At 48.1% G+C, this 69,583-nt stretch overlaps 3 protein-coding genes across 4 annotated transcripts in view; 2 read left to right on the top strand and 1 right to left on the bottom strand.

Annotated features, from left to right (window-relative positions):
- The window catches only part of MSN (moesin), a 16,986-nt gene extending 10,385 nt beyond the window's left edge, over window positions 1–6,601 (top strand). For both annotated transcript variants that reach the window (XM_054388658.1, XM_054388657.1), the window contains 8 exons: window positions 48–194; window positions 642–738; window positions 2,187–2,350; window positions 2,745–2,875; window positions 3,532–3,692; window positions 4,193–4,285; window positions 4,682–4,915; window positions 6,348–6,601. In XM_054388658.1, the coding sequence (XP_054244633.1) occupies window positions 48–194; window positions 642–738; window positions 2,187–2,350; window positions 2,745–2,875; window positions 3,532–3,692; window positions 4,193–4,285; window positions 4,682–4,915; window positions 6,348–6,512 (1,192 nt within the window). In that variant the 3' untranslated portion in view covers window positions 6,513–6,601. The remainder of the gene's footprint in view (window positions 1–47; window positions 195–641; window positions 739–2,186; window positions 2,351–2,744; window positions 2,876–3,531; window positions 3,693–4,192; window positions 4,286–4,681; window positions 4,916–6,347) is intronic.
- Window positions 6,602–17,757: 11,156 nt separating this feature from the next.
- On the top strand, window positions 17,758–24,211 carry LOC128972666 (adrenodoxin-like). Its single transcript, XM_054388753.1, has 4 exons — window positions 17,758–17,936; window positions 22,819–22,943; window positions 23,720–23,849; window positions 24,091–24,211. The coding sequence occupies exons 1-4, from the start codon at window positions 17,758–17,760 to the stop codon at window positions 24,209–24,211; spliced, it is 555 nt and encodes a 184-aa protein (XP_054244728.1).
- A 6,833-nt stretch (window positions 24,212–31,044) lies between these two features.
- Window positions 31,045–47,243, bottom strand: LOC128972583 (rho GTPase-activating protein 20-like). Its single transcript, XM_054388644.1, has 14 exons — window positions 47,164–47,243; window positions 43,479–43,649; window positions 42,771–42,920; window positions 41,707–41,748; window positions 40,364–40,448; window positions 39,451–39,528; window positions 38,691–38,757; window positions 37,798–37,986; window positions 37,184–37,359; window positions 36,445–36,606; window positions 35,183–35,292; window positions 34,261–34,450; window positions 33,497–33,614; window positions 31,045–32,910 (listed from the first exon to the last, which is right to left on the bottom strand). Exons 1-14 carry the CDS (start codon window positions 47,241–47,243, stop codon window positions 31,172–31,174), a joined length of 3,357 nt encoding a protein of 1,118 aa, XP_054244619.1. The 3' UTR covers window positions 31,045–31,171.
- Between the last annotated feature and the right edge of the window lie 22,340 nt (window positions 47,244–69,583).

The raw sequence follows: 69,583 nt of genomic DNA, 5'->3' as shown, positions 1-69,583 counted from the left end.
CTTATAGACTCAACAAGGGATATCTGCTTTCTTTTTGCACACTGCAGAGAAGATGCTGTCTTGGAGTACCTGAAAATTGCACAGGATCTGGAAATGTATGGTGTGAACTACTTCAACATTAAGAACAAGAAGGGCTCTGAACTCTGGCTAGGTGTAGATGCTCTTGGACTCAACATTTATGAGCAGAATGACAGGTAACAAACTCCCTCTGCCTTCAGCTCTTTTCCAGTAGAAAGGCAATGAATCTCTTTCTGGAACTCAAATCTATAACCAAACTCTACAATTTCTGTATCTGCTTTGTTTTTTGATGCTGCCAGAATGATCCATAAAGCACACAGCTTTGGACCAAAAACTACAAGAAATTGACAATTCAGCCTAGTTTTATGCCTTGACTTCCTGCCACAGATGCATTTTTACAGTTCTGTTTTCCATTAAAAAAAAAAAAGGAAAGGAAGGTAGAATCAAACTGCTTCTAATGTTTCTAGCTCATCTGCATGACTAATTTTGTTTGCTGATTCCAGTCAACATGAGAGTATTGAAATATGAGGGTGGATTTAATAGAATTTTGAGCTTTATGTTGCATATAAAGAATCTGGAATGATTTTGGGGCTTTTATTTCCTTTTTCTTTCAATTTCTTCAGGCTAACACCGAAAATTGGATTCCCTTGGAGTGAGATCAGAAATATCTCTTTCAATGACAAGAAATTTGTTATCAAGCCTATTGACAAGAAAGCACCAGTAAGCAGCAACATTCAAATTAAACTTTTTTGGGCTTCTTAATGGAATTATTTTAAATTTTATGTATTTATTTTTAATTGCAGACAACATTTTCGTTAATAATGTCAACACTGATTTAAGTACTGCTCTGCTACCTGATCTGTTCAGGGCAGTGTGCACAGAATGAGTCTAATGGCAGTCAAGGTGATAATTGGGCTTGGTTCCTGGCTAGGAATATTGTGTCCAGTTCTGGGCTTCCCAGTTCAAGAGGGACAGGGATCTGCTTGAGAGAGTCCTGTGGAGGGCTAGTTGGATGATTAAGGGGCTGGAGTACTGCCTTATGAGGAAAGGCTGAAAGACCTGGGGCTGTTTAGTCTGGAGAGGAGAAGACTGAGAGGGGATCTAATAAATGTCTGTAAATATCTGAGGGCTGGGTGTCAGGAAGGAAGGGACAGCCTCTGCTCACTTGTGCCCTGTGGTAGGACAAGGGGCAATGGATGGAAACTGCAGCACACGAAGTTTCACCTCAACATGAGGAAGAACTTCTTTATTGTAAGGGTCACAGAGCACTGGAACAGGCTGCCCAAAGAGGTTGTGGAATCTCCTTTTCTGGAGACTTTCAAGACTTGTCTGGGTGGGTACTTATGTGACCTGCACTAGATTCTATGGTTGTGTTCTGGCAGGGGGGTTGGACTTGAAGATCTCCAGAGGTCTCTTCCACCCTCTAACATCCTGTGAACTTATTCAGTATAACCTTAAGCTATTCAAAGTCAGCTCTTTGTTTAGGGTTTGATTCTCCTAAGGCCATTCAGGTGATGCTCTACAATGAAGCCCAGCACACTAGAACAAGAAGTTGGGCATTTCTGCCCTGTGCAATTTGTCAGGTTGCAATTAGTTCCTGAAAGATTGGTGTCTGACTACCACCACTGATGAATTACACACCATTTAGGAAAGCTGGCTGGCAGTTCTAAACAGTGTAGGGTCTTGGAGCATGCTGCATACATGAGGGTTTCTAATGCTTAAAGAACAGGTCGGCTATGAGGACAGGCTGAGGGAGCTGGAGCTGTTTATCCTGGAGAAGAGGAGGCCCTGGGGAGACCTAATAGCAGCCTTCCAGTACCTGAAAGAGGCTACAAGAAGGATGGAGAGACTGTTTACAAAGGCCTGCAATGATAGGATGAGGGGTGATGGCTTCAAACTAGAGAAGAGCAGATTTAGATTGGCTGTTAGGAACAAGTTCTGCACCATGAGGGTGGTGGAACACTGGAGCAGGTTGCCCAGGGAGGTGATTGAGGCCTCATCCCTGGAGATACTCAAAGTGAGGCTCGACAGGGCTCTGGGCAACCCGCTGTAGTGGAGGATGTCCCTGCTGAGTGTAGAGGGGGTTGGACTGGATGAGCTTTGGAGGTCCCTTCCAACCCGGCCCATTCTGTGATGCCATGCTAATGCTGCTGTTTTGTTGTCCCCAGGACTTTGTATTCTATGCCCCTCGGTTACGGATCAACAAGCGGATCCTGGCGCTTTGCATGGGGAACCACGAGCTCTACATGCGCAGGCGTAAGCCAGACACCATCGAGGTGCAGCAGATGAAAGCTCAGGCTCGGGAGGAGAAGCACCAGAAACAGATGGAGAGGTGGGTAGGGCTCTGAGTAACCTGGGCTTTGTCAGTCACTGCACAACAGCATCGTGTGCTGGCAGCACCTTCATGTGCTTGAGCCAAAAATTGCTTTCTGCTTCTGCAGACCCGAATGGCATGATGGAAAATGGCACTCATCACAAATGTGACACACCATCACTTTCTGAAAGACATGTCCATGTGCTTGAGGGGAGCGATGTGGATCTTGATAAAAGGAGATTTCCCCTATAACATTGCTGTTGTGAGCTTGCCATTGAGATGAATGCCAGCAGGACTTTCTCTTGCTGCACCTCTATGAAGAGTCATCTCACGTGCTCATGGCTTCACTAGGAAGTGCTCTGATCTGAGTAGCTATTAATTTGAAATTGGGTTATGACTTTCCCCTCATCAGAGCCCTGCTGGAGAATGAGAAGAAGAAGAGGGAGTTGGCAGAAAAGGAGAAGGAGAAGATTGAACGTGAGAAAGAGGAGCTAATGGAGAGACTCAAACAAATTGAGGAGCAAACCAAGAAAGCTCAGCAAGGTAATATGAAATGATTCAGGATTTCTTCAAATGCATAGGCTGAGTGAGGGGCACTCAAGGAGTAAAGCTGTGAGCACCTCTGAGCCATTTGGCTCTCCAGTATTGCCCTAACTGGTGTTGGGGCCCTAGTTTAGCTTTCTGAAGCTGAAGGTAAGCCGTCTGTATGCAGCTGCAGAAGCAGGACTTACACTAGAGGCATGGGTGGCAGCCAAAATGCCTCTAGTAGTGTGAGCCTCTTGCAGTTGTTCAGATACTGGCTGGAAGGTTTATCCCAGCACATCTATACAGGAAGGAGTCAAAGTTTAGCAGGAGTCACACCAGGTAGTTCTCTGGTGTGATTACTAATTGCTTGGCTAATGTCACAATGTGATGCTGCCCAAGCAAAATTCTGTTGCTTCTCTAAGAATGGCATTTTGGGATGGGTACTCCCCCACAAACATATCAGGCAAATAATCTGCTGGCTTAGCCTGGTTCTTAGTCTTCCAGCTTCAGTTATGATGTCAAGGAGAAGAAAGGGGGGCAGTTGCTTGCATCTCTACTTTACTTCTTCCTCTGAAGAAAAGCTCTCATCCAGAGCATGGATGTAAAGGCACCTTCCTTTCCTACTGCCATTCTTGACTTGATCTCTCTTTAAATGCACTCCTCTTTTCCTTCAGAACTGGAAGAACAGACACGCAGAGCTATGGAGCTGGAACAGGAGAGGAAACGAGCTCAGGAGGAAGCAGAGAAACTGGCTAAAGAACGTAGAGAAGCAGAGGAGGCAAAGGAGGCCCTATTGAAAGCTTCCCATGATCAGCAAAAAACCCAGGAACAGCTGGTAAGTGGGTGAGCTGAAAAATTGGGTAGGGAAAATAGTGGCAGTAAGCAAATCAGGCTATGAATACAGTGAGGAGGCAGAGTTTGGTTCTTTAATTTGTAGCCTCAAGAGTTACACTTGTATTTAGGTGTATGTTTATTTGTACAGCAGATCTGGATTGTTGTGCTTTTGCCTTTTTTTGGTCTGCCATGCTGAGAACAGTGTAGAGCTCACTAATTGCTTCCCCTGCTTTGAATTCAAAGAATTGAGTTCTGTAGCTCTGTTTGGAGGAGAAGAAAAAACAAAACAAACATAAACCAAAAGCCCACAAAAAGCCCAAAACTAATTTTTCCTTCCTTTTCCCTTGCACCATGAGGATATGGGTGGGACTGAAGTTTACAGGAAGGATTTTCCCTTAATGAAAAGGTGTTGAAGGTTCTGGTTTTATTCAGGGCTTGAACTAAATGCTTCATTTAGCAAGTACTTTGGTTTTGTCCCCACTGAAAACCTCTCTTTTGCAGGCTGCTGAGATGGCAGAACTCACAGCTAGGATCACGCAGCTGGAGCTGGCCAGGCAGAAGAAAGAGAGCGAGGCCCAGGAGTGGCAACAGAAGGTAAAGCAGAATCTGGGGAACAGTGATACTTTTTGCTGCTTCTCATTCTGTGTTGTGACCTTAACTACTGCAGTAGATGCCACACTAGACTGAGTGTCTGCAAGCTTGAGGCCATTGTAAATAGCCAGCTTTGCTAATCTTGGTGTAGTGAGTGCCTTGTTCTAATTCCCTGTGGAGATGTTTTGACTAATTAGGCCTATAGCCCATTTTTCATGAATTGCAACCATTCAAATCTCTGAAGCATTAGCCAGCAGAAAGTTTTGCAAAAGACTGCAGCCAAGTAGCACTTTGGTGTGCAAGAGTTGCCTGTAATAAGCAAGTGAGTAGAGCTTCTGTGAGAATTCTCTTACACTTGGGGTTGTAATGACTGACTGTCTGTGGCATGCCCTACTGCAGGCCCAGATGGTGCAGGAGGATTTAGAAAAGACCAAAGAGGAGTTGAAGACTGCCATGAGCACTCCTCACGTGACTGAACCCATGCACTCTGAGAATGAGCATGATGATGAGCAGGATGAGAATGCAGCAGAGGCCAGCGCTGAGCTACGGTCGGAGGCCACCATCAAGGACCGCAGCGAGGAGGAGCGCACCACTGAGGCAGAGAAGAATGAACGGGTCCAGAAACACTTGAAGGTAAGAAGCTGGCAGCAGAAGGTGCTGTGTCAGAGTGCTGCTTGTATTTTTCATGTCATTAATCACAGCTGGGAAGTATCACTGGTATTAAAAACAAAAAAAGGTAGGGGGAAAGTGGGTGATCAGCCAGAGAGTTGCTTAGCCATTGAGCAGAGAGGGAGATCTTGTTGCCTAGCACTTGACTTCCATGCCACTGGAAGTGGGGAAGTATTTTCAAGCAGTGCCAAAAAGCAGCATCTGTCAGCTGTGGGCTGCTTGTGTGAATCTTGCCAGCCACCTGACAGCTGTACACAGCCCTGCTTGCAACTTGGTCCAGTTCCTATCAAGCATCTGTCAGTAACTCTTGTATGATTGGGTTGTATTGCAAACCCCTGAGAGCAGACCAGCAGGCCTCAGCATGGGAGGGAGCACTGCTGCACCACCTTCTTGTCACGAGCTCTGGTGTTGGCTTTTTCCAAGCATTTTGTTGGCAGCCTGGCTTGCTTGTTCTGCTTCTGCTGTGGTGTGGTTGTGCACAGGCAGATTCACAGAGGTGCACTGTATCTTCTGCAGCATGTTTCTTTTGTGGTAGAAGGCTGGTAGTGGGTCGAGTTCTGCAAGATGCTGCTGTTGTCTTTAGGGAGCCCTCCACTTGACTGCTTTTCTGAAGTACACTGGACACAGTCTTTCTTACTGTGTTAGACAAAGATAAATAGGGTGACAAACTGTGTGTGTGTTCTACCTTCAAATGTTAGGGGAAAACTAACTTTCACAGAAACACAAAACTGTTTAAGTTGGAAGGGACCATGTAAGATAACAGAATCACAGAATGTTAGGGGTTGGAAGGGACCTCCAGAGATTGAGTCCAACCCCTCTGCCAAAGCATGTTCATTTGGGGCAGGTCACACAGGAACCATCTAGATGGGGTTTGAAAGTCTCCAGAGGAGGAGACTCCACAACCTCTCTGGGCAGCCTGTTCCAGGCCTCCAGCACCCTCAGAGCAAAGAAATTTTTTCCTTGTGTTGAGGTGCAACCTCTGTGTTCCAACTTGTACCTGTTGTTCCTTGTCCTGTCACAGGGCACCACTGAAGAGACACCATCACCTCCACCCCTCATTTATAGACATTAATAAGGTCCCCATCAGCCTTCTTCTGTCAAGACTAAACAGCCCCAGATCTTGAGTCCCACTTCCTTGCTCAAGCAGGGTCAGCTGGAGCAGCTGCCCAGCACTGTGAACATTCAGGCTTCTTAGTGCCATGATCTAGTTGATTGCTTAGGGCTGGGTGATCGGTTACTGGATGATCTTGGAGGTCTCTTCCAACCTGGTTGATTCTGTGATTCTATTCCCTGTCTCCCTGGCTATTGACTCTTGAGGAGCATCAGCAAAGGAGTCTCCTTGCCCAGCCTGGAGTCCCTGGCACCTGCTTAACCCATTGCTTTCTGTTTCCCAAAGGCTCTTTCCTCAGAGCTGGCCAACGCTCGGGATGAAACCAAGAAGACAGCCAACGACATGATCCATGCCGAGAACATGCGCCTGGGCCGAGACAAGTACAAGACCCTGCGCCAGATCCGGCAGGGCAACACCAAGCAGCGCATCGACGAGTTTGAGTCCATGTAAACTCTCCCCCTCCCCGCTCCGGTGCCTGCTGCCCTGCACTCTCCTCCCCTCCCTCTCTCCCGCCCTCTCCCGACATTCACTTCGTAATCCTGCTACGCTGGAACCACTACAGAAGAGTCACCACCACGGTCTTATTTATCGAGTTTTGGGCAAATGCTGGAGTTCAAGCAACAGAAGAAAATAGAGTTGGCATCTTCACAGGGGTGGCTTGGGAAAGCAAAGACGGATTGGGGCCGGTCTGAAAATGGTTTGGCTTTGGGTAAAGTCTCACTGTGCTGCCTCCTGCAGTGGCTGTGCTGCTGTGCTCCTCTCCTGTTGGGTGGGGGAAGGCAGCAGATCCTGTATGGTGTGCAGTCAAGTGCTAACAGTTTGACGCTGTGCCTTCCTACTAACTCCTGCAAGCTTCAGTATTAAGCTTAGTAGCCAGGGTCTGAGTTTCTGATTTAATACAGGGTCTGAATGATGTAGTTGAAAAGGGGAAGCTGGAGCTTAGGAAGAAAGGTTGGAGGTGGAATATGGATTTTCTTTCCAACAGACCAAAGCTTTTGTCCTTCAAACATAAGCAGACCAAGCAGATTCTGTGGCGTTCCTGCTGGTGTTTCCTTTTGTTGTTTAATGATGGAACTTTGAATTTCTTAATCATGAGAAGGCCTTTGGAATCTTTCCACTGATGTGGTGCGGTTTGGAGCTTTGAATTCCCTGCTTTCCAGAAGTTTTGTCTCTGGTAAATGGCTTTTTTTCACTGTCATGTGTCTGACTTGAATGTAACCAGTGAGGCAGAGGTAGCTAAAAAACACACTGCCTGCCTTTTGGGGCTTGCCAGTGGAAACCTGAAGGGGTAGGTAGAGATGTAAAAGACTAAAAATTCCTGTAGCCAGTGTGTTCCCTTGCTGAACCAGTACACTTCTAGTCATGTGAATAGGATTTCAGGGTTTTCCCCAAGAGGCCTTTTTAGCACATAGTCATTGGTGCCTTACAACTTTGTATAGATTTACTGTAGCTCAGATGTCTTGAGTTCAAACAAGATGCAATCATAAAAAAAGTGATTAGCAGCTGGGGACCAAAAAGTACTCTTGGGTCTGGGTCATCCACAAGACTGCATCTGTCTTCCTGGCTTCAAGCAGCATTTGAGGGGAGAGGATCCTGAGATACTTGTCCAATTGCTGCCTTAATCCTCACTAGCATTCTGCCAGATCCCTGGCTCAAGCGTTTTCCCCTTCCCCAGAAGGATGCTTTGCCCCCTTTGTGGCTTTGAGAACAGAAGGTTCTGTCTCTAAGAAGTGATTGTGAGGCTGGTCCCAGGAGCCCTTTGTACCAGTTGTTGTAATACCCATTCACCTCCTGTCCTCCAAGCTAACTGTGCTGTAGCTACCCAGACTCTTCCCTGCTATTTCTGGGGAGGAAACAGCCATGCATGCTCAGGGTTGAATTGGATTTTGCCTTGATCCTTCATAGAAGGAAACATTAACCTTTAGAAAAGGCCTCTTAAAAATGGATTCCACCTACAATGGAGTCCTCCTTTGTTTTTTCCCTCCAGCAAGTCATCAGGCTAGCCTGTGATCTATTTCCTTGCCTAGCATGATCCTAAATCTCGTGGCTTTCTCTGTTTTGTGGATTTCCCCCTTTGGGTATTGCTGCTGGTGGTGATAGAAGAACATCTGAATGCTAGAGCAGTTTCAGCTGCTGGTTCTGTGGGGGAGGGATAAAGGGGACACTGTGCCAAACCCAAATGTTCCTGATAGTGTTAATAAACTGCAGTATTTCCCCAAGAATTCCTTGGGCTGCTGGAAACAACCTCACCAGTGCTGTATTATTTTTGGGAAGCAATACAAGGCTGTGTGGAGATCCACACGAATGCCTACCAACCAACCAACCTCTGTTAGGTGCATAGCTTAGCATGTTGTTTCTAACCAGCCAGGTAAGTCATGTGGGGAACCCCCTTCTCTCCCCTGGACACAACATGATTTGGGGGAGGACATGGTAAGCCTGTGGGCAGGCAAAACCACATGCTTTGGGAAGTCACAGGTGAAAGATTGCAGTTAAATTTGTCAGATCTGATTTGTGTGTTTCTCTACTGAAGGGTTGTGGGCACTGGCTCTTCCCAGGTCTTGTTACTGGGGGACCAGACAACCTTTACACTTCTGGTTTGGTGCTTTAAAGCTGGTTCTGGGCACTTCTGCACTGTCCATGGGCAACTATTGATGTGTTTGGATGGTGGGAGGTCAGGGCAGGGCTGAGGGGGGGATGGAGAAAAGCCTTGATTTCTATTTTAACAACTTCCTAACAGGCTGATGTCTGGTGCCTGGAACCTGTGTTCAAACAAGAAACCAGTAAACCTTTCCTGCTCTGATGGGTCCCAACACTGCTGAGCTCATGTGTTCTGATGCTGGCATGACTTCTGTTCATAGGGTTCTCTTGGTTTTTTTTCTTTTTTTTTGTTTTGTTTTTAAATCGTTCTAATTCCCAAATGCTCCCAAAAGGAGGAATAGAACGGCCTGTGCCAGTGAGTCCACCTAAACTCTTTGTAGTTGTTTCAGCCCTCTCTTCTCCTTTTTAACCAGTATTATATTCCAGTGGTTATCTAATGATATTTTGATTTCAATACTTCTAGCTATGCACAATTAGGAAATATTAGTCATGGGGCAAGAGGCTGTGTTTATGGTCCTCCTTCCCTTGGAAATGTATACTGTATTGTAAAGAAATGATATTTTGCAAGAAAACTAATGTAAGAAGCTTTCAGTATTATGGTGAGATTTGTAGACACTTTTTTTTTATGTGTTAGGATACAGTGAATTGTTGTTCTTCTTCCTCTCCATCTTCCAGTTCAGTTGGATAACTACTCCTCTTGGGGGTGGGGGGAGGGAAGTACTTTATCAAATGTTGGCCTGGCTTGGGTTTTTTTGTTTTATTTTTTCCTTCTTGTTTTATTTTTTTTGTTTGTTTGTTTCTGTAAATTATGTTGAGATGTTTTTGGTTTTGGGGTTTTGGGTTTTTTTTTTTTTTTTGGACCAGTTTTTTTCCTGGATTATAATAAAACATCAGTTGTGGAGTTGTGGAGTAATTCATGGGTCCATGTGCTTATCTGCAGAGAGAACCTTGATATATTAAGGCTTTTTTTTTTTTTTTAATTTGTTTCCTGTTTGGAGGAGTTGTTAAAATCCATACCTTGTTCTTCCTAAAGTGCCAATAAAGTTCAGAGAAATTCAGCAGATAGTGTCTGGATGGTTACTTAAGCTTGATTTGAGTCTAATGCTGTCTCTCCAAGGTCTGCCATGTGGTTATGGAGAGGTCAACCCTCTAGCATCCTGACAAGTAAGATCTGGCTCACATCCTGAAAGCAACTGCTTGGGTAATGTCCCTTTCCCTCTCTGGAGTCCTCCAAGCTGTCTGACTGGAGCCAGTAGTGGAATTCACAGTTCTTTCTGGAGACACTGAGTATAAATTTAATGGTGTTTAACTTGCCAGTGGAAAAGGAGGAGCAGGAGCTGTTCTTGCAACTTGCCACCAGTGAGAGCCTACTGTGCCATGCCCATTCCCAAGGGCATCAGCAGCCAGGCCAGTGTGCAGCAATACTGCTGCTTGGCCCTGATGTCCTGCTGGGTCTGTGCTGCCCTAACCCTCTAGCAGGGGTCTCAGCTCACTTTGTTCTGTGGCTGTCTCTGCCTGTGTCTCCTGTTGTCTCAGGACTGGGTGCAGTGAAGATGATCATGACTGCTACTACCTTTCTGCTAATGAGCTCTGCCTCTGGGGTTGTGAAGAAAGCCTTTGCAGCACCTCTGCCTCATGGTTGCTGCCCTGCAGAGATTTCATCAGGACACAGTGCTCAGAGCTGATGTTAGGGGAAAAGCAATTTGTCTGCAAAGAAAACGTGAAAAGAGGATTGGTGGAGACTTCTGTGGTCCCCAACCAGGCTTGGTATGAACCCAGTTTCCAGGTGGGTCTTGTTCCTTCCAGAATTCCAAAAAACACCACCACTGGAGGAGCTGAGTGTCTGCTTCAATGCTACTGCAGCCTTCAAGTGAAGGTTGCACTGGTTTGGGAAGGTTGCTCTCACAAATGGGGATCTTGCTGCTTTTCTTGGCCTGGCTCCTCAATGGACAATACCTGTCAGCTTCTGCTTGAGTTTCTGGAATCTCAGGGCTCCTCTGCATGAGTGGCCAAGCCTTCATGACACTGCTTCTCCTTATCTGTGGAGATTTTTCTAAAGAGGGTTAGTAATTGTGTGGTTAGGTTTATCTGCATTCAGTTTGATGGAATAGAAGTGCAAAGCATTAATGGCTGGAGATGTAGGACCATGGAGCAAAAGGTAATCTGAAACCCTTGACTCTGCTAATCTGGTGGCATTTTGTAGTTTAGAACCAGAACTTTGTGTTTGACCTCTAATCTGTAGCTTGGTGTCAACCCATAACTGCTGCATGCCCTTAGAGTTGACTCCATCTGTGATGTTAATGCTCCCCTTGCAGGAAAATTATTTTTTCTGTTGGCAAAAGAATCTGGGCCTGTGTTGAAAGTCAGGCTAAGGCTGGCTTTTGTCTTGAAGGTCTGCAGCTCTAATTTAAGTGCAGTTGTAGACAAAGGTGTGGGTCCTCATGCCTGAACAAGGCACAAATTAGTTATCTAGTGCCAAGTGATGGTTCTCTGAAAGTGACTAGGAATTTTAAGATGGACTTTCTCCAGATAGATTGCAGGATGAGTTTGGAGCCAGGTGGGTATTGGTCTCCCTAGGAACAAGTGATAGGATGAGAGGAAATGGCCTCAGGTTGCACCAGGGCAGGTTTAAAGTTGGATGTTAGAAGAAAATTCTTCATTGCCCAGGGAGGTTGTGGAGTCTCCTTCTCTGGAGACTTTCAAAACCTGCCTGGATGCTTTCCTGTGTGACCTGCTCTAGGTGATCCTGCTCTGGCAGAGGGATTGGACTTGGATGATCTTTTGAGGTCCTTTCCAACCCCTAACATTCTGTGAAAAGTGGAGGAAAGAACGAGGAGGAGACAGTAAGGAAAAAGTCATGCTAAGACTGCAGAAAGGAATATTGGGAGCTCCTTGAAGGGACTTGAACCTTCCAACTTCTATTGAGGATAACACCTGCTCAGAGCAAGTGCAAATACCATTGCTACAGCTTTCTGGTGAGCAGAGCTAGTTGGAAAATTACTAGCACCCATGATTGTGCATCCTCTCTTAAAGAAATACAAGCCAGGGCTGATCTTCAATCATCAGGATGACTGAAGGGTCAGGGGAATGTGAAATATACTGCTCTGGAGCTGGGAGGTTAGGGTGAAGGCTGTCTATACCCCACATGCAGCAGTACTGCTCTCCCATCCATCTCTGAAGCATCCTTGAGTGCCTGAAGGAGAAGCATCTGCAAGTGAAGGCCTTGGCTCTAGGGCATTTTAACTTCATAGTGGCCTTCACCCAGCCAGGCAGCAGCTGCATTGCCAGAGGTGGCTGCTGTCAAGAAGTCTTGAGGACAGGGGCCAGGTGTTTTCTGACTTGTGTGAATTTCTGCCCCTTCCCTCTGCTGCTCTGGTGGCTGCTTTGCTGCAGGAGAGGCTGCCTCTCCTGATTCCTCCTGCTCCTCTGCAGAGGAAGTTCTTCCTCCCTTATCAAACACATCCAGCCCTGACTCAAATGGTAGTGGAGTGACTCTCACAGCCCTGAAACTGCAGCACCACCAAAACTCTATGAATATGTACATTAACCACAGGATCACACAATGACCTTCATCTGCTTTCAGAAAGGCTGCACGCTGGTGCAGGAATTTTTAACCTTCCATCTAGAGTCTCTTAGAAGCCACAAAGTTTCTGGAAGAGTCCTTCTGGTCAGAGCAGTTTGCTTACAGTGTCTGCTGCTCAGAAGAACCAGTATGAGTCTGCCTTGTGCTGGCCATGGCTATGTGGTTGCTGAACCTGCCTGCAGAAGGACTGAAACTCTAATGGTGGTCAGAGAAGCTGGTCTGGTGTCTCAGATGTCTGAGAGTGCTTCTGGCTGGGGAGGGCTGCAGAGGTGGGCTGGTGGGGAGGGCTGCAGAGGTGGGCTGGTGGGGAGGGCTGCAGAGGTGGGCTGGTGGGGAGGGCTGCAGAGGTGGTGTGCAGCTTCTTGCTGGATCGCTGCAGTGCTGATTTCAATCTCTTCTTGTGCCCAAATTGGGGCTGAGGTGGAGTTAATGGCACCTCATAACTCTCTTGGACATGTGCATGAGACTGTCCTTTGTGGGCTGCAGAAGAAATAGCTGGGCAGCCTGTTTCAAGCTAGAAAACACTTCCTTCCCAGCTAGCACATCATTAGACTTGTAGGCAGAGCCACTGCCCTGACAGCACAGTGTGACCTGCTGGCAGGCAGGCTTGTGGGCAGAGGAGTGTGCCCATGTGCACACTGGTGGAAACTTGGCCACATTTCTATGGACCACAGCTAAAGGTTCCCTTCAGCTCTGTCTGCCCTGCCCATAGAACGTGTGCTGATCTCCAAAGCAAGGTTGGAGGGGTTATTTTCAAAGCAAAGATATTTTTCCTTAGTTGCATTGAGGTTTTTTTTCTCATTGCTTGGTGTTTTTTATTTTTCTTGGTTTTTTTGTTGTGTTGTTTTTTTTTTTTTTTTTTTTTTTAATGGGAGGGGTGGCTATTTGCAGAGTGTTCTATTTTTGTGTCCTGGACTAAGTGAACAGGCTTCCACTCTGGAAAGGCTGCATTTACGTCTAGATTTGCCTCTAGATGGAGTGGGGGAGAGGAGAGAAAATGAGACCTTACTTATTCATTTCCTTCCCTCTTTTAAAGACCTTAAACCAGGTTTATCCATGCTCAGTGCAGGGCACGATTCTCTTGTACCCCAGCAGGGCTGTTGCTGTCCCAAGAGCATAGGTGTGTCCCCTTCACTGCTCAGGACTAAGCATGATCCTCTCAGACCTGACTTTCCTCTCTGTTGGCCTCTTTCCTACTGGGTGGCATTGACCTGTTGCTTGCTGTGCTCAGAGTTCCTGGCAAGGAGAGAGGTCAGTGCCAGGCAAACACACAAATGTCCTTGCTGGGAAGACTGCTGCACATATATCTACTGTATCTCTCAAGTCAAGGTTTGCTGAAGAGATAAGGTGCCTTGTGGTTTGTTTGGATGGGCTGTGGCCCCTCTCCTTCATCTCTCATGGCAAGCCTTGCTTTCCCTCTACAGAAATGACTGAGAGACAGAACTGGGCTGCTTTCTGCATCTCTGTGGTGTCTGAAAAGCAAAGGCAGGACTGGGCAGAGCTTCTCGACTGCACAGAGCAATTTTAAGTTTGGGAGTGAGTTGCAGCCCAAGGATTTGGATTTGAAGGCTGCAGCATTCAGGCCAGCTTGCAAGAAGAGAGCAAACTACCTGGAAAAGCTGACTTGAGGAGGGGGACCATGGAGCAGGATTGCTGGCCAGAGCTGCGTTCAGCTAGAACAAAGTTTACCTCACTGCCAGCTCTGACACGAGCAGGGGAGTGGAGGGAAGTCTTTGAAGGATGTTCTACAAATTATTTGAAATTAAGAAATCTGAGGTTGAGGGGTAGAATTGGAGAAGTCCCAGTGATCCTGGGCATGGCTGGGCAGTCTGATATGCACCTTTGCCTGCTTCAGCATCATACCCCTGCTCTGCTGCTCTCTGGGGTGTGCCATGGGTGCCTCAGCAGATCGGCTCTCACAGACTTCAGGATCGAGGGTGATATTCAGTGGTCTGTCCCCCAGCCCTGTGCTCAGAACTGCTGCCCTGAACAAAACCTGAGGGCAGAAAAAAATAATGCACTTGTGGGATGAGCAGAGTCTGGCCTGAGGGTGCTGCAAGGCTGTGATTACTGCTTGCTATCACATACTGAGCTGAGAAGCCAGCAGGTCAAGGGAGGTGATTCTCCCCCTCTACTCCGCTCTGGTGAGACCCCATCTGGAGTACTGTATCCAGTTCTGGAGCCCCTCTTACAAGAAGGATCTGGAGGTGCTGGAGGGTGTCCAGAGAAGGGCCATGAGGATGATCAGAGGGCTGGAGAACCTCTCCTATGAGGAGAGTCTGAGAGAATTGGGGCTGTTCAGTTTGGAGAAGAGAAGGCTCTGAGGAGACCTTATTGTGACCTTCCAGTATCTGAAGGGGGCTACAAGAAAGCTGGGGAGGGACTTTTTTAGGATGTTAGGTAGTGACAGGACTGGGGGGAATGGAGCAAAACTAGAAGTTGGTAGATTCAGATTGGATGCTAGGAAGAAGTTCTTCACCAAGACGGTGGTGAGACACTGGCACAGGTTGCCCAGGGAGGTAGTAGAAGCCTCATCCCTGGAGGATTTTAAGGCCAGGCTGGATGTGGCTGTGGGCGACCTGCTGTAGTGTGAGGTGTCCCTGCCCATGGCAGAGGGGTTGGAACTGGATCCTTCCAACCCTAACAATTCTATGATTCTATGTGTCACCCCTGTTCAGTAAAAGAAGACTTGGGTCAGAGATGCCCTGCAAAGGAACCTCCCAAGTTATCTCAGATCACATTCCTCCATAGCAGAGTGCTGCACATTCCATCTGCATGCTCTGTTGTGGGAGGAGGAATGCCCAGCTGCACTTGGCAGGCAGGAGTGAGGTGGAATGAGACATTCCTCAGTGCTGCCCTGCCAGGTGTAAAGTGAACAGAGGGGTGTACACGGGAGAGGTTAGAAACTGGATTTCCTTCTAAGAAAAAACCCCACAGTTTATTTATCTCTATCTCCATGGTATGTTTGCACACTTGCCTTAAAAGAAAAAAAATCTGTTGGACTGAAAATGAAGATTACCCTACCCCTTATGGACAAGAGTTGCACTCTTTCATGTCTTCAATGTTTTGCTCAGAAAGCTCAAATATCCCTTTCCAACCTGAGAACTTTGGGTGGAAAAGTTTCATTTTGGGGAAAAAGCCAAGACTTTTCAGTTATCTTCACCGAATCACTTTGTGTGAAGGGAAAAATTTCCAGCCAGTTCTCATTCTTGTCCTGTAGTTTCTCTCTGCTGTACAGATAGGTTAGAGACCCTGGTTCCAATGTGTTAATTATGTTACTGCATTAGAAAACTTGACCACAGCAAACCTCCCTCATGGTGTGCTGTTGATCTGGTGTTAGGGAGGATTCAAGCTCCCTAGGTGAGAGCTGTTCTCAAACTCCACAAAAGCCAGGAACTGAAACAACCTCTGCTGTTGCAGGGGGCAGATTAGTTTGCCCTGGAGAGGTGGACAGACTAAACTAGAGGCTGTTTCTGGGAATAAATTAAAGAGTTTCCTTCTGCAGAAGTCTCACTAGCAAGGAGCATCAGTTAGCGAGAAAAGGAAGGTGTCTGTGCCCTCATGGCAATTGGCAGCAGCCAAATCAGCAAATGAGCAAAGTGTGGCTGCTGCTCACCACCCTCCTGCAAAGGAAGTGTATGTTGAGATGGTGGAGCTGGGAGGCTGCAGTGTGAATGTTGAGATGGTGGAGCTGGGAGGCTGCAGTGTGAATGTTGAGATGGTGGAGCTGGGAGGCTGCAGTGTGAATGTTGAGATGGTGGAGCTGGGAGGCTGCAGTGTGAATGTTGAGATGGTGGAGCTGGGAGGCTGCAGTGTGAATGTTGAGATGGTGGAGCTGGGAGGCTGCAGTGTGAATGTTGAGATGGTGGAGCTGGGAGGCTGCAGTGTGAATGTTGAGATGGTGGAGCTGGGAGGCTGCAGTGTGAATGTTGAGATGGTGGAGCTGGGAGGCTGCAGTGTGAATGTTGAGATGGTGGAGCTGGGAGGCTGCAGTGTGAATGTTGAGATGGTGGAGCTGGGAGGCTGCAGTGTGAATGTTGAGATGGTGGAGCTGGGAGGCTGCAGTGTGAATGTTGAGATGGTGGAGCTGGGAGGCTGCAGTGTGAATGTTGAGATGGTGGAGCTGGGAGGCTGCAGTGTGAATGTTGAGATGGTGGAGCTGGGAGGCTGCAGTGTGAATGTTGAGATGGTGGAGCTGGGAGGCTGCAGTGTGAATGTTGAGATGGTGGAGCTGGGAGGCTGCAGTGTGAATGTTGAGATGGTGGAGCTGGGAGGCTGCAGTGTGAATGTTGAGATGGTGGAGCTGGGAGGCTGCAGTGTGAATGTTGAGATGGTGGAGCTGGGAGGCTGCAGTGTGAATGTTGAGATGGTGGAGTGGAGGTGCGTGGATGTGAGTGGAGGGAGGCTGCAGTGTGAATGTTGAGATGGTGGAGCTGGGAGGCTGCAGTGTGAATGTTGAGATGGTGGAGCTGGGAGGCTGCAGTGAAGTTGAGATGGTGGAGCTGGGAGGCTGCAGTGTGAATGTTGAGATGGTGGAGCTGGGAGGCTGCAGTACGAATGTTGAGATGGTGGAGCTGGGAGGCTGCAGTACGAATGTTGAGATGGTGGAGCTGGGAGGCTGCAGTACGAATGTTGAGATGGTGGAGCTGGGAGGCTGCAGTACGAATGTTGAGATGGTGGAGCTGGGAGGCTGCAGTACGAATGTTGAGATGGTGGAGCTGGGAGGCTGCAGTACGAATGTTGAGATGGTGGAGCTGGGAGGCTGCAGTACGAATGCTGAGATGGTGGAGCTGGGAGGCTGCAGTACGAATGCTGAGATGGTGGAGCTGGGAGGCTGCAGTACGAATGCTGAGATGGTGGAGCTGGGAGGCTGCAGTACGAATGTTGAGATGGTGGAGCTGGGAGGCTGCAGTACGAATGTTGAGATGGTGGAGCTGGGAGGCTGCAGTACGAATGTTGAGATGGTGGAGCTGGGAGGCTGCAGTACTGGGGCAGGCAGAGATGTGTCTGGAGGACATCTACACCGAGCACAATCTGTAAGCCTTACTCTCACCCCTCTGCTGTTAGAACTGGTATGCCCCTCTCTTCCTGAGCAGCAGCTGCCAGTGCTCCTGCCAGCCTGCTCCCAGCCCCTTGTATGATTGGACATTGCAGTGAAGGTTGCTCCTGAAAGTGGATTGAGGTCTGGTTCCTAAAAGGGAAGCCTGTCAAGCAAAACAAGGTAAGAGTTGCTTAGGTACTGGTATGTGGAGATGATGCTCACATTGCCATGCTTCACCCAGTTCCCATGCCCTGATGGGCTGGACTCTAGCAAGATCAAGCACAATCTCTCTGACCATCCTTCCCTCCTCCTCCCACTCTCTCCTCCCTCCCTCCACCCCCAGGGAGGCTGTCCTAGGGCTTTTTATTTTCTTTCTTTTTCTCCCCCCTCCTCAGCCGTACTTGCAGCTCTTAGTCTAGCTGGTCTTGCAACAAATAGCAGCCCAGGAGACACAGAGCAGGCTCTGAAGTATCATGATAGCTCAAGGCATCCCGAGGCTCATGAGACCTTTGCTGGGTGGGCTGGCTTTGAGCAAAATTCGTTTTATTGCTCTCTGTGGGGTGGCTGAGCAGCGTCACTCACCAGCTACACACAGCTCAGAGAGAGGCTTTAGCTCCACACTCAAGCTCCAGGATGCCTCTGGGGAGTCCAGGTGAGTAAAATCCTGAGCCTTGCCTGCTGCATCTGGAAGGGCCTTTCCAGGAGGGACATGCACTTACCTCTGCCTTGCTCCACAGAAGGGAGAAGAAACAGTGCAAAGCATGTCCTGTGGGAGGTGGTGGGTGAGGAAGTGTGAGCTAAGCAGATGCTGATGGGAGGTAGGTAGTGCTAAGAGCCAGTCTGTGAGAGGTGCTGCTCCCTGCTTCTGGAGCTGTGGAGGCCAAAGCTGATGGCTTAGATCCAGAGCACGAAGATGAGGATCCAAGAATCCACTGACCACTGGAGGCCAGCCTTTGAGGAATGGGGATGGTGACCCAGGGATGTCAGTCAGCTGGGCCATGAGCCTGCTGTATTCCTGCTGTGGGGAAGCTGGGATGGCCACTGGGTTGCTCTGGGAATTGCAGATTCTCTTGGCATTCTTGTCCCTGCTGCTGTAAAGGCAGAGTTAGGAGCTGATGATGTTGGCAGCTCCAGAGAGTGAAACGTTGCCTTTAGGCTATGGGTAGGCACACTGCAAACTCCTAAGCCTTGCTGGTGTGCTCCTCCTGACAGGGAGATGATGGAGCTGGCTCCAGTGCTCAGCTGCCCAGATGGGGGCTGTGGTGGAAGGGCTGTAAGTGGAAGGGCTGTGGGTGCCCGCAACACACATCCTGCCAGGCTCCTGAGGCCACTGACTTGTACAGGGCTTTGCTGAGACTGCTTGCTCAGGACAGGATGTCAGTTTGTCATGGTGGCTGAGTCTCTGAACTGTGGAAATCAGTGAGAAGCTTGTGTTTAGAAATACTTCTCAATCCATTTGGTCCCTGCCAGTGTGGAGGAGTCCCAGCTGGGCATCTCAAAGGGCCAGCTTGGGTGCATTTAGGGGTCTGGTTGACAGAGTCCCTTGAGAGGCAGTCCTGAAGGGCAAAGGAGCTCAGAAAGCCTGGTGGGTGTTCTTCAGGAAGGAAATCTTAAAAGTATAGGAGCAGACTGTCCCTGTGTGCTGAAAGGATGGCTCTGAGGAGAGGCTGCAGTTGCATATTTCTCAGCAAGATAAAGAGGATTTGTAGATCTCCTAGGCCAGTCTGACCTGGGTCAGATTGTAATCTGTTAGACATTGAGAAAAAGACCCAACCAGCACCCTGGAAAATGTGACAAACTGTTCTGCTATCTGACCTCAGAGAAAAGTCCTAACTGATAGCCCTGTTCAATGGGATTTATCAGACTTCTTATCAATGGGTTTCCCTTCTGATTGGTTTGTTGCCTATGAAGTTACCTCTGGTAGTACTTGTAGGCATCTTGATGTTTGGTATGGCCTTGGAAAGTATCCTTTAGGGCGAAACAGGGGGATGGAGAACATTCCTGAGACCCCTTTCACTAGTTTCCTGTCTCACCAACTTTTTAAAAATTTGTTTATTCTCTTTTTCCAAAAGGGGGCAATCAGTTGGCATGTGTTGAACTTTCAGTGCTGAGTTTGTTGCATCCCAGTAAGATCCTTCCAAAGCTCTGATCATTTAGTCCAGCCTAAATGAAGCCAAAGTTAGTCTAATTGATTTTGAGGTGGTTTTATAATTCTGGTTCAAAACTATTCACTTAACAAAATGAGAAAGGAGTTTGGTTTTTTTTCCCCCTAGTTTCAAAAGCATCAGCAAACAAGTTCAAACCAAAATAGAAAATAAAAGCTGAGTCTCTTCAGCTTGGAGAAGAGGAGCCTGAGGGGTGACCTCATTCATGTTTATAAAGATGTGAAGAGCAGTGTCAGGAGGACAGAGCCAGGCTCTGCTCAGTGATGTCCAGTGATAGGACAAGGGGCAGCTGGTGCAAGCTGGAGCAGAGGAGGTTCCATAGGAACATAAGGGAAAACTTTTTCCCTGTGAGGATGTCAGAGCCCTGGAACAGGCTGCCCAGAGAGGCTGTGGAGTCTTGTCTGGAGACATTCAAAACCTGCCTGGGTTAGTTCCTGTGTGACCTACTCTAGGTGATCCTCTCCTGTGTCCAGGAGGAATTGCAGGAAACAAATCCCTCTAGCACTTGTGGGAGCTTGGTGCAGGGCAGATGTCAGCTGAAGCTGAAGGTGCCTCAAAGACAGCAAGGTTTCTGACAATAAATGTGTGCAGCCTTGGGGTTTGCTGGATCCAGCACACTCTGCTTGCTGACAGCAGGCTTGCATTATCCTGTTGAAGGAACTCTTTGAGTTGCAGCATTATGTGAAGTGTTATGACTTCACCATTTCTCCTGGGTAACAAATTATTTCACCTGCAACTGTGAAACCAAGACTGGCAGGAAACCTGCCTATTTGCCATGGAAATGGGACAAATGGGTCTAATCCATCAGAACACAGGGAGGATTGTTCTGCATTGTTCTCTTTTGACGTTTGAGAACATGTTTAAATCACTTAATTGCAGAGAGAGGTGTCTGTGGGTGTCTCTGTGGAGGAGACTGAAATGTCTTAAAGATGTTCTCTGGCTGTTTGCTTGGGGAAATGAGGTGGTCCTGCTTGGCTGTGCGTGGCTGCAATGTGATCTTTCCATCTGCATGTGGGAAACTCTTCCCTCTGCAGCACAGTCTCAGTGCTAACCTCATGGCTGCTTTCACAGCCAGGGGATCCTATCCTAGGACTGGCCCAGGCATTGTCTTCTGCTGAAGCTTTCTGAAAAACAGGAGGCAATCTCCTCAGATGAAGGTACAGCAGCCCCTGGGCTCTGCTCCTGCTATCTAAATCAAGACCACTGGGAACAAAAGAGCAGGCAAACCAAAAAGTACTGTTTCATCTCTTGTCCACATCCAAGTTTGGATGGAATATGGGGATTAACTTTCCAAAGAGATCATTCTTTGCAATTTTTTGCACCTGAAGCCTTGTCAATGAAGTCCATGTGACAACATTGCAATAAGCAGCATCCTCAGTCACTCTGAGAGGTACTGCACTGCGCTGTCACCAGGTAAATGGGGTTAGGTCTAGATGTGATTGTGACTTGCATGAAGCACAATGAACCAGACCTGCAAAGCTGAAAGAGGAGAGCACTTCTTCCCCTTTTCCCATCACATTTGCACAGGCATTCCTTCCTGTCTCCTATTCAGCTGGACACATCTCCTGTACTCCATCACTGCCTTTTGGTGTGTTAAGAAAGAGCAAAGGAAATTGTTTGGACTTGATCCTTATATATTTCTGTGCTTAACATTAAAAGGAAAGCAGCAGAGATCTCCAGGTGTTTCATTTTCATCTGCCACAGAGCAGAGAGGGATGAACAGGCATTGGAAATCACTTCAGCTACTGGTGTTGCTATCCCAAGGACAATTCCTATTTAACCAATTTCTCCTCCCAGTCTCTGACTTTCCAAGAGGATGCCTGGCACAGAGTGCAGGCACTAGAGAGCTTCCTCAGCTGGTGGGTTTGCTCTAACGTGTGTCTGGGGCTGTGAGAATTTGTGTTCAGCATATATTGTAAACACATTGTGAGAAACCTGGAGCTGACATTAGAAATCCTCAGAGCTCTGAGCCACACTTGCTGTTTGTTTCACTGGTCACAGAGCTTCCAAGAGAAGTATTACCAAGGTCTATAACAAACAGCATTTTTACTGGAAGAAGCTGGATTCTGCTTCACTCAGTCTTGTGCAAGTAGGAAAATTCAGGGGATTGTGAGCCTGGCCAGTTCTCACTGCAAGATTCCTTCTGTCTTCAAGGCTGTAGCTCATTCTTTCTGTGCCAGGAATGACAGCAGCAAGGCCACGAGGCAGCACTGACGCTGCCAGGGCTCGGGAGTTTCAGAGCTGTGGGAGAAAGGGGTGGATCTTTCCAGAGATCTGGAAGAGGGAGTGTGTGGTTTTGGCCTGGCAGAAAAGAGGGTGAACCCACCTTCTGGCACCAAAGAATGCCTGGTCTTTGAGATGATGAGCACTTGGGCTGTGCCATGTAGAGAGGTGCTGGGCAAAATACCCACTGCCACCAGGGTGCTGTCCTGATTCACCTTTGGGTAACAGGCACCTCCTGCCTCTGAGGGACCATTTGGGTATGTACACCAAGAAACAACAGTGTTTGCTCATGTGCTTCCCCTGACAAGCTAATATATGGTCTCAGAGTATGCTGTCTTGCTGAGGAGTCCCTGCCATTGCTGTTCAAGGTGACTGCCTTCACCAAATGCAGGGAGAGTCTGCTCTGGAGGATATGAAGGGGATGCTCTTTCTCTCTTCTTTATAGATGGGGTTTCCACAAATCATCATTAAGAGATGCTGCTGGCCTTGTTCTTAACTCTCTACCAGATGAAATTTCACAGGCTGTCAAAATAATGATCAGTTTCCCCTAAGCAAGGCTCACATCAGCTCAGAGGAGATTCTCTGCACGGTTGCTCTGCATGCTGGAGCTGAGTGTGTCTCATCACAACAAGGTTCCTTCAGGGGAGGCGTGGGAACTTCATGAAAGAACAAGCAGCAGAAACAGAACAATCATCAAGTAATCCTCTTGGGATGGGGAAACAGAATGTGACTGACAGCAGCCCTTATTGCACAATTAGTATCTGATCCCGAGCCCTTTTCTTGTTATTGCGTCATCCAGGATTAGCATCCCAGGCCCACAAACACTTTGCCTACAAGCTCTGTTCCACCAAGAGCCAGCCCAAGAAGAGGTAGCAGGTGCAGAGCACCTGCACTTGTTCTTGTGCAGCTAAACTTTCCTTCTGAGGGATGTTTGATGAAGTGGGGAATACGCTGACTCAACGCAGATTTGCCCACCATTGAGAGCTGATACTCTGAACGTTTTCTGACATGCGTGGTGCAATCCTTCTAGAAAGTGTTTGAATGCACATTTCCCTCCAAGTGCTATATCTCTAGGGCTCAGCCAAAAGACCTCAGCTGTGGGGGTGCAGGAAAGGGGTCTCTGATGTCTGCAAACTTGTCTTACAGCTCTGCAGAGCAGGTGACGGTGCACTTTGTAAACCGGGATGGAGAGCGGCTTACAGCCACAGCCAAGGAAGGGGAGAGCCTACTGGAAGTGGTAGTCAATCAAAACTTGGCCATTGATGGATTTGGTAGGTGTTGCACCAGGGTATGTGCTCCTGGGATTTGAGTCTGTGTGATGGTTTTTAAGACTGTCTTTTTAATTTTCCTTCACAAAGTTTGAGCAGAGAAAGTGAAAGAATGTAACCAAATCACTCTTGGGTGTGAGAAGGCAAAATAATGCTTATTCTAAACACTTCCACTGGAGAGCTTAGAAATGTTTAAGAACCACTACTCAAAACAAGTTTAGGGAGTCTCAGCTTGCTTGGCTTCTGCCTGCCTGCTTCTTCTTTTCTGGCTGAAGATAACACACTGACCTTGACAAGCTAACAGCCTCTCTGCTTCTTGACTCTCTGCCTTCTGCCAGGGGGGGCTGGGGGGAGTCCTTCTGGCTGGGGGGGGAGGCCCCTTGGGGGAAGCAAAGGGGGCTTGGTTGGTGCTTTTCTGTTGATTGTACATATTTGTAAATGTTATGAATAGTGTCTATTTGTACAGATTCATTGCATTTCATCAGTTTTGTTTGTAAACACAGCTTTCATTTGCTTCCAGACTGAGCTAGCCTGGTCATTGTCGGTGTGGGATGGGGATTTCAGCTCTCACACTGTTACAGTCTGCGCTGTGACCAGTGGGTGCCTGGGAACAGTGCAGCTGTACGGGTGCCACTGTGTTCTGGTGACACCATGAAGCATACTTCTCTTCCTCAACAGCTCCAGGCCTCTTAAAGGACCTTTGCTCACACTGTTCCTGAGGATGATCTCTTTCATCCCCCCTTTTTTTTTTTTCCCCTGTTCCCTCATTTCTCAACCAGGTGCATGTGAAGGGACATTAGCCTGCTCCACCTGTCACCTCATCTTTGAGAAGGATGCCTTCCAAAAGCTGGGTGCTATCTCAGATGAGGAGCTGGACATGCTGGACTTGGCATATGGACTCACTGAGACGTAAGCCTGTTGATTGCAGTAGATTCTTAGGCCTTTGAGGCAGATTCTCAACACCTGGCACCTGTTTCCAAGGGGACAGGACTTCCCCTGTCCCTTTAGTGCTGCTTTCTCTTGGGGCACAGGAGACCTTTAGCGAGAACTTTAGTGAAAACTCATCCTGGACCAAACATCCCAGTGTGGGTGGGGAATTTCTTCCTTTCCTGTGGGAACTGTTGAGCCTCACTTCATATTTTCTTCCCAGATCCCGGCTTGGCTGCCAGGTGTGTGTCAAGAAGTGGATGGATGGCCTGACGGTGCGGGTCCCCATGGATGTATCGGACATCAGGAGCGAGCTGGAGGTTGGGAAGCAAAGCAAGCAGTAGCTGGAAGTGACTCCTGCACCACTCTCATCCTCGTTTTAGGTGTGGCAGAGTACTTTTTGGTTAACAATATTGCTTTTTGTGGCTGGCTTGCAGTAGAGAGATTCAGTGTAAATGCCTGTTGAGCAAATCTCTTATTTAAACAAAGCTTCATTCTAGGGTCTTTGGTACCTGTCTTAAGTGCTTAAGTGCTCTGCTGAACTCAACTGGACTAAAGTGAGTGGCTTTATGTTTCCCTGGGAGGGTGACAGCAATCATCTGTGCTGTGTGACTCACCCTCTCCTTTGAAATTTAAGGAATTCTGCTTATTCTAAGTAACTGCTGGGAATTTTGCAAAGCTTGGCTCTCTAAGCTGCAGAGCAGATTTTTTTCCCCATTTGGGAAGCGTAAGGAAGGGATTGCTATTCCAGTCAGCATGCTGACTTCTATTTGGCTTGGTGATACCAACTGAGTTTGATTAGTGAGAACATGCTGACAGCTGCTGGAATGCTGACATTTCCTGGAGGAAGGACCCACAGCCTGTGAATCTCAGGTGTCACTGAATTGTTTTGTGCCATGATCTGATACTTTCTCCAGATATTAAAAGTTCCAGTTACTGTACTACCATGTAGGTCAAATAAAATTCTAATAATCAGGATTTTAGACCCATGAGATGCACTTCTCTGGTAACATGAGGCTGGTTGGAATACAGTGAGCTTGATGGAAATTTAGGTGTAATATCCTGTTTCCCCAGTTTACTTGACTGGATTTTTCCTTTCTGTTTGAGTGGATATGTCAAACCTGCTGTATAAATGTCATGGAGAGCCCACAATCTATAACTCAGTTTTCCAGAGTTCCACACAAAACTCTTTCCTATGGATTTATTAAAACCCAGGCTATGTTTAGCAACTGATTAAAAACGTTTAAAACAGTCATAGAAGGAGGTGCTCTACCCCAGAGGAGACATACCTCTGAAGGGACTGAAGCCCATGCATGATCCATGCCAGGCAAAGACACCTGTGGAGGACTGCAGTCCATGGGTGACCCAGGGCAGGGACTCCTCTGGGGGTCTGCAGCCCCTGGAGGATCAACACTTGAGCAGAAGCAGCAATTTAAACCAGGACTACTAGCAGTAAATTAGCAAGAAGGCAGGACTGGCAGAAAGTTTTAGTCACATAAACCTGACCTGTACCACCTCTTCCCTCACTGAAAGGACTGGTGAAGTCAAGGGATGTTGAGACAATGAACTGGGTTGAGGAAGCATTGAGTCTGACTGAAGATGAGCTTGCAGAAGGGTAAGGAATGGTGTGTCCCTCTTTAATTGTTAGTTGTCTTCCCCTTCACACCTGAATCAATAATTAAGACTTTACACTAACTGCAATAAGTTAAACTCCTCAACTTGCAGAGTTTTACTTCAGCCTGTGACAATACTATCTGATGAAATGGGTGGAAACCAAATGTTTCAGAGGGAGAGGTCATGTCCTGTATTAGACCAGATGCTGTATCTGGGTGGTACAGAGCTTCAGATGCAGGAGTTCTTATTTGCAATGAGAACTGGAAATGTCATGTTTAAGCATCCTGGTGCTAAGTGACTGGAAAGGATATTCTAAAGCCCTAGATCTCTGCAAGTGGCTGAAATGGTTTTGTCTGGGACCATCTTTGTCTGGGGTTAGCGTTCCCGCATCAGCCGCGGGGTTTGGCCTGCGATTGTGTTGGGTTTGCAAGCGAAGTTCAGCAAAAGGGGAACGCAGCCTCCCTGCTGACACATCTGTAGCAGCTGCGTCAAACCCCAGCAGCGTGCAACGCTCGCCGGCCGGGGGCCGTGAGGGGCCGGCAGCCGCCGGTGGCCACCGAGGGCCGCGCCGCGCGGGGGAGCTCGCGGTGCAGCAGCCGCTCCTCGCACGGAGCCACTGCAGGGCAGGCGGCGGCGGCTTCGCTCGGTCCCATCCCTCCTCCTCCTCTCTGGATGGCCATCAGCTGTGTCTCGCACAGCGCAGAGCTGCTGCCGTGTCCGATGGACTCACGGCCGCCTTCCAGACCTCGGTGATGCCGGCACAGCCCTGCCCTCTCAGGGTGCGCCGCTGGCCCTCTGGGCTTGCTGGGCGACACCCTGTGAATTCCCACTGTGGACTTTGGCTCCCTCTCTGGTCATCCATCCGAAAAACAGTGCACATTTTTACCCATGGAAACCAACAGAAGCTCTCTGCTGGGTTCCTAGTGTGGGCCAGAAGCATTTGCTCTAGGAGGTGAGTGCAGCAGGCTGGGGTTTTGTAGGGTCCCAGCTCTGTTTTGGGGCCGTGGGTGTGGGAGTGTACTGGGGCTTCAGAGCCTCTTGACTGACATTTCACATAAACCAGTCCAAGCCAAACCTTCTGCAGGGTAGCCCTCTGCTTGGTGCAGCTCAGAAAACTCCTCCAGGGTGTGCCTGTTTTTGTGTCTCCCCACTGCTGGTGCTGCTACTGTGCCTTTGCAAAGCAGAGATGATCCAGAGCTGTTCAGTTGCTCTCCTCAGTCCCCTCTTGTTTGGGAGTTTGGAGCTGGACCACAGGTTGCTGCTGATTCCAGTTCTCTAGACATGTGCTGGTAGGATGGCAAGTGAGGGAACAGCTGCTGGATTGAACAGGTTGAGTGTCAGGTTCCTCTTCAGGGTGTGGGTGACTTCTGGAGACAAAGATTTTTTTTTTTGTTTGTTTGCTTTGATATGCAAGTAGCTAAAATAGCCTGCACTGCTCTTTGGCAAGGGCTAGCTGTCCCTCACAGGTGCCAGGAAACAGCAGAGGGGACTCTGCACAGAGGAGCTATCTGCGATGGATGGGGGAGACTGTGTCTTTTCAGAGTCTGGCTTTCCTGACACTGTTGGGATGTCAGAAATGGGACTGAGATAGGTGAAATAAATGATAGCTGCCCCAGGCAGCTCCATCACAGTTTCTGTCAGCTGCAGGATAAGGGAACAAATCACACATGCCAAGCAGAAATGAGAAGAGGCTGAACGGGGTGAGTCATTGTCTCCTCAAGGCATATGAGCTGGACTTGCCTGGCCTTGATCTATACTGAGAGCAGGTCCTGAGGCTCCTTGCTTCCTGAATGGCAACTCCACGACATGTCCTCCTGAGTAACTGTGTCCAGTGGGACATGGAGTAGAGCTTTCAGTATGTGTCAGGCCAGCTTGGACTAGATGTCTGCTTTTAATCTGAAAAAAGAGAGCTAAGCAGGACCCATTTGTGTCTGAAGACTGTGCACTAGGGGAAAATGGGGCGTTCTGGGGCAGAAAGCCAGCTGGCTCTGTATTTGGTGTTTCTCATGAGCAAACTGGGTGATGTGGAATGTTTTCAAGGCTGCTTGGTGACTTCCCCATACATCTGCATCTCAGGGAAGGGCACATCCCAGTTGTGAGATTTGAGAGAGCAATTTTGGTAGCAGTTGGATACAATATGTGGCAGGAAGATGATATCAAGTAGCACCAATCACTTTCTCAGCAGGTGTAAATCAGTGTCAGGAGCAGTGACTGTGAGGATGGGGCACTCTCTCTTGAGGGAAAGGGCCCTTATTTGAAGATCTGGTAATTGTCTTCCTTGGAGTTCCCAGGAGTGCTGGTTTAGAGACTCCATCACATGACAAAAGAGGAAAGAAACATGTATTTACAAGGAAGGCAAAGCTAAAGCAGTTGCACCTTCTTTTTTTGCAGGAAGTCAAAGAGCATTCCTCTTCATCCTTGTCTTGCTGTGTGCAGTTTTCCCCTCTGTGATAGCCACAAGTGGCTGTTTGTGTGTAGGGTGAATCACAGTCCCAGGTGACATGGTGACCTACTGCTGGGTGTCTCCTGCCAGGGTACTCTTATAAGAATTAAGTCAGAATTAGTATTTTTGGTGATTTATACTTGTGGCTTTGAGTTTCCCAAGATCAAAAGCAGTAGTTTGGATTTATTGTTCAGCAGAAGCCAGGATCTTTTTGTCTTTTTGTCCAGGATTTGGGGGGTGTAGAGGTGGAGCATTACATTAAGGCACTTGTTCCTCAACTATATTTGGAGCGTGCTGGCTGCTGCACCTAGGAAATCTGTGACTAATTTGCCACCTGGATTTTGATGGCCTGGAAGAAAGTGGAACACTTCTGCTAACTCAGTGGATGTAGGACTGGGTGCCAAAATGTGGGGAGCATCTCAACCTCCAGCAACCTGCACTCTCAGAATTGCATTACTGCCTGGGCTCATAGGAAAAGGAGTGCTGCAGATTTCCACCCAGGCCTGGAGGCAGCAGGTAAGGGAGGTCTCTGTGCCTTTGCAGAGGCCAAGTCTCCTGCTCTCTTGGGTAGCAGCTTGCCTCTGCTGTGCAGCCACATGTTCCCCAAGGGACAAGTGATTTGTGCTATCTTGTCTGATACTTGGCAGCGGGGGTGGGGGGAAGGGATTTTCTTTTGTTTTGAATGAAGAAAAATTATTGAGAGAGAGCTGGGTGAGAGCAACTATGAGGTAAATGCACCTGTATTAGGCAGCCTGAGATGAGAAGAGGAAAATGTGTGCTTGGCCCTGCCTCTCCCAGTGTTTCTATGAACTGATCTCTAACTTGCTCATCAGTCTTTCAGGTGACGCAGATTGTGAGCTTTCACTCTGCATTTGCTCCAGATCCTCCTTCTTTGAACTGAGTCTGGCCGAGCCACTGAGCCAGTTTACAATCCATCAGCATGGTTAGAATGCAGAATCATCTCTCTTCTAAGTACAGATGGATTTTTCCTGTCATATTTAGTGCTCAAAAGACAGGAGGAAGGGTAATGTTTGAGCTGACTTCCTGGAAGAGGGCTCCTTGTTGGCATGGTCAGCCTCACAGGTCCAGGGTGGGAAGCACATGCATCTCACAGCATGGTTTGGTGTTCTCCAAACATCAGAAGAGAGAGAAGAGCGAGCAAGGGAACAAAAGGTGATCACCAAACCACAGTGACAAACAAGCTTTGTGTGTCTTTTATTGAAATAGTTACGACTGTAGCTCTGGGAAAAAAAAAAAAAAAGACTGTGAATGCCTCGTCAGTGTTCATGTGAGGGAAAGGATGGGGGCAGGGGGGGCTGTGCTATTATTATATACATCTTTTGTTATACAAGGGCCACCAAGGTGATCTGGGACAGAGTGTGCCACATCTAAGGGTTAAAGACCCTGCATATAAACAGATCAAGCTTTATACATGTTGGAAAGTGGGCTCTGGCCTTCACCCCCAACCCCTCTCCTGCCCTGGCATTCAATGGTGTGAATGTGGAGTGCTGGGTCAGCCTCCCACCACTGACTGTCACAGGCATCTGACAGGTAAGTGGAGACACCTGCTAGGTCATTGTACAATGGTGGCTTCTGTCTCTATGCAAGGACTGAACCATGGCAACTCCAGGAACTCCAGGTATGGCTACCTGCAGACACCCAGCAGCTTCTAGGGAGCATGTACTCCACCAGGACTACTTTCCAATCAATAAGGTTTGTGTCTTCTCTTATCCTTCACCCATTTACTGTTAGTTGAGTAAAGGGTGTGTCTCCCCCAGAGACACGAACTTAGAAAACTCTCCTGTAACTTTCAAATGAAGCATTCTGAACCTGTTAACCTTTGAGACTTTCCCCCATCGTTTTCTTAATGCCTCTCAAACTAATGTGATGCTCTCAGACTCTTTTAGAGGTCAGCTGGCAGCATCACCACCCTCTAAAGCAAGTCCCATTATGGCTATGGTGCTTCAAAGCACTGCTTTAGGTGGAATCACAGGGATGTTCCAAGAGGTCACTAGCTGCATTTTTTGAGTGGTGCAATACCAGTAGCCTGCTTAGAACATCCCTTCTTGGCAATTCTCCAGCCTTAATTCTGCTGGAGCACACTGAGCCATGTACTTTGCTGAGTGGGTACTCAGTGCTTTTCTGAGACAGCATCAGTGCTGTTGAAGCCTGGACAGTCTTAGCTTAAGACTGTCTGACAACTTTCTGGCCAGATGGGGCTTTGCTTCAGCATCCACTCAACAACATTCTTGACAACTTCCACAACTCCTTGACCTCATGCTAAAGCCAAATCCTGCTTAAGTTGCTCTTAGCACGACTAGGAATTTGATTAGTTGCTCCACTCACACTGCCTCTGGAAAGGGCCTTCTGAAATGTCACCATCACTTACAGATACACAATCTCACCATCATCTACAGCTGTACAATGTCACCTTTTACTGGAACTAAAAGAACCAGCTACCACCAAAAGAGGACAAATGTTTGTAGCCCTGCCAAAGTGACAGTGCGAAAATCCTTTATAGCAACTGTGGCTGTCAAATGCTAGCTTCGGGGAGAAGAAAGAATCAATGCACAATTAATTAGGGAAAAAAAAAAGGCAATTTTAGGGTTAAAATGTTAAATAAGCTTTGGGCTTTGAGCACCATTTGGTGTTTCTGGAACCCAGCCTCAACCAGTAATGAGCACAGACTGTAAGCTAGTCCACTGGGGGATAAAAGGTGAGCAGAGAGAAGCAGCAGTGATTTGTGGGATGGAGGTGCAGAGTCTTCCTTTGGATGAAGGGTAGTGATGAACAGGGACCAGTGGAGGTTTGTAACCAATCCTGATGGAGCATTAGCTGTCCCCATTCTCCACTCATCCACACACAGCAGCAGCTGACTGCAGAAAACGAAGCAGGATTTCTCCTTTCCTGCTTTAAAAAGCAATGGAATCACACCCCTGTACAGCTTGGCTAACCCATGGACAGGGAGAGCCTGGTGCCATTCAGCCCACTAGATACCCAGGCAGTAAAGGTCTTCCATAAAAAAAGGGTATAAATCCTCCCCCCCCCAAACAAAACAAAGAAAAATCCCAACAAGAACAACCCCCCCCCCACCCTGCCCCAGCTGAAATGAATGTTACACCTCAACATTACATACACATTAGTGTCACTTTACACTGATTGATTGCCCCGGGCAGCCTGCTGGATTCTTCACACCTCAGTCATATCTTACAGAAACCATACTCAGTTCTTCCACATCCACCCCCCCCTAGACAAACGTCTCTTCTGCAAATGTCACTGTCTCACGCTCCTCTGGGGCCACCTCTGCCAGTGGCTGGCTCCTGTGCCACTCCACCCTGCTCCGAAGGAGTTCATTCTCCACTGCTTCTGCCTCAGCTGTGGGACAGGTCTTGGTTTCATCCTGCTTGAAATACTCCCTGACAGTGTTTCGGATGGAGGTGGGGAGGATGATGCGGATGGTGTGGCTGAACGTGTTGAAGGCCTTGCTCTGGGCTGGCGCCTGCGCCGTTCCCACTGGCTTGCTCTCCAGCTCTTCGGGGGTGGAGGCACTTTGGGGGCCCTCTTTGTGCTCTGCCTGCAGGGAGGGGAGTGTTGGTCTGTGGTGGCAGCGCCTGGAGATGGACTGCAGGACAAGGGGGGTATTCTGCCCATAGAAAACTGTCTGGGGGATATGGACTCTCACAGTCTGCAAGCTCTTGGAGAGACTTTGCTCACTGCTGCTGCTGGGCAAGTCACTGCTGCTGGTGTTTGCCATGGATCTCTCCTCTTCCTCTTCTACTGGAGACCCCCAAGAGCTTTCCTTATCTGGGGCCACATAAAAAGTTATCTTGGTGCGCTTCAGGCTTTCCTGGCTTGGAGGGCAGGCATCAACGCTTTTGATTTCTATGCTCTTCACTGCTTTCTCCCTGTGCTGCTGGTGGCTGATCTGTGCGGGTTTCTCGTTGGCTAGGCTGGCAGCTAGGAGCTCAGGGGTTTGTTCAGATTCTTTGGTATAATCCTGGCTCTTGAGCTCTGGGCTGGGGGTCCCTACAGCACGCAGCTGTTTCTCTTCTTCCCAGTCAGTGTCAGTTTCTGGGTTTCCCACAGCAGCTCCACTGACAGATGGAGAACTTTTTCTTTCTCCAAGGCAATGACTGCTCTCTGCAGCCTTGGGTTCATACTCATGGAAACTGTCCAGGTCACACGGATGTAAAGGCACAGGAGATGTGAGGGACTTGTGCCACTCCTTCGGGGACCTCTTGGCAATCCTGGGGGACACAGCATGAAGCCTGGCAGATGTGCCAAACATGAAGGGCAGGGATGAGACATCTGTTGGACTAATGGCCGATGACTCTGAGCAGTAGGAGAAAGCACTGTCTAAAGAGCTGAGTGAGGAGGCAGATGGGGAGGTGGTAGTAGAGGACAGGCTAGAGAAGCTGGACCTGTTGGACAGGCTGGATTTCTGAGGGCTGAGTTTCATCACCCGAGAGCCGGTCTGAGGCGACTGCCACAAATTCTGCCTGGCCTTATTGACCCCAGGGCTTAGGCCTTCATCGATCAGCTTCTGACTCTCCACCTGCAGCTGCCTGAGCCTGTGGATGTAGTCTGTGTGGCTGTGCATGATGGTGGCGTCGCAGCTGGACTGGCGAGCCACTGGCTCGTGGCTCTGAGCGGGCAGCTGGGAGCTGAGGCAGACGCTGGGCTCGGAGGAGCAGCGGTCCCTGGCCGGGCTGAGCGAGCGGATGGAGCCCATGGAGCAGAAGGAGCCCTCCTCCTCCAGCAGGTCGTAGCTGTCTGCGCTGGCGTTCTTCCGGGCTTTGCTTTGGTAGCAGGCTGTGATCTCACTGAACAAGTCCCAGTCTTCCTGATCCTCGTCAAGGAACAAACTGCTGGATGGTTCAAAAAGGGCATCTGTTTCAGGCACCAGGTGGTGCTTCGGTCCTTCTGGGTCACAAGCAGAAAATTCCAGCTCGTCAGAGGAATCATCGTGCTGAGCCAAGCCTATGCCTGGGGCAGAGAACACAGATTAGCTTGTTGCCTGTCTTCTAACCCCATACATTAGCTTACAACCAGGGCAGGGAAATATTATCAAGTCCGTGGAAAAGCAAAGATGATCCATTGTTTTCACAGGGACCAGAGCAGGACAGGGAAAGACATAAAAAATCCTGGCTCTGTGACCTGAGCTTCCACCACTGGTCTGCACTCACAGGACAGCCAACAGTGACAACTCCATTTACCTCTTGGCACCCAACCACTTGGTTTAGCTTTACAGCACTAAGCTGGAAGCAAAGATGCTGAGACATGGCATTGCTAAGCCTACACTAAATTTTTGTGATGGCTGGAATAGGTTGAACAGCAGCCACAGAGAAAGACAGCTGTCCTCTGTGATAGATTTGATATCAGTGATAGATTGAGGGCACCTCTGCCTGTCAGGCATAGGCAGGAATTGAGGGCTAAGAGAAAACCAAAGCCAACGTTTTTTCAGTGCTTTTCCTTGGAAGAGACATGAAGGGAAAGCAAACTCTTTTGCAGGAGGAGTTTACCTCTCATAAGATTTTAAATATTTCTGGAATGTACTGTATCACAAACTTACCCAGAGAGTCCTCCGAGTTCTTGGCCTTCTTTTTGTCTGGTCTTTGAAACAAGGAAGCAATGTCACCTCCAAAAATCTCTCCTGAGTTTTCAATCAGGAACTGCACTAGCAAGGCCACCTGGCAAAGACATGAATTTACAGTCAGTTTCATGACTAGGTAGCCACCCACACAAAGCAAGTCAAATCAGTCCCACAATGCTCCTTTCCCTTTGATGAAGATGTCATTTCCTACAGAAGCTTTTGCTCAAGAAGCTGTTAAGCACATGGCAGGCTGTAAAGATGTGGCAATGTGTCTGGATGAACTACACCTGGAGCAAGAATATGAGCCCCATCAACTGGTACAGTGAGCTGGGTACAGCATGGTCTTCAACTTTCCTTACTGTTGATAAGCTACAGGCAAGCATTTCCCCCCCTCTGATGCCCTGGTGTGTTCACTGCTGAGTTTGCCTCTGGCAGGTGGCTTTAGACCCAGCTGAAGTGGCAGTGTCTAACTGCAGCTGCTCCACCTTTCTTGTGCTTGCTTCACCATATAGAAAGTTCATCTGGTAAAGCAACACAGCTTCTTTTTCCACCCTGGAAAAACTGAGTGGCTAAATTCCTCTACCAGCATAGGCACAGTAGCACAGGGGAAAGGACAAAGCCTGTGTGGCACTCAGACAGCACTGTCACTGATCCTGTGCCTTCTTTTAGTCTACAAAATATGGTGCCCATAAAAAGCAGTAAAAGGGGAAGACAAGGATGAGGCCAAACCCATGAAAGATTACCTTCTTTGTGGACCTGCTCTCCTCTTCAGGACCAGTGGGACTTGGTAGCCACAGCATATTGGGTGCTATGCAAAGAGCCAGGTTAAAGGCATTCATCTGATTCACACCAGAATTCTGCTCAATGTGATGGAGGACTCCAAAGAGGTGTCTCAGTAAGATGAGGTTGGCCTCTGGAAGCTGGTTGACTAGACTGGTCAGGGAATGGGAACAAAGGAAAAGAGTGATGTTTACATCTGCTCTTCAGGTATCAGAAGCTGCTTTTCAAAGCTTTTGCCCCCCTTCTGCCCTTCCAGTGACATTTTTTGGGGGTCAGAAACATTGACAATGCTCATGAAAGACTGTGAAAAGGAAAATGTTCTGACATTGGCAATCAGCAACAGCTCTACTGTGGCCTGGAGTCTCACCAGGAGTCTCAGAATCATAGAATGGTTTGGGTTGGAAGGGACCTCCAAAGCTCATCTAGTCCAAACCCCTTGCAGTCAGCAGGTTGCTCAGAGCCTGCCTTCAAATACCTCCAGGCATGGGGCCTGAAGTATCTCCCTGGGCAACCTGTTGCAGCATCACACCACCCTCATGCTAAAGATCTTGTTTCTAATATCCAATCTAAATCTCCTCTAATTTCAAAACCATTGCCCCTTGTTCTATCACTGCAGGCCTCTGCAAACAGTCCCTCTGCAGCCTTCTTGTAGCCCCCTTCAGGTACTGGCAGGCTGCTATTAGGTCTCCCTGGAGCCTTCTCTTCTCCATGCTGCACACCCCCAGCTCCCTCAGCCTGTCCTCGCAGCAGAGGTGTTCCAACCCCCTGCTCATTTTCACAGCCCTCCTCTGGACCCACTCCATCAGGTCCAGGAAGGCCAAGTTTAGGGCTGTATTCTCCCCTTTCTCCCACCAAAAGAAGCTTTTTACAAAGGCTTTCACAAACCTCTTGATAGCTTCAATCTTATGTGCCCGATTTTCCGTGTCCACAGCTTCCATCCACAGTCCGTGCATGTCTGAGGATAGAACACTGTCAGGTATATTTCGGAGAAAATCCTGAATTAAATATATATATGCAGAGCAGTCTGGTCAGTTTTGAGTTCCTTGGATGCATACAGTCATTGGTTATTCACATTTAACAAGACATGACACAAAATACATTTCTCCTCCCCTTCCCAGTTCCACCAAGCTGTCTCCTCAGGGCTCTTCCACTGCACAATGGTGTGGCAGAGGGTGAGCAGCCAGCCCTTACCCCTGGTCCCTTCTCTGAGCAGGACTCAGCTTTACTGTGGCAGGCAAAGGATTCGTCCCTAAGGCTGTGGATAGTTCTGTTTGAAACATTTCTCAGCTCTGAGGATTGCTGATTATTTTCTCAGGGGACTATTTAACAACTTCAGTTACATTTTCAGTTGCAAAGTACCTGAATATCCCCGCCCCCCCCCCCCAAGTCATCAGCTTTAAAAGTATCATGCCAGCAATGTTTTTTGGTATTGCAGATGCCTTAGTTATTCTGACCATATTTAATTGACAGTGCAAAAGATGAGCTTTTTCTTACTAAAACTTTACTAAAACTAAAGCTTCATCCCCCATCCACCACAACCCCTCTGCTTGGATTTGGCAGCTGTTTTTCTTCTTGCTTGGTGATTAGAGGGTGAAGGCTTGGGGTCCAGATAGTACAGGCCAGCTCCTCTGAGCATGGCCCCTCCTATTTAGAGGGAGTGCAGATTGTTGCCCTTAAATGGCTCAAGTCTTCCCATGTCTCCCTGCAGCCTCTTCTGTGTGCCCACCCAGAAGGACAACGAGCATCTGAGCTGCTGCCACCAAAGGGCTTCATGCCCATATCAGTGCAGCATCTGAATTGCTGAGTCTGAGGTCAGGTCAGTTAATTTGCACTGCCTAGCCACCACAGCAATCTTGGGGGCAGACAGTTCTGGATCACCTGATGGAGGCTGTTTTGTACAGGAAGGTGCAAAATGAAACACTGGCCTGAGAGCCACTGCTTGTACCTGCATGGCAAAACACCACCACTGGGGCAGGCAGGTACTGCTGTGCACATGGATGGACCAAGCCATCAGGTGAGAACGTGCCTTGCTGGAAAATGCTTTGTCTTCCCCTCCCAATATTCCCTACCCATAAAAACTCATGGCACTTCCTTAAAGCAGGAAGGCACCATGAGCCCAGGCAGCTGAGTTCCTTGGCCAGACATACCGTGATGACAGCTGCAGCCACAAAGACTGATTCTCCATCCACCTGGACATCATCTCCAGAGTTCAATTTCTCTTTCAGCTCCTTGCAAGTTTTGGCATTGGCAGAACGTCTGAAAATGCCCCTAGTAGAGGGACCTTCGTGGTACAGCAGGAGCAGCATATCCTGAGAGAAAGCTCAGTTGTATTTAAGAGCCTAACACTTTGCCCTCTTGTTTGTGTGCATCACACCTCACATATTATAACACAACTAGCAGAGGTCCTAGTCAGTACCAGGAAGAGGACAGCCATACAAGAGAAATACCATGCTTTAACCAGGGCCATGAGCCTGTTGCAGGTACAGTTCATGTGGCTACACTTATCCTGTGCCAAGTGTGAGCCCAGGGGTGTCTTACAGTGAACAAGGTTTAGGCTGTGCAGCATGGCACAGTCCACTGACATTGCCTCCTGTCAGCTTGTGAGGAGCTGCTTGGAGACACCCACTGAAACATGCTGGACATCTGTGCACAAGGTCATATGGATTACACAGAAGAGGGATGTTCTCACCCTAAATGCTGAGCTAGATCTGAATCACAAGGAAATGGTGGTCTTCCCCATACAACCAGAGAATTGTCAGGGTTGGAAGGGATCTCAAGGATCCCCCATGGGCAGGGACAATCCTCATAAATACCACGAGTGGCTTTAGATTCTGGGCTAAACACACCAAGCTTATGTCAGGAGGAACAGTCCAGGCTACTCCTTACCATGATTGGCTTGGGCAGGATCCCGTCAGGACAGACAGAGGACAAAGAAAGGCCAAAGAGCTTCCGTGGGGTGGTTGGGGACTGTGAGGGAGGGCTGCCCGTGGGGGTGCTGGTGCTGCGGCGCAGGGCCCAGTCGATCAAGGACTTCTTCCTCTTGGTGTGCTTCTGCAGTGACTCTGAAAGAAAACACAGACCTCCTTTACACACCTCTCTGTCCTTCCCACTGGCCAGGGAGTGATCTGCAGTGGGGGCAGAGTTCCCAGCAAAGCAAGGGCTTTCCAGCATCGTGTGTTTAATCACTGCACTCTCACTGGGGTTGGGCAGATGACAGATGGCAGTGAAAGCACTTGTTCACCTCTCAGCCATCAGCCAAACTCTTACTCAATCAGTTCTTCAGAGAACCTGGCTGTCCATGCAGCATAAGAGTGGCTTTCAGTTGAATAGACTGCAAGCTAATTCTGAATCTGCATGAACAAATTCAGCCCCTCTGCCATCTCTTCCTCAGGCATGACAGTGACTCTAGGACATGTGTATGGTGCTAGTGAGTGCTTGGCACTGCCATGGAAAGCAGTAAGGACTCTGCCTGGTTGTAACTCACTCCTGCAGCCCCCTACCTCTCCTGAGTGGCACTGGAGCTTGGAGTCTGGGTTTCAGGACAAACTGACACTGTTTTTCCTTTGGGAGCTGATCAAGGAAGGAAGCCTCTGTCCCATCAGCCAGCAGGGTGTTATTGTTGGTTCCTTGTTGCTGGTCAGCTGCATCCCGGAGACAGTTCAACGCGATGCTGAAAGGATGCTCGTGCCCTGTTGAGCAAAGAGTTGTGTGAAGAGCAAGCAAAGCTGCAAAGTGGCCCCCATCTGCTTGGGACATCAGACTGGTATTGGAGTGGGGTGGCAATGCAGGGGACAAAGTTAAGAAGCTGTATGTAACAAATGGAGCTTTTAACGTGACACAGCATCTTGTGTGGAAAACAGTTTCCTTATTTGTGAACTGAAACACAGTGAAAACCAAGTAAACATCAAAAAAGTAGGATAAATATGCTAGCTGCCTAACTGGAGGCTTCAAAGCCACCAGTGGGTTTATCTAAAAATTCTATTTCCTTCAGCTGCCAAAGTGCTTTCCTCCAGACCTAGAAGGTCCTGTCTGAATGACCACTTAACTGCAGCGACTCATTTTGCTTCTGACAGAGCCTGAAGGTAAAGTGCTCAGGAGGTGTCAGGAGATGCTCTGTCTGATGGACATCAGTGGATGTCCCTACCACAGGTACCACAGGCTGAGGCTGCCCAAAGCATCTGTGAGGCTTGTGAAAGCAGGAGAGGATGACCAGCTTCCAAGCATTTAACCCTGTGAGCTCACACCAGCAGCCGCAGAGATGGAATTGGGTTTTGAGGCATGTCCTGCCCTTGAAGAGTGCAGAGTCTGAGATGTTTCTCTGCCACACACATCAGTGTAATTTATTACTTTTCCCATGCTGCTAGAACTCAGGGAAAAATGGGAAAGCTCTTACCAATGAGAGGGTAGGCAGGGTCATCTTTTCCTGAGATCACCCAAAGGTGGTGTTCACTTGTCTTGCCCTGGTGGTTGAGTAACAGAGAAGAGAAAAATACCAGGTGAAGGTCCACAAGGTTGCACTCCATTCAGAAAGCAACAGACAGCAACAAATGGCTGAAAGGCCAAGGAGCCAGACATGCACAGCTCTCTCTAAGACACCTGCATGGCTGGGAGGGACAGCACTTTGGATTAGTCTGTCTGGAGTGGGAGGAGAAAGGTTGAGGAGAAGCAGCAGGATGTAAACCCACATGATGGTTTCCCTGCCTCTTTTAGCAATGTTCCATAACTTTCCTTGGTATTAAACTACTGAAACACAGACAAAGCTCTCTGTTAACCTCTCCCATGGGAGAGGCTGGACCACTGCAATGGGCAAAGCTCATCAGATAGCATCAATGTTCAGCCTTTCATGGCTGTATCAATAATCTCTTGACAAGCTTGGCCCAATTCTAATGCTGGACTGCGAGCAATGAAGTCTTCTGCAATCCAAAGGACTTTATTATACAAGGTTTGAATTTAATGCAGGCATGTAAATGTCTGTGTTTCTAACACTGGGCACCCACATAAAGGGATTGCTTCAACTTGTGCTCTGGAGAGTACTAAAGCCTTACTGGATGGCTACAGCAAACCCAGACTTCTCCACATCTGCACTGTGCTGCATACCAGGTGTTGCCAGCATCCTTAGATATGATCTGGCAGACTGTGCAACTGCCACTTACAGGAAGTCCAAGCTGTTGAAGGGTCTTCTTTATCACACTCTCCACTGTTTCCACATTGGACACATTGACTGCAGTAGTCTAGAATGGAAAGCAGAGAAAATACAGGGAGCTAAGAAGGCAGGGAGTTTGGTTGCAGCTTTTTGTAGCTTGAAAATCTGAGGGAAACAATTACTCATCTGGACATTGACTGACTTTACTAAAGGGTTGTGGTTAGAAGAGTTGTATTCATCTGAACTACACTGGAATCATTGGTAAGGTTGATGGCTATATATTGGGAAAACTGTTCCTGGCTACCTCCTCTGTCCGAAGATTTTGTCCAGTAGAAATAATGGGAAGCAGGTGGTGTTCAGATGCTGTATTTGATCACATCAGAATCTGACTGCAGAGGGGTCACTGCCTCTCCAAAGGGTGACATGGCATAACACTAATGAACCACGAGGGTCTGGAGTCACTCTCTGAGGGAAGAGTGCCCAGGAGGTAAGTCAGACTCACTGAGCTTGGCATGAGACCTAGAAATGTGCACCATTAATATGAAGAGACTGGAACACATTCCAGTAAATTATCACAGGACAACACACCAGTGACTCTTTCATGATCAATATCCTCAACTTACTGCACTGAAAGCAGGAATGACTGGCCACTCAACCACAAACCATCACCAATGAAATGAAGCAGAAGAAAGAGAGACAAGAAACCAGAGCTTAAGAACAATCTTAAGAATTAAGTGCTGATTTCCCAAACTCCCTGAGTGAGCTTCTGGTGGGAAGCATGCAGCTGCCCCAGATGCACATCCTCTAAAGGCTTTTCTTGTGGGACTTGAATTTTAACCAGGGATAGCAGCAGCACCACAGCCCTGCCTTCCCACCCCTGCCCAACAGACCTCCATGTAGCATTGATCTCCAATTTTACTTACAGATGAACAGTTGTCAGCATCCAGCACAAGGATCTGAAGGGTTAGGCTCTTCAGGTATTCATTCTGTTTTGTTTCATTGATATGCCTGAAAGACAAAGAAAAGGGAAGGAAATATAATTTCCCAACCAAACTTGATAAGGACTTGGATCCAGGAGGTCCAAGGAACCTGCTCCTTGGCACTATAATAAATACAGCTCAGTTATGAAGATGACAACAGCATGCAATGCTCTTAGTGTGGTCACATGTGGTCTTACTGGTTTCTTTATCTTTCTGGAGGGCCCAGACCAGCAAAACCCCATGAGGCAGTACCCCTAACACAGGTGAATGTGTCTAGCACAATGCCTCCCAGCACCCAACCTGGAGGACTGTGTCCAGCTCTGGAGCCCTCAACACAGGAAGGACATGGACCTGATGGAGTGGGTCCAAAGGAGGGTCATGAAAATGATCAGGGGGCTGGAACACTTCTGCTGTGAGGACAGGCTGAGGGAGCTGGGGGTGTTCAGCCTGGAGAAGAGAAGGCTCTGGGGAGACTAATAGCAGCCTTGCAGTAGCTGAAGGGGGCTACAAGAAGGCTGCAGAAGGACTGTTTGCAAAAGCCTGAAGTGGTAGGATGAGGGCAAATGGTTTGAAATGAGAGAAGAGGAGATTGGGGCTGGGTGTTAGGAACAAGTTCTTTAGCATGAGGGTGGTGGAACACTGCAACAGGTTGTTCAGTGAGGTAGTGGAGGGCCCTTCCCTGGAGCTATTCAAGGTTAGGCTCACAAGGCTCTAAGCAACCTGCTCTAGTGGAGGATGTCCCTGCTGACTGTAGGGGTGTTGGACTAGATGAGCTTCAGAGGTCCCTTTCAACCCAACCCATTCTATGATCCTTGGGATCGCTGCTGTTCTCTCCATAACTGAAGAGGTTTCTTCCTCTCCCTGTACCTATACAAACACTTCTGCCTGGGTGTTAGTGGGAACAACATATAGAAAAGTAACATGGGAAAGAAACAGCTAGAGTCTCTACATGCCATGACATGAAAACTTTACATTAAAAACTACCTGAAGGATCAGTAATGCTTGTGACAGTTCCATGGTGATTAGCAAAGTCAACCTCTGGTTCTAAAGGAGACAAGGAGCCCCAACAATGTTATCTTCTGGTGGATTTCATCCTTTCTGGACCATTAACACCAATCTTGCTGTCACCCAGGGGCTAACAAGTTCAGGTTTCCAAGGTGGGTTTTTCAAACAGCAGCTAGATAATGTGCTGAAAAGCAGAGGGCCATCTGACACCTAGCATGAGGAATTTCTGTGAGGACTGCAGAGGAACACCCCAAGGGGAGGATGAGAGGAGGATCACTTACCACTGTAATGCTGACAGCCATCGCTCCTTCACATCAGCTGAGCTGAAGATAAAAAGGGAGGCAGATCATCAAGTGAGTGCTGAGTGGGTAACAGCCTTTGGTAACTCTACCCACTCTCATTTATATATAGCTGTAAGTCAAAGGTTCCTTCCTGCAAAGCCCTGGAACAAAAGCATAGTCCTTTCCTGCTTCTGTCCCATTTTAACCAGTAACAAAAATAATAATAACAAAATAATCCCAGCCACAAACTGGACTCACATTTCCTGCCCAGGCTGGAGAGTGTTCAGATCAGGGGCAAATACCTTTCTGTGATGCTGGAGTTAACTCGTCATGTCAGCCCTTACTATTTTGTGCAGTGACCTTTCATTGCTATTTTCTTTATTATTTCCTTCCCAAAGGCTGCTGTTCCTAGAAGCTTCTGCTGCCAACGTGAGTTACCCAGGTCCCAGTGATGTGAAGGAAATGGAACTGCTGTTGAGTTTGGACTGAGACACAAATGGCAGCTTGCATGGCCAAGCATGAATCCTAACCTGGAAGGCATCACCTGGGAGAGACCTGGCAAACAACTGCAGGAGGAAGGTTAGCCCAGGAGCTGCCCATGCCACACTAGGTGTGGATAGAGGATTTGATCCTGGCACAAGGCCAGCTGGCATTTTTCACTGACACAACCAACCTCTAATGAAAAACTCTCAAACTAGGGCTGACCTCCACCAGAAATGGCTGCTGGCAAGCACTGAAACAACCTGTTTGCAGGTTATATGATGGCACAAGCTGGTTAGCTATGGCAGATCTTGGCTGTCATGTTCCAGGATGCTCTGCAGCAGGGTTAACCCTTCCTATAACAAAAATCTGAAAGGCTCTCAGGGACCAACCTGCAGATATCTTTCTTAGATGACCATCTCCCACCAGCTAAGTTTTTACCACACCACCTACTGTGAGTAGAAATCCTCCAGTCAATGGAGAGAAGGAGAGAGGAGGGCCCTATAAGCCTCAGTCATTGTTTTGCTTGACACATGAGAGCCCTGGGCAGCTGCTAGGCTGCAGGGGGAGGTCTGATGAGGTACCTGAAGGTAACAACATAGTTGGTGGTAGGCCAGCCGATGACAAAGGAATTCTCAGGACTCATCTTCTTCTCTGTCACTTCACTGAGACAGGTGCCAGTCCACACTTCACTCAGGTGCACCTGCTTTTTCAGCTTCAGGCTGGAGGAGGACCTGCAATGCAAATTATGGATTTCTTAGGCCAGAGCCCACCATCTAGACCTTCAGAGTCTGGTGATGCAGATACGATGACAGCAACAAGCATCCCCGAACCAAAATGCCTGGGCATGAGGAGGCACTGCAAGAAAGTTTTGCAGTGGATTTGGGGGTAGATGGCTGCAGTGGGACAGCTGCAGCTTAGAGCAATGTGATTCACTAGAGCCACATGCATGTAGATGGTGATTGTCCATGCTAATAACTCAAGTCACCTAAGATCTTCATTTATGTCTGGCAGAAGTAGCCACACCAGAAGTCAGCTGTCTGTCCTTATTGCTTCTTGCCCTCATGCTGCTTCTTCATAAGGGAAAGGGCAAAATCAATTAGGTAACTTTTTACTTCAGGAAAATTGAGTGAAACATCAATACCCAGAAGAAATTCTGCTGGTGGAAGGGGGAGGTGCCACATTTTAGATCCACCTTTGTAAAGAAGAGTTGATTTGATGCCACAAACAGCTCAGAGTCTGGCTTCAACAACACATACTGGGGAGACGGAGATAGTGTGAAGTGCTCTTACTTGGACTTGGCAATGACCAGCACATCACTGAACAAGATCAGATGTCTCTCCTGGGTCTGCAGGCCCACGGTTAGCTGTACTCGCTCGTCCAGGACCAAAGTGGAGCCTGGGCTGCTGAACACCCCACTTGGCAGCCCATTGTCTGAATGGGAGGAGGAAAGGGTAGTTTCCCTGGAGGAGGAAGAAAAACCATAAGACTTTGTCAGAAGTTTTTCCTCACAAGGGTTCATGATTGGGACACAGGCAACTGTTTTGGACCAGCCTGATAACCCCCTGCTTCTCCCAGCACTGCCTCTATTGCTCTCACTCATGAACTGCATTTGCCTGCCTCTGCCCAGTTAATTTCACCAGCCTCAGACAGATGTGAAACTGCCTAAATGCCCACACCAAATCTGGGGAAGTTAAGCTGCTGAAGCGTGTGAGCCGTGACTCAAAAGGAACATGGAAACCCCGTGGCTGGTGGCACTGCTCAGCCTGGCATGGGCAGGGACTGCCATTCCTGCACATGTTTTCCACCCTGCTTGTCAGTGCAAGGGCTGCAGCACAGAGGAAACGAACTGCATGTACTCACATCTAATTCCAGTCATCTGATTATGGCCTGCCTGGCTGCAATCCAGCATCTTGTTTCTTCTGAGACTGATACAGGTGCTGACTGTTCCCAAAACTCCCAGGTGGGTTTTGTATGTTGACTGCAGTCAACAAATCATCTAACCAGATCCTTTCTCTATGCCCTCCCCAGCTGGAGGAGCTCTGACAAGTGCTAATCTCCCCACTTACCTCTCAGCACCTTTGCCAGTGCTGCTTTGCCTGACCCTGCTGGCAGCCCAATAGGTCCCACAGTCATTTCCTGGCTCTACACTTGCTGTACAGGTGGGATTGTGCTGAATGAAGATGAAGAAATAGTGGTTCTTTGCTGAGCCCTGCTCAGAGGCTGTTCTCATGTGACTGAATTAGCTAACCTCTGAGATGTGGCCTCAGCTTTAGGCAGGAGCAAAACCCCCAGAAATCCTCTTGTCTCTCTACATATAAACAAAAATATGAATCTTGCCTGCAGGCAAGATGTGTGTGAAAGAGACACTTGACTTCCCTCCACCCCTCAGCAATACTACCCTAGTCTGAGGGCAGTCTCTACACAAGCAAACAAAAAACCATAAGCTCTAGGGCAGTATTTTTGACATTGCCAGACTTAACTCAATTCCTACTGACTCAGAACTGGGTGCCTTGGATTCCTCGGGAGTGAGACTAAAACTAGCCAGTAGCTGCTTTTCAGAGTCACCCCCCAGTCCCAGGAGTACCCACACTCCAGCAAGCAGAAATTCTCTCTTCCCTCCTCACCACTCTGCAGCCATCAACAAAGGAATTGTTGGCTTATGTTGCCTCTACAAGTGAGAAGCTAAATCACCTTTAAACTTGATATTAAAAGCTTTCCGTGTGCGTCAGTTGAGCAGTGGGAGCCAACACCATCGCAGGGTCCCAGCAGTGGATTTCCTAAAGCTGGAGGAGTTACACAGCTTTGTAAACACAGCAGCAGGGCAGCAAAAAAAAAAAAAAAAAACAAAAAAAAAAAAAAAAAAAAAAAAAAAACCCAACAAAAAAAAACAACCCAAAAAATCTCACCAGGGCTCTAGTGGCCTCAGCAAAGATGGCATTGCACCAGCTCCCTCCACAGCAATCCATCATGAGAAACGTTCAAAGCTTCCCTCCCTCACAAGGATGTTCTCCAGCCAAATAAAGTCAAGAATTTGTTTCTCTTTGCTTTGCTTCTTTTTTTTTTTTTTTTTTTTTTTAAGTGTAATTTAGAAGAGGGTGGGAGGAATAACAAAGAAGCCACATAACTTGGTCAGAAGACAAGCAAAGGCAAATCAGTCCTGCCCTCTCTATTGAATGACCCCACAAGACTGACCACATGCACTTGTCTCAGAAAAGCAGGATGTACTCTGCAGCAGTTATCTGTGGTGGGATATAAAAGGGGCATTTTTTTTTTCAGGAGGGCTGGTTCACATCAAAATCAATCAGTTCAGCTTGATCATCTCTTTTTTTCCATAGGAGGGAAAAAAAAAAAAAAAAAAAAAGGTCAAACTAAACAAATCTCTCAGGAAATGTTATTTATAAGATTGCTATCAGAGCAGGGCAGAAAGGAGGGAGGGCAGATACTCCCTTATCTGTGTCTGGTAGTTACACAGCACTGCAGGAGGAAGAGAGGATGGATTTGCAGAGGGCTCAGATCTCACTAAAGGACCAAGGAAGTCACCTCATGACTAGCACTCACTATATCAGCAGAAGATCATTGAATCATTAAGTTTGGAAAAGACCAAGACCTTTAAGATCATCAAGTCCAACCATAACCCAATTACCATGACCTCTAAACTATATCCTGAAGCACCACATCCACAGGCTTCTTGAAGACCTCCAGGGATGGCAACTTCACCACTTCCCCTGGCAGCCTGTTCCAATGCCTCACCACTCTCTCAGTGAGGAAGTTTTTCCTAATATCCAATCTCAGCTTCCCCTGGCACCACTTAAGCCCATGATGTGTATGTTTGGTGTGTTTGTACCTGACTATCTGCTGATACTCCTGCTTCTTTACACCTGCAGGAGCACTGGATGGCTCTAGTGTCAGAGGCAAAAGGGGGAGCTTCCTACCACCCAAACTGGTAGTAAAGGCAAGCTGCTGTCATCCAACAGGGATGTGACTGTCCTGGAAGATGGCTGGATCTGGTGGCTCTCCCACCGCCCATCCCGAGCAGATGCCGGGGCATGGACAGACTTCCTGGTGCTCCTTCCCTCCATCCTCAGGCACAGCTTCCAGCCCTCTCATATGCCAGATGAATCTGCATCTCAGACCTGGTCAAATCACATCCAGCCCTCCCATCAGTGGTCCAACAGATGGAGCAGCAGCTGAAGAGGCCTCTGGTGGTGAGTCCCCAAAGGGTGGCTGGGCAGGGATGTGCTGAGACAGAACATCAGGATGCTCCTCAGGGATGATGCTGCCACACTCTCAGTGTGTAATGCAGCAAATGCCACGCCAGCCCACGTCCTGTGTGCCCCTGTGCCTTCACAGTGCACCTCATCCCTTCTCCACCTGCTCTCTGCCAGGACCTGCAGCCAGTTCTGGCTGCTGCCTGCTCTTCCCTGCCTGCAACAGGGTCCACATGGAAACCACATGACAGAAACTTACAGACTGTTTCTTGTATCTGATTCTACTTGAGTGTCTGCATTGTGTGTCCAGCTGTATTTAAACTTGGTTATAAGGCACCAAATATCTTGATGTAACATTCTGTGCCTTGAAATAACCAGCTAGCCTTGCACAGTTGGTTGACCTCAGCTGGCTGACAGACCCCCACACAGCTTCTCTCTCATTGCCTTCCAACACAACAGGGAGAGAAAATATGATGGGGAAAAAAAAAAAAAAAAAAGAGGACTTCAGACCGGCAGATGTCCAGACTCTGCCTGGGAAGCAATTACTTGGCAAGACAAATGCCACAATGCTAATGTCCCATCTCTTCCTCCTTTCCCTCAGCTTTTATTGCTGAGCATGACACCATTCCAGTAAAAAAGAAAATCTTCCATACCTGTCTACAAACAAATTGCCTTCAACACCCTTACATGAATTTGAAAACCAGTTTGATTTCAGTCTGTAGAGGCAGGAAGGTGGAAAAAGGAATCAGAAAGGTATTTCCTCTACCTGGAATGGTACTTTGACTTGCAGAGAGCTTTTGTAATGGCAGATGGAGTAGATCGTCTTCTTTGGACTATGGGCTTCATCTTCTGCAAGACAAAAAGACATTCCAGTTAGCCTGGCCACCTTGGAAGCAGATCTGCTCACAGCACTCTCCAAGTTCTCTTTGTATCTAGTTCCCACTCATGAAACGTCAGCACCAAGAGCCAGGATCTGCGCTTTCAGACACCTCGCTCCCCTTCCTTATTGTTAAAACACTTGTCAGCTCTTACATTGCTGGACACTTACAGCTTCCCTCATTTGAAATGCTTCCAGTTTTCACAGCCAAAATTCAATGTAATGACACGAAATTAAAGCAGAGAAAAAAAAAAAACCCAAAGGCTGAAGGTCAGGAAAAAAACTTCCTAACACTCACACCACAGAAGAGTTTGTTAAGGAACGGTAGAGAAATCCAGTTTAGGACTGGACAAAGCTATGAACAGCACTCAATGCTGTAGGGAGCCATAATTTATGAATGGATGAGGTCACTTAGTAGATTTTTCTCTGCCTTCATTTTCCAGGATTACAGATTCAGCAAAGAGACTGTCAGCAGGCCCCTCTCTGGGTGGTGGAACCTCAAGACCCTTGCCTCCTTTAGTCTTGTCTAACACAGAAATGAGGTGACTGTAACGGTGAGACTTCCAGTTAGGAACAACAAACATCCAACTCAACACACACAGATGATGGTCACAGCCCTCCTTTATCTGTTAAAAGAGTTTTTTGCCAGAGAAAGATGACAGATATTAGCTTGGGAAAGAAATCTTTACATCAATGGCTCTTGTGGGAAAAATTTGTCCCACATCTCATTTAGAACTTCAGCATCTGCCTGTGTTAGAGTTTTAAGTACTAGGGAGTTTAAAGTATGCTGAGAATTATTGATCTTTTGACTTCTGAACATATCAAAACATGGCATACCCTAAGAATAGAAGAAACAAGCATTGCTGGCTGAGAAAAGGTCCTATGGAAGAATCCTTTTCCTTCTGCTAACTCTCTGCTGAATGCAGGAGTATTGCACAGGAGCTCGTTAGTCCCATCTCTGAGCACACAACTTTACTTCCTAACCAGATGGACATGACATTCTTATGATGCTAGAGGAAGGTATTCTCTTCATTTCACTGAGGGAAAGGCCAAGAACAAAGCAGTTACAGTGAGTTTGGGTGCATGGTGTTCAACACCACTGGCCCTGATTTTTCTGAGTGGACAGAAAAGTTGGCCAAGAGGGCTGGTCTGAAGCACTGTTCTTGCTCACTCATTTCTGGGGCTGCAGGGGCTCAGCATGGCTGTAAGTCTCCAAGGATTTCTGTGAGGAATTCCAGAAGCTAAGAACAGGGCATTAGTAACCACTTCAGAAGTTGGTGGCTGTGATTTACCACCCTTCAAGAAAGGAAGTCTGTGGCAGAGGGTGGTGTGGAGCCCAGCTGCCAGGTAACGCTCCCTTCTCATGGGCCACCTTGTTTACAACACACCTTTGGAGTTCTGTGATATAAGACCAGGGAATTCTACAGGCAAGAGTCTTCTACAACACAGGCTCCCAATGTATTGCCTGGTCAGGTCCAGCAGAGCCCTCCAAAGTACAGCCTTGTGGAAAAAAAAAAAATGCATGAGCTGGAGTAGGACTACTTGATAAATTCCTAATGTATGAATATGGAGCTCTGCAACATCAGTGCTGCTCTCTAAGCAGATTCCTTGTGTACGTGCATGTATGTAGACAGAGACAGATGGAGAGCAATTTCTCCCTCATCCCCTGGCATGACCTTGCCAAGCAAGGATCTGTCTTCAGAAGTCTCACAGAGGGAACTAAATAAAAATAACATCAGCTCAAAAATGTTCGTGTTGATAAAATAAATAAATAAATAAATAAAAGAGAGACCTCACTAAAAGAGAACATCTGGATTTCAGAGGTGCCTTAATAGGATAAAATGTTTCTACAAACCATGGTACAGCAAAGCATCAGTCATGCAGTATGTGAGGGCAGGGAGAAAGGATGGGTGCGGTTGCCTGCTGGAAAACCCCAGCCAGCTGTCAGCTAAAAGGCTGCTGGATGAATCCAGCAGCAGCAGAGCATCATGTGTGCCAGGGGCACTGTAGGAACATCTTGACTGGTGCTGTAATAAAACCCTGCACGGGAGACTTGCTGCTGTCCTATGGCACATGGGAACCTTACTGTAGGCAAAGCCACTGCCTTGTTCGCCCCTACATTTGTCTCTGTATGGTAAGAAGTAGCAATGACAGACAGTATCACAGTACATTAGAGGTTGGAAGGAACCTCCAGAGATCATCCAGTCCAACCCCCCTGCCAAAGCAGGATCACCCAGGGCAGTCCGCACAGGAATGCATCCAGGTGAGTTTTGAACGTGTCCAGAGAAGGAGACTCCATAACCTCTCTGGGCAGCCTGCTCCAGGGCTCTGTAAAGAAGTTTCTCCTCATGTTGAGGTCAATCCTTCTACGTTCAAGCTTGTATTCGCTGTTCCTTGTCTTATTATTGTGCACCACCAAAGAGATTAGCCCCATTCACTTGACACCCCCCCCGAGACATTGATCAGATCCCCTCTCAGTCTTCTCTTCTCCAGACTAAACAGACCCAGGTCTCTCACTCTCTCTTCATAGAGGAGATGCTCAAGTCCCCTAATCATCCTTGTGGCTCTCCATTGGATTCTCTCCAGCAGGTTCCTGTCTCTCTGACTTGGGAAGCCCAAAACTGGACACAGTATTCCAGGTGTGGTCTCCTCAGGGCAGAGTAGAGAGGGAGAAGGACCTCCCTAGACCTGCTGGCCACACTTTTCCTGATGCACTCCAGGATACATGATGTGTGAGTGTAGTGCAGGAGCACGTTTCACTCAGAACAAATTCCAGGGGAAATATCAGGCAGTTGTTACTGCTGGATTTCTTCTCCTGGCCATTAGGAATGGTGCTAGATTGCATCTGAATGGTGGCAGCAATGCCTTCCAAGAAGCCTTGCCTGCCCACCCACTGCACTTCTCCAGGGTAGTCTGAGGACCTGTTCTGAGGACCTGTTCACTAGCACCACTTACAGCTGACACTGGACTACCCACGAAAGCCTCAGAAAGACACAACTTTGGGTTTCCAGTGAAATCCTGTGACTACAGGACACAAAGTATTCCCCATAGTATCTCCAAACAAAGCCCCCTCCCACCTCATTGCACAGAAGAACCATCACGAGGCCTGCATCTCACACAGGAGCTCTCTGCAGCAGCCACAGCCCCCTCACCCTCCTGCCCAAGTGCCTGGAGAGGATGCTTGGTGCTCCACAGCCCAGAGCCAGTGCTGGCAGCATCCTGCAGCCCTTCCCCACAAGGACGAAGGGGAGACTTCACTGTGCTCCTCCATGTCAGAGCCAGGGAGTGCTTTTGCTGGAAGCCAGCTCTGCTCACATCAACCAGGCACAGGAATCAGAGAGCCGCCGGAGGGACACGGCGTAATCGCGGCGCTGTTTTGGTGCCATGGAAACAGATGCTCGTTTACCCAACATACTCTGGAAGTGCTTGAACACTTGCAATACTCTGGGCTGTGTTTGTGCATTACTCATCTCTGAACTGCCAATTTTAGCTGTGTATTTCTTGGCACTGGGAAGGTTGCGAGTCTAATGCCCCTCATTCCAAACCCATGTATGGCCTCCGCTATCAGCTCAGCTGGCCAGCAAGAGTGGGTTTTTTTTCTTTCCCTTCCTCACTGACCCCTGCACTAGAATGCTGTTCTTCAGATAGTTAAGGTGGGGTGAAAGCTGAGGAAAAATGACACCTGCTTAGAAGAGGGAAACCCTTCTGTCAATGGCTGGTCAAAGCCTGCAGTGTCTGTAACACTGGCATGCTGCTGTTCTCATCAAAGCCTTGGTATGTTGTGTCAGAGCAGGTAGCTGATCACTGCTATTGATCAGCTGAACCCAGTAAAGGCACACTTTTCACTGGTCTGCTGGACCAGAGCAGAAGTTACTGTACAAATGTAGTGCAGGGCTATTTAGCTCACAAGCAGCATTAAAAAATACTTAAGAATCCAGCTCAGAGCACAGAAACAGCAGATCACTCGGGCTTGGATCCATTCATGTGAAAACAATTGCTGCTGCTCTGCCAGCCAATAATGAGTTTATGTTAGCAGTGGCATTCCTGCACAAGTATCTTAATGAGCTAATGTGAGACACTTCTGTGCCGGCTCTGTTGTGTCTCTTGTTTATGTAGGATGCTCTTGCAAAGTGCCTGTGTCAGCCTGCAGTGGCATCTCCTGTTGGCAAACCCCAGCAGAGAGAGACAAAGAAAGAGAAGTGGAAATTGTTCACAGCATAAAGAGAATCAGGCACTAGGTTACATGAAAACCACTGGGCTTGTAATTTCCTACTGATGGGCACTTTTAAATGAGTTTAGGGAAGACTGCACTTGCATGGCTGCTGTCTCATCCTGCCCTCCCTCCCAGACTTCATCTGCCACTCGAGAAACTGTACAAACTTGAACGTGACCCCATGTCCCCAGGAATCCTTTTAGCAGGCACTCTAAAAGCTGTTGTCTTGCTGTCATTTCCCCTTGCTCCTGAATGGGTAAATCCATTACAAGGGAAAGGACTCAGTGTCACCTTACTGGGAGGCAGCCTCAGCCATGCCTACCTGCCTTACTTCTCGCCCTGATGTCCTGTGCCACTCTCTAGCAGCTTGATCTTGGGTGGTATTGGCTTGAAAAACTACACTCCTTCCTACACATCATGCCACCAGCTCCTTGGAAGTTGACTTGTTTTCTTCACAGCCTTGATTCCCTGCCCCCAGAACAAGATAACCTTTCCATTTCTTCTCCAAGTGTCCCTTAAAAGGTGAGTGTTCAGAATTCTAGGTCCACGACAAGAACGTGGGCTGTGACTTGGTTCCTGCACTGGTTTTCCCCTCTTTAACCAGTTCCCAGCCAGGGGAAGATGCTATATATTAGCAGAGGTCTGTTGTGGTGATGGTGATCATGATTAAGCGTTGTTTACCAGCTTCCTTGCAGCTCACTGCCAGGTGGGCAGGCCAGCATAACCTGACAGGGAGGAGGGAGAAGGCTCCAAAATGAGGGAGAACCCTCCAAAAGCCATGCTCTGTATGAACCACCTTCTGTGAGGAACAGCTGCTGGTACCCTCAGCCCAAGATTTCTCCTGCCCCCTGCTGCCCTGACCCACCCAGCTCCAAGGTAACCCCACCAAACAGTCCTGGGAGGTGAGGAAGGTTCCAGAGCATGCATGGAAGGGAGGAGAGATGGGAGGACACAGAGCTGTCTCAAACCTTGCTGAGTATTGCTAGGATGTAGCAGAGTCCAGCAAAGTCAACCAGATCCTCAGCTAGGGTAAATCACCATTGATCTACTGCTTTACACTCATGTAATGCAGGGGAAGAGCCAGGCCAAGGTCACTCAACTCCTAGGGGAACCTTTCTATACAGCTTGGATAGCAACATCATAAATCCAGCTAGGATCGAAATATGTATAACGTGAACTGTTTTAGTAGAAGAGCCTTGTGCCTCTGCTACCAGAGTAAATTAACCTGATGGAGCTCTACTTTGGAAGGTTTGCTAGGTGGCAGAGCTGTTCAAGCCTGAGATGTCTTTAGAAGACATCCAGAAATCCTGCTGGGCCTAAAACTTAAATCTCAACAAATCTCCTGGCTACTGCACTCCTGTTCCAACCCATCCAGTCGCAGTTTTCCACGTTCCTTCACGTCAGGTAAGGATCTGTCTGTGCCTTTACATGGTAACAGTTCTCACCACTTCACTTAGGGTGAAAATGCAGTGCCCAGAAGAAGTGCCCTTGCTGTTTTACCAGCAATTTGGGGTGAGTTCTGCCAGCATACACTGCAGCAAGTCCTTGCAAATACTAGGGAGAATCCTTAACTCCCCTGCTTTTAACCTTTTGAATTCCTTAAGATCCATCATTAGCCTAATTAATCAGAAGGGGAAGTGTAACAAAGTGTTGGGTGGCCACAGCCCAGTATTTTATTAGTGGATGCAAATCCCTTCAGAGAAGACAGGGCAGGGCTTAAGGTGAACTCAGAGCTGAGAAACTCAGGTGTAAATACTTCTCTGAGCCATCCTACACAGGTTCATCTTCCCCTGTTGTTTCACTACTTCTTTCTCTCTCCCTCACTGCTAAAATGTGACTCCAACCAAACTCAAACATTTCTTGAAGCATCCAGAGCCCAAGGGCAGTAAATCAGTTTGCAAGGACACACTTTGAAACGTTTCCTTTTCCTTCCAAGAAATGGAGCCCTGCTGCTGGTTTATTTTAAAATGTCCCATATAAGGGGGGCTGGGAGAAACAATTCTCAGCTGCCAAAGGCTGAGTGGGTTTTCCACTCAGAGGTGGATGGGGTGGATTAGTTTGACTAATCTGTTCCATGCCACTCTTTTCCCCTGCTCCTACGGTGCCTGCACAGCCTTCCTTGGGAGTCTGGAACAACACCACAGTGGATGGCAATGGGAGAGGATGTCCTGCAAAGGGGGGACTCTTGTCTCATGGAGCACCTGAGGTCTTCCTGACTGAAGCAGGTCTTTCTGAACAGCTGAAGTGATGGTCCATGTTCTTAAATGACACTGGGCTGGACTCCAAATCAGGACACCTGGAATTTGTCAGGGCTTGGACCTGTGTTTCTGGCTACAGAACACAGCTTTGGCCACACAGCACTGCCCTCCACCAGGACCATCCATGCCTTGGGATGAGCTCAAGGGTTTGGTCCCATGATACAAGAGTTTAGTCCAGTGATACAGCACTGCCCAGGGTCTGAAAGCAAAGTGAAACTCTCAGCTGTCACCCAAGCAGCAGGACAGGTACCAAAAAAGGGGGCCAAAAGCTTAAAGCAGAAAGACAAGGTCACAGCTCCCATCCCTCCTTAAACACTTTGGGTGCCCACCTGGAGCTCTGTGCCTCCTCACTACAGCATCCAGTACCAGCCAGAGAGGTGAGAACTGATGACTACAGGAACTGTAAAAAACCCTGCTGTTTCCAAGCCTCAGCCCACTGACACGGTGTTGGTGGAGAGAATCTGTGAAACCCATGGGCAGCTGCTGCTGAAAACACCCATGGGTGGTCTTTTCCCTGCAGATCTGAAGGTTCAGCAGGAAGGGGTGTGTCTGTGTACTCTGGGAACAACAACTTAATGCCAGTAAGGATCAACAGCCATCAGACTCTGAAGATCTAAAGGGTGCACTTGCACAAAGTCTTCTTTGACATTAACAGCACCTCAAAAAAACTTAAGAGTAACAGAAATCTGACTCTCTCCTCTGGAACCAGCACAGCAAATTGCTAAATTGATGGCAACTGAGGAGATCAATAAATACTGATGCCAATTTAGAAATACTTCTGGCCTGGACAGAAGCTAACAGTCACTAGAGGAAGCCTTTTCCCCTCCTAGAACTAGCTTAGGAGGCCAAAAGTGGAGAGAGAAGTAAAGCCTTGTTTTGTACAATTTCTTCTCCTCTTCTTGGGAGTTCTTGATGGTCACAATTCTGATGTCCAGAGATGAATAAATTTGAGATATTTGCTGGCAATAAGTTAGACCAAACAGCTGCTGCCCACTGGGGGTTTTCCTGCAATGCTCATTCCCATGGTGAAAACCCGTGGCAACAGATTCCTCCAACATGTTTTGACAGAGCTTTACAGTGGGGACTTATCCCTCATCCCTTTCCTTCCTTTAAAGTCAACGCTGAAAGCTACCTCAGGAACCTCCCAAGAGGAATTTTTGCCTCTGTAGGTCTAAAGAAAACCTCTGCATGACTCTACACACATCCCCCCAAAACAATTTCTTCTGAGGAAGGAAGGAATTGAAGAATGACAAAGAATGAAATAAGTCATTACAGAGATAAGATATTTTAGAAGATTTGAAATGCTTTCAAGAACCTCCTCTTGTTTTCTCTGGCCACACAAAGGTGGTTTATTTTCCCTTCACTGCATACATTAGAATTAACTGAATAAGTACAAATATAAGTAAGTACATTAGATTGTTTCAAGGCCCATCTTGACAGGGTACTCAGCTATCTCATTTCAACTGTATTCTTATCCTGAAAGGTTGGTTCAGATGATCTTTGAGGTCCTTTCCAACCTGGTATTCTGTTAATCTGTTATGGTCTCTACTAGCACCAAAGCTGCTGCATGCTCTGATCATGAGGATCAAACAGTTAGGGGGTGACCATTGGTAAGAGTCCTGTGGGACATCAGTGGGGCACACTTTTATAAAGCCCTTCAAACCACTTCATTCAGGCTGGTAATTTGGGGGAGAAGTTTCTGTCGTAAAGTTGGATGTGCACACACAGCACTGGAAGGGAACTTGCTGCGTTTCACAGTATAAAAAATTCATCAGTGAGGCCAAAGTAAATGAAGACTCATGCTCTGCCTTTAAAAATGCAAATAAATAGTTCACTGAATTGAGCTTTGGCAAAACGAAAAGCTTGCAGAGCAGCCAAAACCTGAGGAGCAGAAAAATGTAACACATTCCTGCATGTCTTTAAAATACCTCCCCCCCCATTTTTGGTTCAAAACTCCTCCTCCTGCCACATGAAAAATTAAACCCCCATAGGCAGCAGGGTCTCCCCAGCTACAGGATTACTTCAGCCTTGCCAAAGCAGGGCCTCTGAGCTTGACTACGCTGGTCCAGCCCCTGCCAGGGCTTCAGGTCCCCTGAGCAGACAGTGTGGCTCCACTTGAACGCTGTGGTATGAATCCCTACCTATCCTTGGACACACAGCCAGTGCAAGCTGCCACGTTGCTAGTGGTCCACCAACACACCCCTGGCACAGCCTGACCAGGCACTCACCACCATTACACCCACCTTGGCTTTCTCTTAGGGATAGAAGGAGGCTTGTCTCCAAGCCAGCTTCCCCCAGCCCTGATGCACACATCTACAGGCATTGTGCTTCCCAAGAAAGGTCCCAAATTCCTACCTTAGAAACAATTGTTGTTGCAGGCAAAGGGTCAGCAGGTGACCCCATCCTCTCTACCAGGCCAGCAGCCTTTGGTGCCTGTGAGTTTAAGTACCTGCTGCAAGTCTGGTGTTTCTCATCTATTTACAATGATTAAATGATTTTATTTGCAGCTTGGCCACGGAGAAGACCTTGAAGAGAGGCAGCTCTGTGCATCTGGACTTCATTAGAGCTGAACATTAATCCCTCTATGCCTTATAAGCATCCTGTTAGCATTAGACAGACTTGGGGTTGTTAAATGGCATTCTCAGAGCTGGCTGGATGAAAAATTGGTTAATCAACAGCACCTCTGCTAGCACACTCACCATGAAAGGCATTTTCCTCTTTCTGTTGCTTGCTCATCTGCCTGTCAGCATCAGGTCAGTCACCACACTTTAGTAACAGTCACTGCTAAACCCCTCCTCAAAGCTCATGACAGGTTTCTGCTGAGTTGTAGGATTTAATCCCACAGAGTTTTGCAGCTGATGGAAATGAAAAATATTTACCCCAGCCTCAAAGGAGGATCCAAACATCATGAATGTCAGTGGAGCTGCAAGTCTAAAGTTACATGAGCTGGGCAAATAAAAGTTGAGTTTGGCTTAAACAATTGCACTTTTTTGCCAGTTTTTGGAGTTGCAGGAAGACATTAAGGGTTGAACAGGAACAGAGGCCAAAAAAGAGACATCACTGAGCAGCAGGGCAAAGGTCAGGAATGGAAATGCAGATGGGAGCAGCACTGTGTAAAAAAGAAGGTGTGAAGGAGGGGCCTGAAAACACAGCCTGAAGAGATGCCAGTGGACTGAGAAAGGGAAGAAGAGAAGCTAATCATGGAGGATGAAGAGCTCTGAGATCAGATAACTTGGGTGGACAGAGAGTAGTTTGCCAGGTGAGGCTGCTGAAGAAATATGCACATTCCTAGAGTGAGAGGGTCTTGAACCAATGCAAGTGGTGTGGCCTTAAAGAACGTATCCAAGTCCTTTGATAAGACAAGAGGTGGAAAACGATAAGCAGTAGAATTGAACTATTCCATAGGAGCAAATGCAGCCAGCTACCACAGAAACTCATAGCTGAGCCAGGGAAAGACATAATGAAGGCAGAAAATGTCCTGCTCAACTGAAGTCAACAATAAAGTGCCAGAGCTCTGCAGAGGCTGGGATTTGTGAGAGATGGGATGCAGCTCCTCCAATGTATCAAAGACATCTCATGCAAGAGCACAGGCTGGGGGTCAAGGTTTTGCTCTGGTTTTGCTCTGTAGAACAGAGGGACAGGAAAGACAGACTGAGACACAGAGGTGGCACCTTCCCCTGGGAGCACTCAGCCTGCACCAGCAGCAGGGACAGCCAGTGACTGTCAGGCTTTCCAGGGACGTCACTCCCTGTGCCTCTATTTCTGGAGCAGCCTGAAGGGGCAGGCAGTGGAAAATGCCAAAAAATGTTCTATTTAAAGACACTTATTCTGATTCGTATATTATTCCCTACCTTCATTTCTCCCAATATTTCCCTTTTACATTTGCCTTAACCTCTACAGGTACGAATGTGGAAACTGTAGGCTAAATATAGGAGATGTTATGGGGTACAGATGACCTCAAAAGCTTTCCAATCTGCCCCTCACCCCTCATTTCCCATCACTTGGGTTTAACACATGGGCAGGCACATATCTGCATACACACATATGCATGCACAAAGCTCTTTGGCCAATAAATTTCCCAGTATCTGCAGCAGGTAACTTCAAAACCAAACCAAACCTTTTAATAGGAATGCTGAAAAAAAAAGTTTTCAATCACAAAAACATCCTGTTTTGCTGCAGTTTCTCTCCCACATGCTACAAGCCAGACTCCACCCTACCTGTTTTCAGAGGGACTAACTACAGGTGCCAGGTTTTGGAACCTTTCATGTCCTTATCTGTCCTGCCATTTGCTCTCAGGGGAACAAGAAGAGGGCAGCACAGCAGAGGAGAAACAAAGAGAGGGTTGATTGCCTGTGCCTATGTGCACCCATCCCTGTGCCTGTCCTTTAGCCACTGCTCTAAGATCCCTCAGGAGAAAATGTGGAGAAGTGGAGGATGAACAGAAGTGGGGTTTGCTGGTTTTTGCTTGTTTGAAATGACAGTGACTGCCACAGCTTCAACCTCTGGCTGAAAGGGAGAAGGTGAAATGGGCATAAGGACTCATATTGATGAGACTCACAGACACATCAAAGAGAATATTCTGAGGAGCATTGGGAGATGCCAGGTCCTTAAGCAGAAGCACATGGAGAGGTAGGGAGCTGGCCAGGCAGATTTCCTGGCTTAGCTGAGAAACCAGCCATGCAGATCAGACTTGTACCACACTTTAGTACCACTTCCAGCTGACCTCTGCATATCACTTTCCTGACAGAGATCAGGGGCTGTGCCCTGAGCAGAGCTGCCAAACAGGTGATGTGCTGATACTCTGAGGTAAGATGGTGCAGACCAGTGTAGGTGTAATTACACACAGCTGTGAGCAGGACACAGGTGTGCACGGCTCAGTGCTGCTGCAGGCATGTTTGGAGATGCTTACGTTTGGATCTGCTGGGGTGATGCTTGCTGTGATGGTGGCACTGGCAAGGGTGGAGAAGTGAGCAATATGTGGATAAAGAAGGAGTAAATACAGGAGTCTGGAGGAGTTTGTGAAGGTGCTGGCATGACAGGGTGAAACAGCAGAGGGATGGTGAACCTATGTTAGGCAGGAAGAACCTTGGTGTACTGGTGAACAGATGTTCATGAGGGACTAGGAAAGGATCCACAAGAAGGATCTCTGCATCAGAGCTGCAAGGCAGCTCCTCTTTCATATTACAAGCAGGAAAGGATCTGAGATCCCTCATGGCTAGTCATGGAGAATGACCACCCACTACATCTTCAGGCTAATTAGGAGAAACCATATCAATGGTACATTCCTCAACATTTCCCACACCTATGAAGTAAAACCAGTTTGACTACACAGTTGCTAGAGTCACATCCCCTGGTTACAGTCTAAGAGAGTTCTAGCTCCTGGAGCTAGCTCCTCTGCAAAGACAAAGTCACACACTTCCCATTTCTGGGGCCAGCCAGGCTGAATTACAATGAACAAAGGTGAAACACTGAGGAGTTTCTTTCCCTCTTCCAATGCCAAGCTCACCTAGACCAGAGCCACATTAAGTGATCCATGTGTGGGTTCAGCCAGAACATTAAGCACAACAGCACTTATAGACAGGACAAGAGAAAGGAACAGGGCTCAGTGCTGCTGATGGAAAGACCTCCATTGAGCACCACGAAGGAGGCAGAGACTGCTGTTGTCTCCAGGACTAGATATGTGTCCAAAAGTAGGTTATGCACCCACTAAAAGTGCAGTACTGTGTTTGATAGGGATCCCACGACACAGCTGACTCTCAGAAAATATAAATCTTTCTAAACCAATAAACTTCATTTTTTTGTTCTCCTCTAGAAGGGAACTTATGTTACTTTTTAAAACCTCACTAGAGGGCGTTAAATAAAGAGGCTTCCCAGAGACCTGAATCTTGGAGAAAACTGTTGAGTTGCAAACCTTGGGGAGAAGGTTTAAAGGGTCTGTCTGTAGCAGAATGGCCTCCTGACCACTCTTTCTCTCTGGATCACAAACTAAACATTTTACTTTTTAGCTGTGCAGCACCAGCACAGGCACCCAGCAAATGCAGCAGGATCTTCCCTGCAGCTGAACATGAGTTGTGCCAAGTCTCAGCAAGTCCTTGGGCACCTGTCCCATGAGCAGGAACCATTTATACCTATCCCATCAAGTACCAGTGGCTTAATTAGCTTAAAGTCATGGTGGACAAACTGATGACCAGGTCCTTGAAAAAACCACTAGGAAGGAAGGCTGAGGTACAGTGCCTGGTGGTGTTCTGTGCATGCCAGGGAACACAATCCATACAGGAGCTCCATTTCTGCAGAAGCAGGTGTCCCTGGCTCTGCTGCTCTGGCTGTGCAAGTCAGCAACCAGCTGCAATGCTGAGGCAAAGAACACACCCTCATTTTCCATCTCTGCAGGTTAGTGTAGAACTGGCACAGCACAGCAACACTTTGGGTTACACAAAGGCAAACACAGCTCTGGTTAGGAAAAAGAACCATTAAGGAATGTTCTAAAAGTGGAAGATGATGGGAAGGCAAAAGGCAAACCAGATATCTCTGTCTTAAGTAGGGCTCACAGGTGAAAACTGCAAGTGCCTCTGGAGAGCTGGCAGCAGAAGCTGCAGCAGAACATCTCTCTGGATCATAATGGACCTCTCTGGCTGTGGGCATGCTCCAGCCCCTGGCAAACGTTGGAACTATTACAACTAGTTGCTGATTTTTAATTTTTTTTTTTTTTTAATTTTAACAGAACTTGCTATTTATTCCAGTGGAAACTCCCTGCAAAGAAAACAGTTCCACTTGGCCACTGTTTGTTTTGGACGATTTGTTTGAGGACTTCAGACTGGCATTTTGAATAATGTTTACAGTCTTCTCTCTTATTTTCCATTATTTTGGGCTAACCCCGTCCTCAATGAGGTTCTGTTGTTTGTTCTGTGGCGTTTAAAGGATGCCCAAGGGCTGCTGCTTTTTAGTACAGACGGAGCATCCCTACCCCACCAGCACACCCCCGGCTCTACCGGGACCCATCCACACACTTCACCCGCCCCGGAGGGGACCGCAGCTTCTCACAGAATGGTAGTGGTTGGAAAGGACCCCCGGAGACCATCTAGTCCAACCCCCCTGCCAAAGCAGGGTCACCTAGATTAGGTTGCACAGGAACGCGTCCAGGCGAGCTCGGAATCTCTCCAGAGAAGGAGATTCCACAAACTCTCAGGGCAGCCTGCTCCAGGGCTCCAGCACCCTCAAAGTAAAGAAGTTTCTCCTTAAGTTCAAGTGAAACCTCCTGTGTTCTAGTTTCTATTCATTGACCCTATCGGTGGCCACCACTGAGAAAAGCCCACCCCCATTCTCTGGACCTCCACTCTTTAGGTCTGCGAGTCTGAATCAGGAGGCAGGGGCCGCCGTGCCTGCCACCTTGTCCCGATACGGACGGGCTCCCGGAATAACACCGGGATGTTAAAAGCGACTCCGCCACCGCTCTGGAAAAGCGACTCCGCACACGCCTCGGCAGAGCAGCCCTCGGAACCCGGGAGCTCTGCAGGTCATTCCCCTTGTGACCCTGCTCAAAGCCGACCGGGTCCCAGCTCCGCACACCGTGCAGACACCGCGCAGCTGCCCCTGCCGCCCGTCCACAGCCGGACTCGGGAGACCAGACACCCCCATAAACCGCCTCCTCCCAGGCCGGCAGCGATGCCGAACTCCAGCCCCTGTCCAGCGCCTCCGGAACGGCTCCGCAGACCCACGCCCCAGCTCCTCCCGCACCTAGGGCTGAGCAGCCCCGGCACGACACGAGGTAGCTCTAGGGACGGGCACGAGGAAACATCCTCATCCCCGCAATGTCGCCCCCCGGGAGAGCGCCTCCCAAGATGCGGCCATCCCGGGGGAGGCATCAAGAGACCCCCCCCGCTCCCCACAGCTCAGTCCCCAGTGGAAGCACGGCGACGCCACCGCGGTACTTGCCTGGCTCAGGGCGCGGTCGCGCTGTCATGCCCGCGGCCGAGGCGCGGTGCGGCCCATGGCTGGTGGCGGCTGCGACGCGCTCAGCCCCAGCACGGCTCGATCGGTCCCGTCTCCGCTCGGGGCCGCAGCCCGGCCGGGCGGGGCTGGGCGCTGCCAGAGGAACGGCTCCTCCCAGCGAGGGCCCCATCGGCCATTGGCTGAAGGCGGGGCCGGGCGGGGCCGGCGCTGGCGCCCCCTGCCGGCAACAGGCAGCTCCGCTCGGTGCCCCGTCGCGGGTCCGGTCTCGGGTTACACGTTCAGCGTCCCGCCCGGTTCAGCGTGGCCCCCGAAGAGGGGAGCTCCTCTTCCACCCATGCCGGGGAACAGCCAGATCTGCAGCGGGGCAGCCCTTGGCGGCGGGGTGCGCAGGCGGATCCACCCGTGCTGCCTCCCGAGGAAGCGTAGGACGGGAACGGGGGGAGTCACCTGCGGCCAAAGCGAGGAACGGCACCGGGTGCGCGTCCTGCGTGGATTGGAGGCATTTCCCTGCGAGTCCTCGGAGCATTGTGGGGAGAAAAGGGCAGGCTTGTTCGGGGGGAAATGGCAGTAGCTGCCCGCTGCAAATAAGCGTTTTGAGCAGGGTTTGAGCGTAGGTCCTGTCCCCGGTTCCGGGCCCGGTTGAAGCTCTGGTCATCGGTTCCATGATTGCTGGTCAGAAATTACTATGGAAGCAATTAAGTACCGCTCTGACAAGGTCCGTGCTTCTTGATTCCACCCATATTGACAAACCCATGATTGCAGCACGTTTCACGGGATCACGAGTAACCTGCCATGAGGGTCACCTAAGCTTCCACTCTTCTGGACCCTGCATGGAGATCCTGGTCCCCATCTGTCCTCCCCGCTGTGGGAGGCAAGAGCACGTGCCATGTTCACAAGACCATGATAGAGCTAATGGGAAAGGAACACAGTGTGTCTTAAAGGGACTATTAGTAAAAGAAGAAAGGCATTTAGTAAAGCAGAGCCTTGTTTTGGAAAGATTTCCAGATTAGCCTATTGCTCTTTCCTTTCTAATTAGTGTGAGGTAAATATTTATCACCAGTTTTGCTAGATCTGTCAGCTTTTTTTTTTTCTCTCTTGTGTTCTTCCTCTTTTATTAAATATCTGATTTGAACACTTTGTCACTTACTCACTGTGAATTTTTTACCTTGGTCTCCTATTTATTAATTTGAAGCATAGAAGGCAGCAGACAGATGACCCTGAAAAGGGAACTTGTGGTGCGTCCATAATGCAGGTCCAATTTGTGGGCTTCTGTGTCATCTCTCATAAATGCTTTACCCCAGGAGGAGAGCTCCTGTCCCAGTTTGGGAAAGGCTTGCTCATCTTCCTTACTGCATCTGTTTGACCTCTTCCTTGAGCTTTCTGCATGACAATCGTGCTAATAGATTTTATCATGGAGTTATCTGTTAGTGTTGCTGTAATGTCCAGGGCTGATATTTTTTGAAGGCACCTCCCCCACCCCCAAAGCAGGGGCTTAAATCTCACTGGAAGTGAAAAGTAATTGGGCAGCTAAAGCCAGTAGTCACTCTCTTCTCAGTCCAAGAGTTTTAAAGCTCCTGTCATGGGAACATTTTGCCTTCATAAACAGAATGGAGAGGTATGTAAGTGCCCTCAGAGACTAGCCCAAGCTCCTTGTGTCCATTACTGGCGCTGCTCAAAGTGGGTTCTGCCTGAGAGGCTGTCTCATGGGCTGAAGGATCTGAGACTATTTATCACTGAGAAGACAGGAGAAGCAATAGGGGCCAAGTGAATTCCCTCCCTGACCCCTCTCTCTCTCTCTCTCTCTCTTTTTAAAAATCTTTTTGTTGCCGTCATGTAGGAAGTGTCGTTTAAAACGTTTTCTATCTGCACAGCCGGGAGATTTTGTCTCTGTGGGGAAGTCTATTTGTGTTGAGAAAAGAGCCACTTGAGAGGCTGTTCCAAGGTATACACGGACCAAGGGAGGATACCTTCACAGTTCTGTCACTCTGAGAAATATCTGTGCTGTAAAACCCTCTCTGCAGATGTGCTGAAAACGCTGCATGGGGAGAATGTAACCTGCGCTCGGTATTTCCATCTCTTTCACCTCATAGGTGCAGTCCTGCAAACAAGCACTTAAAATGTTAAATAAACTGAAGGGTTTAAACCCCCAAAGCACTACATCCCAGTCACACAGGCTGCTAGGAAAGTCAAGTGATTTTGAAAAGCTGTAAAGAAATAACGAGGAATGCTTTATCTGCCACCTGGTGCAGCGTGCTCTGCTCTTTGTTTTCTCTACGCATACAAGATTGGAACGGTTGTGATTTTCCACTAATGGCATCTCCTCCATCTCTAACAACCCTTACAAATATTTTTTGAATGTAAGATATGTAAGAGATACTTTTGGAAAGTGAAATAATTCCCCCTCCTTCCCCCCAACCCCCAAAATGTGATTTGTCTTTAAAAAGGCATCATAAAGCAGCCAGCCTCCCCTTCGCTCCCAGCACACATTGATGCAGTCCCTCCCCATTAGCTCTCATTCTCCTGGGAAATACTTCAAAAGGCATTTCCTGAAAGTGAAAAGGTACAAATGGGCCAGGCAAATGCAAGAGTGAAAACAATACTAGCACATTTAGTGCTTTTCATTCATATTTTTCCATGTCTGGTGAAGTGGAACCATGATCCTGATATGGCTCTGCTCACAGCCTTGCTGTAGTAACAATACTATGAGCAGAATGTTACAGCCTTTCCCAAAGGAGCTCTCCGGATAAAATCTCTTGAGCTTTCCCTTCCAGAATACCTCTTTCCTAGTCTAGCAAGCAGGAAAATTTTCCTTTGCAGCTGCAATTTCCTGTGAATTCTGAGTTTAACAACACTCATGATATTATTTAAAAGTGATTTAGAGCTTCTAAGCTTATTACACTGGTAAATTGGTGGAGTTCAGCTCCATTTATCTCCATTGCATGGGCACAGGAGGGTTTCAGGCTATCTGTGTTTTATAGACCAACAAAATGCATCAATAGCCAAGGCACCATTTATCCTAAACCTCTGTGCAAACTTAGACAGAGAATCCTCTTGCCTTGCCTTTGCTTCCTGCCCAAGAAACATCCATGAGCAATCACAATCATTTCTGAAGAGCAGTTAATCTTCATGAGAAAGGGCTCAGAAACAGCCTGGTGTTTCCACAGACTAGTTTGTTTTATAGTATCACAGCAGCCATGTCAAAAATCAGATATGGAGAAAGGAAATAGTTGTATCATGCTAGGGTACAGATGCTGAGGCACTGTCTCCAAGGAGCAGAATTAGTGATATGGAATTTAGGAGGGTCATCTCTGCTTGGTTTTCCTTTGCTTGTGACTTTGTTGCTCCACTCCAGCATCTGCCTATGTTTCTGAATCACTCTGCAATGTTGGTTTTGTGTTTTCCCCTTTTTGAAATGTGAATACACACCAAGCGTTTTTTTAAAGATACAGCTGCTCCAAGCCAGCTAAATTGGCTACAAGCCTGGATGTCATAGGGAGGAATTCAGTCCTGGAAGCCTGACAGCATCAAAGGTCTTTAGGTCCCTGGTGTCTTTCAACGGGGCACTGAATGTCAGTGCTCCACTGAAACAGCCTTTTCTAGCAGGGAAGACCATTTGCAAACAGATCAAAACCAACTTGTTCCAACTATAGCTCTCAGAGTAGGCTTTTACAGAGTCCTTATAAAAATAATAACTGAACACTCCTCAAAAAATAACCCCCCAACAGTTGGGTGTTTGTTTGCAGAGTGGCTTTCAAGATAAATTCCTTGACAAATGTTGTTCCAAGTTGCTGTGCTTTGGGAAGATGAAGACTGCACATTATCACATGGGAGGCATCTCTGAGGGACCCAATTCCACACCTCTGGCTCCATCTGCATTAGAAAATAAAGAATCAGCCAAGGGATTTCACTCCACTGCAGTTGTTTCCTCTGCTGGTTATGGATTTGTTTCAAAACATAGTGCAGCCCCGTGCAGGGCTTGGTGTGCTTTCCTTGGTTATGGGACAGAGCTGAAAACTTTGCTCTGCTGCTGTCAGAGCCCCTTGACCCTGTTGCATTGCAGCAGCAATGAAGTCTCTGCCTGACAGGAGCACCTCAGAGACAGGCCAGTGCTGAACAGAAGTAAATTTCTCAACAGATAGGAATACTTAGGTTTAATTTTTTAAAATTATTATTATTTGTTATTTGATAGTGCAGAGAAACTATTTGAAAGAGCCTTGCCAACACACAGGATCAACAAATAAGCTCTCTGTGCTCCTAGGTTTGCTTTCCATACTATGGTGCTGCAGAAACACCACATCACTCACAACTCACCAGCTGTGGATGCTGCTACCTACCTCTGTAAGGTGCTGATGGCCAACACTCCTAATGAATATTTGCTGAACAAATGTAGGGATCAGCTAAGAAACTTTCCCATGTCTAGCACTGCACTGTCAGTGAGCTGAAACCCAGAAAAATTCCTCCTTCCCTTCAAGCATTAAGTCATAGGCTGAGGCTGAGAGCAGGAAATTGGGTTAGTCAGGGCATGGAGCAGATCTCTTCAAACCCCTGCATTCCTGTGCTGTGAATTTTGATGATAACCTTTGATGTGTGAAGGCTAGCCCATCACATCCTCCCTACACAATGTCATTTATGGTTGCCTGGGCTGGGGCTTGCTCTTGAGCCAAAGGTTGAGCTGGCCCCTGCTATAGAAAGAATACATCCTATAGGCATTGTGTGCTCCTCTCCCTGATTTACATCGTGTTTCCTTTAGCAGGACTCCCTGGCATCCGGTTTGCCTGGTTGGTTTGTCTGCTGCACCTTCATTCTGGGCTGAAAATACCATAAGGATGTCTGTACAGTGATTTGGCATGTCCCAGGAGCATGAAGGCTGCTGAAAGGGTTATGTTTCTAAATGGCAAATACTCATTTTTCTTTCCTTCCTCAGGGCAAAAAGTCAGTTTTATAACAGCCCTTCTTGCTACAGCCCTCTTCACCACCACTTCAGGTATGCATTTCCCATGCAGGTTCCAGTCACTGCCCTTTCATACCCTCAGCCTGGTGAGCCTTGCCTCTCATGACTGACTTGTTGCTTTGTGAAAGGCTTTTTGCCCAGTTGGCAGCAGGTTCCTTCACTGCTTGGCTGCTATTCATTACACTGGGGTGTCACATTGGCTGCTAGGCCAGGAGAAAAATGTCTTTACAACCTATGTAATGTCCTGCCACAGGTACCCCACACCTAACCCCTTCCTAATGTGAACACAGTCAAGCAATTTGAAGACCTTGTAAAGCCATCTCTAACTGGGAGTTGTGTTCCACATGCAGGGTCTTGCCATGCTGTTCATCAGGCCAACAGGACTAGAAAATGCCTCTCTTGTGCTGTTTGGCCAAGGTGCTGTCACTTTTGGAGCCTCATATTTTGCATTTCCATGCACACTAGACTACCCAGTTTCAGGGTGGTTGAACCTCCATTTAGCTGTAAGAGTAGCTGGACATACCCATGCAAAAATCCATGACCTGCCAAAATCAGTGGGATAACTCATCAGCTGCTCCCTGTTCCTCTATTCAATGATAACATTAATCACATGAGTAACCCCAGTGAGATGTGGGCCATGATGTTAATCAGTGTGATTAATCAGCTTTTGTCTTCCTTCTATTTCATCCTTAGAGCTCTGCAGACTCAGAGGAGAAAGCCATCAGAAAGCTGTGTTTGCTAAACAGATTTATAGATTTGTGGAAGAGACCAGAAAGGGAAAGCAGTGGAGAATGAGTCTTCAGGGCTTTAATAGTGACAGCATGAGGAAGGCTCTCTTCCCATGCCTGTTCTTGTTATTGCCTGTCTGGAAACAGCTTGGCACAAATCAGGTTGGAAAGGGCAGGAGTATTTACATTCTGAATGCTTTATCTCAGGTAGAACAAAGATGAAAACTCAAGGGTTGGTTCCCAGTGGAAATGAGCATCTCTCCAGCACTCTGTCCTTACACACTGCTCTTGTGGAGCACAGCTGAAGTACAGGAGCTCCCCAGATGCTGGGAGACATGTCACTTTGATTCCTGAATGAAGGACAAGACTTCTGGGGATTCTGCTTTGTGAAGCTGAGGTCTTCTTCCATCAAACCATCCCAGCAGAAACCCTGAAGCAGCAATGACTTGGCTCATAACATGGAGCAGAGTAAGCTTTGTAGAGATCCATCACAAAGCCCTAACAGATGCCCCAGAGCACATGTAAGGGGAATTTTCAAGCACTGGTAATAATTTCACTTCAGGTTCCACCCTTCTCCTGTCTCAGTGTGATGTAATATGCATTGCAGCCAGATTTAGGGGCCTTGGATTGAGTCCTGTTTCCAGACCTGGTGCTGAGCACTGTTTCTCCTCTCCCCTCGCTGGAGGCTTGTGGAGAAAAAGTAGAGTCTTGGTATTTTTGAAGAGGGGAAGATTGCACTCTGGAGGGGTTGGGTTTGTTTCTTTTCACTTTCCTTGAACTTGAAAATATCTACTGGGATTTTGCTCCCAGTTTCAAAACAAAACAACCTCTCTTAAGAGAGACCAAGCATGGGAAATGTGAGGTCAGATACTCAGTGGAAGCATCTTAAACAAGCTTAGTGTGACAGTGGATGCTGTTGTGCAGCCTTACCTTGGTGGTGGCTGATGTCTGCCACAGTAGCACAATGGAATATGTGTCACATTGAAAGAAAATATTCTGAGTATTGGAAGGCAAAGGGACCCTTTCCAACACTCTCCATGTGCCAGAGCTTTTGCAAAAACAGTTTCAGCAGGTGATTAAAGCTGTGTTGCCTAGACTAGCTCAGAAAGGAGTTGCTGTGGTTGTTAGACTGTGCTGGGGTGTTCTATCTACCCAAAGTTGGTTTGTTTCATTCAAGGGATGCTGACATTGTCAACGCCCAAGAGAGGCTGGAGACAGAGGTGTGCACTGCTTGCTCTGGACATTCAGGAACCTGCAGCAAACTTACATGTGCTAAAAAGGGTCTCTACATTGACCACCTGTGAATTGACACCTTCCCAGGCTGTTCTCACCCCATGGTGAGCCTGATGCCACCTGTCCCTGGTGCAGGTGGTGAACCTACCTCCAGTCTCCCCGGGTAAGAGCAGCACTGTGCTGCTGACTCACCTCCTCTCATAGCACCTAGTGCTCTTGGAACCTCCAGAAGCCTAAAGCCAGGCTGTCCTGGCTCCTCCATGCTGCCTACTCGGGGAGGAGAAGCATGGTGGTTCCCACAGGCTTCTGTTCCTGCAGTTGCTGCTGAGGCCCAAAGTCATTTGCTCTGCTTCAGTGCACATGGGCTGAGTGAGCAGGACCTGAGCAGAGAGAACAGTGCTGACCATAGTGACAGCTGTGGCTTGGTTGTTCTCTGTCCTCCAATGAGTGAGGTGGAAGCCTCAAGCCCCACACACTGGCTGCAGTGCCCCAAGCACCATCCCTGTGCATTTCAGTGACTGTGAAGCCACCTAACATTTTATCCTGTGGTCCAAAGATGTCACAGAGCTGCTCCCTGATCAGTAATGGACATTAGAGCTCCTCCCTGTGCCCGCATCAGTCCCTGTGACTGCTCCTTAGAGAGTGGCCATTTAAGGGAAAATATGTGCCTTTGAGAGGATGAGCTTTGGCCATGGCAGCACTCTGCCCACGCAGACAGGGCTGTTCTTCTTGCCAGCTTCCAGCCTTGGCCCTGCATTTCGCCTTTGGGAAAGAAGCAGCTCTCAACGCATCCTGCGTGTGTTTGGAGAGGAATGTACAGCAGCTTGTGAAAATGATTTATGGCACGTGTTGAGCACTGGGAATGTCAGACAGGCACAGCACGAAGGATTCACTGTGGGATCGACCTGTGCTCTCCTTGCAGATATTGCTAGGCACAGTTCTGAGCAACCACCATCAAATAGTCATGGCTGTGAGG

Source organism: Indicator indicator, chromosome 17, assembly GCF_027791375.1.
Source record: "Indicator indicator isolate 239-I01 chromosome 17, UM_Iind_1.1, whole genome shotgun sequence".
Taxonomy (NCBI): domain Eukaryota; kingdom Metazoa; phylum Chordata; class Aves; order Piciformes; family Indicatoridae; genus Indicator; species Indicator indicator.
The sequence above is the reverse complement of the archived record's forward strand: the minus strand, read 5'-3'. Positions and strand labels throughout refer to the sequence as shown.

Coding starts and splice junctions, on each gene's coding strand:
- LOC128972583 (XM_054388644.1), bottom strand. CDS start 47,243: ATGAAGCCCATAGTCCAAAGAAGACGATCTACTCCATCTGCCATTACA. Junction 37,360..37,797: donor TCCAGTGCCACTCAGGAGAG/GTAGGGGGCTGC, acceptor GTTTTCTTTCAG/AGTCACTGCAGAAGCACACC. Junction 36,607..37,183: donor TCCTGCCCAAGCCAATCATG/GTAAGGAGTAGC, acceptor GCTTTCTCTCAG/GATATGCTGCTCCTGCTGTA.
- LOC128972666 (XM_054388753.1), top strand. CDS start 17,758: ATGATAGCTCAAGGCATCCCGAGGCTCATGAGACCTTTGCTGGGTGGG. Junction 17,937..22,818: donor GATGCCTCTGGGGAGTCCAG/GTGAGTAAAATC, acceptor CTTGTCTTACAG/CTCTGCAGAGCAGGTGACGG. Junction 23,850..24,090: donor GCATATGGACTCACTGAGAC/GTAAGCCTGTTG, acceptor TTTTCTTCCCAG/ATCCCGGCTTGGCTGCCAGG.